Source organism: Nicotiana attenuata, chromosome 1, assembly GCF_001879085.1.
Source record: "Nicotiana attenuata strain UT chromosome 1, NIATTr2, whole genome shotgun sequence".
Classification (NCBI taxonomy): Eukaryota; Viridiplantae; Streptophyta; class Magnoliopsida; order Solanales; family Solanaceae; genus Nicotiana; species Nicotiana attenuata.
Window position 1 is genome coordinate 92,772,620 of NC_031989.1, and position 65,584 is coordinate 92,838,203.

The window sequence follows — 65,584 nt, forward strand, 5'->3', positions numbered from 1 at the left end:
GCCATACAAGTATTGCCTCCAAATCTTCAACGCATGAACTATGGCAGCCAACTCCAAATCATGAATGGGGTAGTTCTTCTCATGGGGCTTCAACTGACGAGAAGCATAAGCAATAACTCCACCCTCCTACATCAACACACAACCAATCCCTACTCTCGAAGCATCACAATACACGGTATATGAACCTGAAGCTGATGGCAAAACCAACACTGGAGCTGTGGTCAAAGCTGTCTTGAGCTTCTGAAAGCTCTCCTCACACTCGTCCGACCATACAAAGGAAACACCCTTCTGAGTCAACTTGGTCAGGGGCGACGCAATAGATGAGAATCCCTGAACAAACTGGCGATAATAGCCTGCCAAACCAAGAAAACTACGAATCTCTGTGGCTGAGGACAGTCTGGGACAACTCTGAACCACCTCTATCTTCTTTGGATCAACCTGAATACCCTCACTGGACACCACGTGTCCCAAGAATGCCACTGAACTGAGCCAAAACTCACACTTGGAGAACTTTGCATAAAGCTTCTCCTCCCTCAATCTCTGCAACACAACCCTCAAATGCTCCGCGTGCTCCTCCTGACTACGTGAATATACCAGGATATCATCAATGAAAACTATAACAAATGAATCAAGATAAGGCCGGAACATGCTGTTCATCAGATGCATGAACGCTGCTGGGGCATTGGTCAGCCCAAAAGACATAACCAGGAACTCATAATGACCACATCTGGTCCTGAAGGCCATCTTAAGAATATCTGAATCCCTGATCTTCAACTGGTGTTCGCTCCCTGAAGCTGGTCGAATAAATCATCAATGCGAGCAAATGATACTTGTTCTTAACTGTTACCTTGTTCAATTGCCTATAATCAATGCACATTCTCATAGTGCCATCCTTTTTCTTCACAAACAGAACTGGCGAACCCCAAGGTGACACACTAGGCCGTATGAACCCCTTATCTAGGAGTTCCTAAAGCTGCTCCTTTAACTCCTTCAACTCCGCTAGTGCCATACGATACGGCGGAATAGAAATGGGCTGAGTGCCCGGCACCAGGTAATACAAAAATCAATATCCCTATCCGAGAACATGCCCAACAGGTCTGTAGGAAATACATCAGAGAAATCCCTGACAATTGGAGAGAATCAATACTGGGAGTCTCAGCACTAACATCCCTTACAAAAGCAAGATACGATAAACAACCCTTCCCAACCATGCGCTAGGCCTTTAAGAAAGAGATCACTCTACTAGGAACATAATCAGTCACGCCACGCCACTCAATCCGTGGCACACCCAGTATAGCCAATGTGACTGTCTTGGCATGGCAATCTAGAATAGCACGGCACGGAGATAGCCAATCCATGCCCAGAATGACATCGAAATCCACCATACTCAATAATAAAAGATCAACTCGGGTCTCCAGACCCCCAATAGTCACCACACACGACCGGTACACACGGTCTACAACAACAGTATCGCCCACCGGGGTAGATACATGAACAGGTAAAGCAAGAAACTCACGAGGAGTACCCAAATAGTGAGCAAAGTATGATGACACATAAGAATAGGTGGAACCGGGATCAAATAATACAGAGGCATCTCTGTGGCAGACTGAAATAATACCTGTAATGACAGCATCAGAAGCAATGGCATCGGGTCTGCCTGGAAGAGCATAGAAACGGGCCTGACCGCCCCTGATCGACCTCCCCCTCTGGGGAGACCCCTGGCTGACTGATCCCCACCCCTAGCTGGCTGGGCGGGTGGTGGTGGAGCAACTGGCGCTGAAGCCAATGACTGTCCCCTCTGCTGGGATGAACTAGCAACACGGCGGGGACACTTCCTCCACATGTGGCCCATCTCGCCACACTCATAACAACTCCCAGGTGCTGGAGAAGGGGACTGATGGGAACCACTCGCACCGGAGTGACCAGCAGATGCACTCGGCGTAGAAGAGCCCTGAACAGATGGAGCACGGGATGAGCTCTGAGCTGGGAGGGCACTGAGTGAAGAATGGCCCTGATGTGAACTGTGGGAACCATGACCCGATGACGCCCCTCGATAACCTGAGCGATCAGACTGACCATGATGGAACTGTCGGCCTCTGCCGTGCTGAAACTGGCCCCTCGAAGGAGCACCACTGTAGCTACCAGATCCTCGAGGCCTCTTAGCTTCCCTCTCCTCTCGCTCCTAGCGACGAACAGACTCAATCTCCCGGTCAATATCCACAACCTCCTCGAATGTAGCACCAGTCACCCTCTCCCTGGTCATAAGAATACGGAGCTGATAAGTAAGACCATCGACAAACCTCCTGATCCTCTCCCGATCTGTCGGGATTAACCAGATGGCATGACGAGCCAACTCAGAGAACCTCAACTCATACTGTGACACGATCATATCCCCCTAACGCAACCACTCAAACTATCTACGCAGCTCCTGTCTGCGAGACTGCGGCACATACTTCTCCAGAAAGAGAATGAAGAACTGCTGCCAGGAAAGGGGTGCTGCACCAACAGGCCTACGCCTCTCAAAATCCTCCCATCAGGTAAAAGCGGCTCCTGAGAATTGATAAGTAGTGAAAGCGACCCCGCTGGTCTCCAGAATACCGGCTGTACGAAGCATCCTCTGACACTTGTCCAAAAAGCCCTGGGCATCCTCGCCTTCTGCTCCGTTGAAGGTCGGAGGCTGAAGTCTACCATATCTCTCCAACCTACGCTGCTCATCCTCTGGCATGACAGGAACTATATAGTCCTGAGCAGCTGCGACCGGCTGAGCTGGATGTGCCCCCGGCATTTGAAGTCCCTGCACGACCTGCTCAGGTGTGTGGGCGGCGGGAGTCTGGCTGCCTCTCCCGGCCTGTGAAGTAGCTGCGGCTGTAATGGCTGAAACCGCCAGAGCTAGGCTAGTGCAAACTGATAAGATCTGAGCCAAGGACTCCTGAAGACCCGGAATCACGGTAGGTACAGCTGGTGCCTGAGCTGGTGCTGCTGGAGGGTCCACAGCTCGGACCTGGTCCTGAACTGGGGCAGCTGGTGGATCTGCTGATTCTGCCCTTGCTGCTCTGCCTCTACCACAATCATGATCGCGTCCTCGGCCTCTGGTGGCCACAGCTGGTGGCATTGGTGGTCGTCCACCCTGTCCGGTAGCGCGTGTCCTCACCATCTGTGAGAGAATAGAATAACAGAAGTTTAGTACTCGGATCAACAAACTCGCACGACAAGAATTTCAAGAATGTGAAGTTTTTCCTAAAGGTTCTGCAGCCTCTCGAGGATAAATACAGACGTCTCCGTACCGATCCGGGAGACTCTACTAAACCTATTCATGACTTGTGAGACCTATGTAACCTAGGCTCTGATACCAACCTGTCACGACCCTAACCCCGAACCCAGTCGTGATGGCGCCTCTTGTGAAGACAAGGCCAGCCAACTAAACCCAATTCACTTGTTAAAGCAGTTAAACAACATAAAAGCAGTCTAAAACATGGCTTAATGATAATAAGTAGCAGAAATACAACCCGACACAGCCCTAACCGGGGTGTCACAAGTCACGAGCATCTAACAATACCAAATCCTCAAATGTAACTACAGAGTTTTAAATACTGAACTAAGACCGTAAAAGAAATAGATAGAGAGGAGCTCCAGGCTGCGAACGCCAACAACTACCTAAAGACTCCTCGAATATCCGCCTGAAGCTGGAATGAATCAGCACTCGGGAGCGGGACCAGCTATGCCTGAATCTGCACACAGGGTGTAGGGAGTAAAGTGAGTACTCCAACTCAGTGAGTAACGAATATAAATTATGACTGAAAGTAAGAAAACACGTAAGGCACAAGGCATTCTATAGAAGAGCAGTAAAACCGGTTAAAAATAGTAAACCAGTGAAAATCAAGTAAAAATCCTTTTCTCAACAAATATACAGGTAATTGACAGGAAGTTAAGGTAAAGTAACCAAATAGAAGTTCGCCCCTCGGGCACAATATCAACAAATCCGCCCCTCGGGAAAATTCTCAAAACAATACCAGCCCCTCGGGCTCACTCTCACATCACAATGGGTACCCGCGCTCACTGGGGGTGTGCAGACTCCTAGAGGGGCCCCTTACGGCCCAAGCTCAATAACAAGCCATCTCGTGGCAACAAATCTAGGCCCTCGGCCTCATATCAATCAAGCCACCTCGTGGCGTACATATCTCAGGCCCTCGGCCTCCAATCAGTATCAGTGTTTCCTCACAACATAGGCCTTCGGCCTTACTTAGTCAAAAATCATCACAAGCCCCTTGGGCAATAGTAAAATAGTGGAAATTAACATGACTGAGTTCAAATAGTAAGTCAAACATGAGAAAATATCAAATAAAAGCCCCGAAGGGTTCAAATAGTTGGCATGAAGCCCAAATATGGCATTCAGCCCAATAAATGATGATAGCAAATAGTTTTCAATCAAATATACGGTAAAATCATCAATCGGGACGGACCAAGTCACAATCCCCAATAGTGCACTGCCCCATGCTCGTCATCAAGCGTGTGCCTCACCTCAATATAGCACTACGATGTGCAATCCGAGGTTTCAAACCCTCAAAACATCATTTACAATCATTACTCACCTCGAACCGGCTAAATCTCTAGCTCGCGATGCCTTTGCCCTCGGACGGCCTCCACACGCGTCGAATCTATCCAAAATCAGAACGAGGACATCAAAATATGCTAAGGGAACAAAGCCCAAGCGAAAACAATCAATAAAGGGCACAAATCCCGAAATTACCAAAACCCGACCCTCGGGCACACGCCTCAAAATTCAGAAATTTTTACACCAATAGATTCCTTATCTCTCCACGAGTTCATACATATCAAGAATATTAAAATCGGAGTCCAAATGACCCCTAAAATCCTCATTTAAAGGCCTCTTAAACTCAAGCCATAATCCTCCATTTTTGCCCTTTAATTCCTTTAATTACAGCCCTAAATCCATGAAATACTACCATAGAATTGTGTTTTAGGTCCCAAATCCTTACCTTAACGAAGTTAAAAATGGTGGAATAGCTCAAACTCGCGAAATGAAATAACTTATATGTTCTGCCCAATCCTTTTCACATTTGCGGCACAATACCCGCTTCTGCGGTACCGCATTTGCGGTTATTTCTCCGCATCTGCGAAAATCACTTAAGGGACCAAATACCGCATTTGCGGTCCACTCGCCGCATCTGCGACTCCGCAGGTGCGGTCCTTCTACCGCATCTGCGATTTCTGACTCCTCCCTTCAAATCCGCATCTGCGGCCATCCCATCGCATATGCGACGCCGCACCTGCGGTCCCCAAACCGCAGGTGCGAAAATACCAGAAGCAGCAACTTCAGCAGCTGCAACACAATCCAATTTTCTCCGTTAACCACCCGAAATCACCCCGAGGCCCCCGGGACCTCAACCAAAAGCACAAACATATCCTAATACCTTATTCAAACGTGTTCCAATCCTCAAAACACTTCAAACAACATTAAATCAACCAAAACACCTCGGATTCAAGCCTATGTTTCTAAAAACTTCCGAATTCCGCTTTTGATCGAAAACCCAACCAAACCACGTCCGAATAACTTGAAATTTGCCTACACATCCCAAATGACACAACGAAGCTACTGCAACTCTCGGAATTCCATTCCGACCCCTATATCAAAATCTCGCCTATCAACCGGGAATCGCCAAAATATCAACTTCGCTAATTCAAGCCTAAATCTATTCCAAACCTCCAAAACCCATTCCGATCACACTCCTAAGTCATAAATCACCTCCCGAAGCTAACCGAACCTTCGGAACTCACATCCGAGCCCTCTAACACATAAGTCAACATTCGGTTGACTTTTTCCAACTTAAGCCTTCTTAAAAGAGACTAAGTGTCTCAAACATCACCAAAACCATTCCAGATTTGATCCGACCAACCCGATACCACAAAACACGGATAACAAAGCATAAAGAAGCAGAAATGGGAAAAACGGACCGGTAACTCATGAGACGACTGTCCGGGTCGTCACACCGTGATTAAATCACTTGCCGGTATATTTCTTCCTATACATGACCTCGGCTTGGTTGACTCTTGGTCGTTTTTCTTTAAGCAGAATTCTTTTGTTCAGATTTTGACCTATACAGTTAGTCCCTCCACCTGTCGGGGTTGCCTTTGGGCGAGCCCGATGGGCGGACTTCGCTAGTTACACTTTTTGAGAAATCTGAGCACATTGGCCAAAAAGTGATTCCCCTTTTTGGTGAGACGGCGACGTGACACTTCAAGAGCCACACATGACTGTTACGTCAGTTTGAAATGACATTGTTTCATCATGCGTCACTATGGCACACGTTCCCCATACGTTACATTATTTCCCTCGCTTTTTTCGTTTCGAAATTAATGAGGCGACATTTGGGCTTTCTTGATTGGGGTGCCTATAATCTTATAAATAGGGATAGGTACTCCTCATTTGAATTGTTGTATTTTTAAAGCCTTTGAAGCCTGAGTTTTCTTCTTCGAGTTTCCAGCTTCTACGCTTTCTTTCCCCCTTCAGTATCTTTTGTTACTGTCATCTCCTTCATCTTTATATTTCTTTTTCGCACACAATTAGAAAAAAAATGGCCAGTGCTTCATCTGACCCTCTGATGTTGGCTGCGGATGCACCTCCTCATGAGGAAGGGGCGGCCATGGTGGAAGATGAAAACTTCCCCACCGTGGACGAGATAATCCCATGCTCCGGGAAGGCTAGGTCAGACTTCAAAAACCTACCTAACGATGAACCTGTCATTTCTACGATAGATGCGGCAGCGAACTGCATTTAGGACTAAGTGGCGAATCCCGGCCCATGTTGAAATCGTTCCCGCTGGTAGTGATGTAGTACAAGTACATCGCCCAGGGTACTGCGCATTTTTGTCGTCGGCTACAAGATTCCTCTTCCTTCCTTGGCGGAGGATTTTTGTTGTTTTTACCACGTATGCCCGGCTCAGCTCTCTCTGTACATATACAAGATTTTCCTTATGCTTATCAAATACGCGGAGCTGTCCAGCCGTGGTATTTCTCTACGCTATGTGCTTCACCTCTTTGCCACAAGTTTTCACAGAGGCACAATGATTCATATGCGCCATCGGGGGACCAAGGGGTTGGTGGTGAAGATGGACAATAAAACTAATCATCATTTTTTGGGAAAATTTCTTCTACGTGAAGACAACGAAGTGGTATCGAACCCCAGTGGATTCCCCGAGGAGTGGATCTTTGCTCGTAAGTGTTTCCCTTCTAAAATGGCTGACTTATTTGGGTAATCTGATCGTTCTCTTTCTAACTTTGCAGCCGAGCGGGAGCCTCCATTACCAATTGCTGACATTCGTGACTGGGTGAGTCGGGTTTTGCCCCACACTGTGGGGATTCGGGAGTGGTCGCACTTCAATGAGAGGTTTGGGCACAGACCTGCGGCCGGCGAGTCACCATTGGCTTTAATCGCCGACCTTTATACCATCATTCTATCTTCTTATCTCTTTGTTTATAGGTCGGAGGGCCTCAAGGAGGTAGAGGGCTCCTACGCTTACTTTTCACCAGTTGGGTATCTTTGGCGAGCCCGTACTCATCGTGGCTGCAAGTGAGCCTGCTCAGGCCGCTGCTGTTGCGTAGGCTACAGCTTCGTACGGGCTTGGCCACTCAGATGCTCGACCCCCATAGTTCATTTATTGGACGAATCTCAAAGGGCGAAGGCGAGGAGGATCCTTTAAAGAGGCGCAGGATAGTGGCTGATGGAGTGAGTAGGACCGAGGGGACTTCGAGGGGTGAGCCCGTGTTGGCGGTGTCTGCACCGGGCGATGGCACTAGCTGGGAGTGGAAACCGTACCTCCTCTGATCGTGGAGATGGCTCCCTCGGAAGGGGGACAGAGTTTGGAGGTCGCTGCAGTCGTTCGGAGTGGTCCATCGACTTTACAACAGACTCCTGCTCCCTCTTCGGCCAGCAAGAGAGCAAAGGGCATAGTTGTAGATGACTACGAATCCGGTTCATATATTGACCCTAAGGACATAAGCATGTTTGAGGCGAGGTTTACTAGGGTGGAGGCGGGAACAGATGATTCCTCTAGAGTGCGATTTGTTGGAGGACACGGTGAGCCTGGTGCCCCAATTTGCCCTTCTTTGTTCTGCTACTGAAAGCAGGTCCCTTCAGGAGATCAGCGATGTTGGCCTATCACGGGGCGTAGCCGGAATGGCTTTGAGGGTGAGTTTATTGCATTCTTCATTTTACGTCTTCTACTCTTGCTGATTTTCTCTTTCTATTTCCTTTTCTTTTCTCAGACTTTTATTTTGGGGATGAAGAGTATCCGTCGTGAGGAGAGGCGGGCTGCCGCTTTTCAGAAAATAGTTTCAAAATACCACCGATACCGTGACAAGTGTCGCGAGATGCATGCACGACTCAGGGCGGGCGGCAATCCTCAGTCCCTTAGGGAGGAGTTGGAGCGGAAGGACGAGGCCTGACACGGTCTATTAGCAAGCACAGCGAACTCGAGGGGCTGCTTAGGGCTAAAGAAGAAGAGCTCGAGGTAGGCAAGGGTGTTGCAGCTGAGTGTGTTGATCTTCAGGTGAAGGTGGTGGTCCTGCGGGTGGAGCTTGAGCATAGTGCCACTAGAGTCACCGTTCTAAGTGTTGAATTGGCGGAGAAGGTGATCAAGTTGAAAGGGAAGGCGATCGAGCTGGAGAGGGTTGAGGGAGCCCGAGTAGCAGCCTTGGTGAGGACTACGGCACTGGAAGACTCTATCTGCGTTCTCAGGTCTGAGCGTGTAACTGAGATAGAAACGACCGCTTTGAGGGAGGTGCAACTTGATGATAGAATTGGCGGGCTTAAGAGAGACGTCTCGACCCTGGGTGATTAAATTGCTGCTCTCGAGGCTGAGAGGGAACAATTGTTGGCTTCAACTCCTCCTGCGTCCGCCTCTTGTCGTTCCTTGCCCTTTGTACGAGATGTGGATCCACGCTGAGGTTCAGCGGGATACCTATAAGGGTTTGTTGGCAGCGGGGTAGTATTCCTGAAGCCGCTTTCGAAAAAGCTCGTGTAAAAGCGCGTGAGGCCCAGCTTGCCTGCGGCTATGACCCTGCGATGCCGGAGGCCAATGGAGGTGTTGAGGTCGAGGACGGGCTTACCTCTAACAATGAACATTCCGATGGAGAGGGTGACGGTGGAGGTGAAGCCGCTGAACCAAGCGGAGAGAGAGATGACGGTGTGGATGGGGATAATGCTGAGTGAAGCTTTTGTACTTAATTTTTCCTCCTGTACTTAATTTTTTTTACTTAGTTAGTTGGTCGGGGACCTCCTTTTTGCCCTTTGTAAGACGCTATTTTTTCTTTGAATGGAACTGTCGATTTGTCCTTGGTTGTACGTCTTTGGCCTTTCCTTCTCTTTTCTTTTCGAATTTTTAGGATCTTCTTGCAACAAGTCCCTGACTTTCGGTAGTTAATTCGAGCGAGGTTGAATTTAGACTTGTTAATTCGAGCGAGGTCGAATTTAGACTTGTTAATTCGAGCGAGATTGAATATATCTTGTTAATTCGAGCGAGGTCGAATTTAGACTTGTTAATTCAAGCGAGGTCATTTATCTATTAATTCGAGCGAGGTCGAATTTACCTCGTTAATTCGAGCAAGGTGGAATTTATCTGTTAATTCGAGCGAGGTCGAATTTATCTTGTTAATTCAAGCGAGGTCGAATTTATATTGTTAATTCGAGTGAGGTCGAATTTATCTTATTAATTCGAGCGAGGTCGAATTTAGACTTGTGCTGGTGTGATGTGTAACCTTGGTGGAGTTGCGTAAGAATTCCATATGTTGCTTCGCTCGCTCATTTATCAGAGAATACTACATGTTGTTGCATGGTTCGTGCATACAGACGGGGAGTCCCAGTCTATCTAGTTCCTTCATCACTTGGCTTGGAGAGGTAGTTGATAGGGCGGGCGATGAATGTTTCGCTCAAGCGTCGGGACATCTCGATGTGTGTACGAGATTGAATTTTGGCTAGTTGTGTTGTCGCATAGTGGCTTTGGCGAGCGTGTGGGTGAGTTTCATGCACATGTGTTCTATCTGTATGTTGGGGGGATTCGTATGTTATCCGGGCTGGTGATCCAATCTCGGTCTATACAGATTTTTCCTTTATGTCATTGAGTACCAACTTATTTGGGGGGGGGGGGGTTTCGCTCGACTGTTGCTTGCAGGATGGTATGGCGCGGAGCATTTTCTTAGTGTGCTATTTTGATGGCGTTTGTTCCCTGTTCGCTTGTCAGTGAGTATGCCTCTGTTCCTGTTCATTCTTAAAAGAAAGAGGAAGTTAAAGCCAAACGAAATCGTTTATTACCTCGACTGATTGGTCGACAGGTGGAATGGAGCGACCACGTTCCCTTCTTTAGCTATGTTTCATAGCTGCTATCATTGGCTGAGCTAATATTCACCGGGCTCGGATGACATCTTGTGGGTTTTTGGCTTGGTGTTTTTTCCATCTCCGCTACTTGGGTCCGGCAAGTCCTTTTAATCTGGTTGACAATGAACTGAGAGTGCTAGCTTCAAATCCGATCTCAGCCTCGTACTTAGCTTCGGCGTTAGTCGAACCTGGGCACCTTATGGGTTGATGACTTATTTCGCCTATTGGGATCTTCGAATTCAAGTTCCAATCCGATCCAGTCCTGAGTGCGTGAAGATATGGAAACATAGGCCGCACCACAAGCACAACGGCGAAAGGACGAAGTTAGGGCAAATGGGAAGTAGAACTAGAACGGGTTTAGATCTAGAGGAAACTAAAACTCTGCCTAGGAAATCCCCGCAAACGGCGCCATATTGTTTGACCAAAAAGTTTCAAGCCCTTTTTGTTAAACCAATTAAATAAGAAGATTTTGAAAGTACAAGAGGGGGTGAATTGTAAATATTTAAACTTAATCGCTTATTAGTCGACTATTTAATCGAGTAGTCGACTAGATATATATTAACTTAACAGCTATAATGACATAAAGTAAATTGCAGAAGGTAAATGCAGGAATTAAAGACACCAGGATTTTATACTGGTTCGGATTCAATATGAATCCTAGTCCAGTCCCCTTGGGTTGCAAGGGAGTTCTCTTTTAGTAAATGTGTTTCTCCGAGTACAGTTGAAGTGAATTGACAACATGTTTCTCTAGCACTCGTTTCTTTTTTATACAATGCCTCACCAATGTTGTACTCTCCTTTTTTCTCTGACTTGATACACAGCAGATCTTAGTGAACTACAATGTTTGTTTGCAGTAGAATAAAGAGAGTGGTTTTTGGTTCGATCAAAGTATGTCTGACTAGGGTTTAAGGCTGGGTATAAATACTTTGATGAAGGTCGAGGCTTGACAACCCAAGAGATTTGATCCTTGGAAAGAGATTGATTCTTTCCAAGAATAAGATAGCTGGTCGTTGCTTTCCCTTGATTTCCTTCCTTCAGCAGATGTATGTGATGAAGACTTGCTCCTTGATTGTTGATTTTTCCGAAATTAGTCGCGTACCAATCTTTACAGACTCATCGATCTTCCGAGATGATGGCCTTGATTCGTGCCTTAACTTTAGGCTTGCTTGATTTTCTCCATCGCAGCTGACCGTTACTCTTTGCTGATTGATTGGATTCTTTCCTTAGTTATCCAGATTTGCGGATTGTATTGTAATCTTTGTTGATTGATTTCTTTCCTTAGGCATCCGGATTGACTCCAGCAGTCTTGTAGTATCTTCTTGATTCCTTGTAATTTATTTCCTGCATGTATATTATTTGCATCATTAAAACTGGATCTAACAGATTTGAGGCAAATCCTAGCCAGAGATAATTTATTCTAGATTTGAGATAGAAGATAGGAATAAACAAGCATAGCTGAACATAAAATTTGATTACAGTTGCGATTGGATTTCATAATGTAAGAAAAGGATGATGGCTCCAATAATATCGAATGATAATGAAGAATACATAAATGAGAAGAATCACTATTCTTGAACAAGACAGACCTCCGTACGTTTGATAAGTTGAATTATAGATGAATACTGATATTCATAGACCTTTTCTCCTTTTTCGGCGAGGAGTCTGAGATCTAGGATTATCTTCACCTTGAGAGAGATGCATATATTTCTTTTTCTGTGTTCCTCCTAGCCTCCCTTATGTCTCTCTCATGATATTTATACCAAATACTTTCCTTACCCAGCGATCCTTAACCGGAGTACCAAAGTTCTTGGAATATCCTGTAGAATATTCCTCTGAAATGTCCAAGTGTTGAACTAGCCGTTCAGGCCGAATCGATTGCTCGACCTCGACCGTGACTAAATCACTCGCCGGTATATTGCTTCCTATACATGACCTCGGCTTGGTTGACTCCTGGTCGTTCTTCTTTAAGCAGAATTCTTTTGTTCAGATTTTGACCTATACAGTTTGGACTTAGGATTCATGATTTTCTTTTTAGAATTAGGCTTACGGCCTAAAGACCATTAGCGTGTAGAGGTAAAACTAAGGGAAGTTTACCTAGCTATATCGGTTTGAATTGGTTCGATTTTGTCTGTTTTTTGGGGTTTCTTTGATTTCTTTTATTACATAAATATTATTTCAATCTTACTGTGTTAAATTTATAAATTAAGTTTTGATAAGCAAATATACATTTAGTAAAAATTGAACAAACTGATAAACATATGATTAGTTAATATATTATTTGGGGAGAAATTTTTTTGTAACACATGATAGTTATTTTTTTAGTCGTCTAACAATAATTTTTCGTTGATGTACGCTTATTTAAAGGTTAATCAAATTTTGATAATTAAACACAAAAATCAATATTAAACATAATAATGATATGTTCTATTTAATTTTAAAATTATAAAAATACCATTTCAAATTCGAAAAAGATATAAAAATTTAAGAGATCTTGACATATGAATATGAAAGAACAAAGAGATTGACGCATTTCAATAACACTTGATAAGAAAGTGATGAAACAATTCATTATTTAAAGTAAATAAAAATGGATGCACTTCATAGTTCTATTAAATATTATATCCTGTGAGAGGATCCCAAATATTTCTAGATATTTTTTAAATATATAAAAATTATATATTTATATGTTGGTTTGGTTCGGGTTTTTTTACTCAATACCAAATCAAATCAAACCAAACCTACTCGAGTTTTTTAATCTGTTTGGTTTGACTTTTCGGATTGGTGCTATTTTCTGGTTTGATTTGAACACCCATAGTTTTAGGTATTAATGTATCAAATACAAGTTAGATACAATTGTATTAGTATGATACAATTATGTTTTAGATATTGATGTGTCAGATACAATTCTGATACAATTATCATACAATTCCTGCAACTTTTCTTCTTTGAGTTTCAATCTGAATTTTCACCTAAAATCAACTATATACTTAACCACTCTCCCTCAAAATTGAGATATAAACTCCAAAAGATATTCTCAATCACTTGCAAGAACATCAAATCTACACAAATCACAACATCTTAAAATCTATAATTGTTTGTTTGTATGTATGTATGTATGTATGCTCGAGAATCATATGTATTTTTGGTCTTCGAATCGAATTGACTAATTTGTGGATGAGTGCATTAGGCAAACAAACTGAAAAAATTAGGGAAAGGGAAAAAAGAGAGAGGAAAAGGAAAAGATTTAATCGAATCCCTTAATTGCAGACATTAATAATGGGGCGGGAGCCTTTTAACGGGGAATATATACAATTTGCAAGTAAAATCTATATACTTATTGAAAACTACAAAACCTAAAGAAAATATATAAATAAGTTTCTACTATAGTATATATAAGAAAAACTCCCTAAAACTAAAAACAAAATTTTGGTGGGAAACCAAAAATTCTATTTAATTTTTTTAATCACAATATATATTTGCTAACCTACTACTCCCTCTGTTACAGTTTATGTGAACCTATTTTCTTATTGGTCTGTTCCAAAAAGAATGACCCCTTTCTAAATTTGGTAACAATTTAGCTTAAACTTACGATTTTACCCTTAATGAGAAGCTTTATAGCCACACAAATACTCTAGGCCCCTTTTTGACTTGTTTAGAACCACAAATTCCAAAAGTTTTTATTTTTTCTTAAACTCCTTACCGAGTCAAATATGTTCTATATGATTGTAGTATATTAACATTGTATACATATTTAAGTTTTCTAAAATACCCTTATTATATGCCACTACCTTTTGATTAACAATGCAAACAGTTTTGACTTTTCACAAAAGAGGCCCCCAAATCCAGCAATCCCCCGTCCTCATCCTCAAGCTCCAAACATATCATTTCAGCAACTCCTCCTTCTTCTTCTTCTTTAATTTTTTTGATCTTTGTTCTTAACATATCCTAAATTTTATTAGTGTTTGGCCTTTTCGATTGAAACCAAGGTTAGGTAAGAACTGTTGGGTGAGAAATCGAAAACATTCAAGAACAAGATGACACCCAATTAAAAAAGAAAATGAGAAGAAAACACAAAGGTGCCTGCGATTAAGAAATTGAGAAAACACAACAAACTCCTTCATTTTTGGGACAGTTCTTGCTCGATGTACTAAAAATACTCTCCCCTCGGACGGTTAAGTATATTTCTATGAAGGACCCATTTTTTCTATGCCCAATTAAATAATTAATTTGTTTCAATGACTTAATACTAGGCAAGCTCCAAATAAAGTACTCTCTATCATCACTTTATTTCACTTGGTTGATAGAATGAGAACATGTTCTTCTTCCAAAATGGAGTGAAAATTGCATCAAAGAATTGGGTGTCTCGAGTGTGAATTGCAAGAAGAAAATGAGATATTTTGACGAAAGACAAAAATATCCATATATTTAATGTGTTGACATTAAATAATAAGTTTATTTTTGGAACTCAAATATGTATACAATGCTAACCTACTATAACAATGGGAAGAAATTACAAAATAGCTAGATTTACAAGTGGTCGTTCAAAAATAGCTCAATTTAAAAAATAATCAAAATTTAACCACTTTTCATGTAAAGATAAATCTGAGCAAAAATAGTGTTCAAAACCCGAAAAATACGCCAGTATATTATGCTGGAGTTCCAGCATAAGTATACTTGAACTCCAGCATATTATACTGGAGTTCCAAGATAATTATGCTGGAACTCCAGCATAATACAATGGAGTTCCAGCATAAGTACACTAGAACTCCAGCATAATATACTGGAGTTCCAGCAAAGTATACCGATCCAATAAAATATGCTGGAAGTTCATACACAAGTGCTCGAATCTTCAGTATATTATGCTGAAACTTTCCGTGTGTTGGAGTTGCAGCATAATATGCTGGAAGTTCATACACATGTGCAACGAACTCCAGTATATTATGCTGGACCGGTCTCTGTTGCAGTAAAATATTGGCTATTTTTCATTGACTTGGTAAATGTTGGCTATTTTCGAATGACCAGTCCGAAAGCTGGCTAGACCGTGCTATTTTTACATAACTATGTGGTAGGTTAGCGCACCCCTACCCCCCCCCCCAACCCCCCAACCCACACACACACACAATTATATATATTTAGCCGGTTCGATTTTTGTCGACCTCGAACCAAATAAAAAACTGTCAGTTTTTTAAAATTTATATTCAAACCAAAACCAAACCCAAAAAATATATTTAGCCGGTTTGAATCGATTTTAAGTCTGGGTCAATTTTTAACAAAACCGTAAACACCACCATTATACATACTTGAATTTCCCAACTAGAGGTAAATTTGGATGAGAGCACCTTGTGAGATTGGGAATTTGAAACCAAAACTGCTGCGAGGTTTAACTAATGTTGCTGTCTTTTGAAAATGATGAGGAAATGTTGTTTCTGACTTGCTTAGATTGCTGCGATTTAGTGTATGTGGAGTATTACTTGAAAGAGTTTTGATCTTTCAGCAGTTTAATACTAATGTCACCTAAGTCGTAAAACTATGGTTATTCTTTTCACTGCTGTAACGACTAGACTGGTTGAAAAAAACAAACAACAAAATTTAACTGTTATGCCTGGTGTGCTAAGCGATTATTATACAGACTGTACAAGAGAATCACTACATACAAAATAATTATGACAAATGAGCTGACTACTGGAAATTTGCCAGCAGCAACAGTCACTCTCTCCAGCACATTCCACTGCTTCGGCTGCTAATAAATGTCATGATAATCAATGAATCCTTTATTCCGGTCCTGCATGGGGATACACATCGAAATAAGACTGAAAGAGGATCATGTCGTGGACTCCTAGTTGTTCCTTAACAGCACAATTTTTGTAAATTCAACTGTTCTCCGGTGGCTCTTGACAAGATGTCCGTTCATTAAGCCTCCTCTCAGCAGCTATAGCAGCAGCAACAGAAGGTGGCAAATGCGTCAAGCTCCCAGTTGCCTTATCATCAGTGGAAGGTGCCACCCTGAATAAGGATTCAACATCTCTTAGTGTCAAAACGGGCTGGTCATGATTCTTTCTGTTGCCGCTAACAAATGAACCGAGATTCCTGCTCTTATTCAACTTATATAAGCTCTCCTCAACTGTGTCTTTCACCTAATATTATAGAAACCAACAAAAAAAGAGAGAGTTATGAATAATCCCCTCTTGCAGGATACTATGTAGCAACAATAGGTTGATAAAAGTATAACAAAGAATCCCTGGAAGCATCCAGAGCACAGATAAATATAGGTCATCTCACCAACACAAGCTTTAAATTCATATCAAAAGACCGAAATAGGTCTCCATCCAAAGTCACTTCAGCAGTTTTAAGTTCCATTAACTTTTTGCACATGAATGGAGTTGACACATCCATTCAAGATTCATGTTGTTAGTAGGAGATTCAGGTTATATTTAACATGACATACAGCTCAACTGGAAAACAACGCAAGACAAGTTTTAGGTCAGTCATCGTACCACGAATTTTAGACACAAAACTGTTTCCATACAGTGTTAGATTCAGACTCCCAACTCAAAATTAACGAAAGTTAGAATAGAGAGACATACTATAAATCGATGAACAAGAGTCTTATGTGCCTGCCCAATTCGATGCACCCTGCCAATGGCTTGTGCTTCTGCTGCAGGATTCAGCAGTGGTTCAACAAGTATAACATGCTGGGCTTCCAGAAGATTGAGGCCATTGGCTCCATGTTGGATTAGGAGCAACAACACTTGAATGGATCTGGTTTCTGGGTGCCCCACATGTCTTTTGCCAGTTTCTTTGACATTGCTGTTAAGGCCTCTGAACTGGCTGATGGCAACATGTGCTTTCCTGTGGACTCAGTACTATAAGTTCAAAATTTGAAACTGATGATTCATGGAAATTTCTGAAACATGCAACATGAAATGTTAAACCATAAAACCAAGATCTGCTTCCTTCACGGATTTTAGGAATGAACTAAGAAAGTGGCGACTTCGTTACAACTATTAGTTTTCATATGATGCCCAACACTGCTTAAAATCATAATAGCTTCATAAGTAAGATACAATTCATGAGCTGATCCAGACTATGTCATTGACTATTGATATTTGGCATATTTACCTATGTTTTAGTATCAATCATTTTCCACTTTAATGTCCTCGGATTGTTTTGGCCTTAAAAATACCTGATTTGGCTTAAATATTAATTTAATGATTAGAAAGCCAACAAGGTAAAAGGAAGCAATTAGGGAGATTTGCATCCCAAGGATGTGGCATAGTGGTCAATGAAGTGGGTCAGAACCAGAAGGTCTCAAGTTCAAATCCTATCGGAGGCAAAAGCACTAGGTGATTTCTTTCCATTTGTCCAAGCCTTGGTGGACAGAGTTACCTGGTACCTGTTGCTGGTGGGAGGCGGAAGGTATCCCATAGAATTAGCCGAGGCACGCGCAAGCTGGTCCGGACACCACAATTATCAACAAAAAAAAAAGGAAGATTTTTGGATTGAATTTGAAGATTTGAAGAAACTGAATAAGTCCCGGGGGTATGGCGTGCATGCAGAAATTCTAGGCTTATACTCTGAGGGCTTGTTTTGTCCACACATAATTTTTAGCACACAAACGCTTCCAGCCTATTTTCAGCCGCATCTCGACATGGAAGACAAGAGATCACCATTGTTGAAACAAGATCAAGCTTGGAAAAGCCTCAAGTCCATTCTAACGGAAGATCTAAAGGGTTTTTCATGAACTTTTCTTATTTTCTTTTTCTATGGATTCTCTCTTGTTATCTAACTTTGGGTTTTTGAGTAGAATGATATTGGCTCGTGTCCTTATTCCTTTATCTAGAGTTTGATGGAACCTTTTGTTGGGTGAACTATTTGGCTGCTTCTTGATAAATAGGCCTGAATCTGTTTTTATTTGTTTCAACAACGAATTTCTTGTGTTTGATTGAAGAGCTCTCAATTGAATGTGCCCTAGATTCTTGACCTATACTTGGGAAAGGAATTTCAAGATTGGTGTTAGTTGAACAATAACATTTCAGATTAATTAAGGTATTAATTAGTTTGATCTAAAGACTATAATTAGGAACAATTCAATCTTATTGTGATCTTTTGTGAGCTGGCTTACAGGAATCCTTGAATTAACTTGGGAGAGTAATTAGAGGAAATTGTTGCGCTAGTAATTGGAAGTTCTAGCGATAATCTAGTGACTCGCGGTCAATAAAAATAATCAGACAAGATTCATAGAGAAGCAGTTGCTATTTCATTTCAATAACTAGGGAATTCATGATCCTAGGTAATTGACTTCTACTCCACATATTTTTAATAGTAGTAAATCTTTAATTATAATTAAAAAGACATTAGTTGGTAATCGTTCAACTTAGTTTACATAATTAAACCAACTAAAACTAGTCCTGAGCTCTCTGTGGGATCGGTCCTGGACTTAAAAGCCAGGTTATATTTGTAAAGACCACTTATCCTTTTTAGGACTAAAGTTGGGTGTGATCAACAATCAAGTTAGTCAAAGGGCAAAGCGGTGGAGCTCACTAACATACACTCCCTCCTTCCAATTTTATGTGATGCCTTTTACTGGGCACAAAGTTTAAGAAAGAAAAAAAAAACTTTTAGAACCTGTTGTCTAAAACAAGCCATAGATATTTGTGTGACTATAGATCATCTCATTAAGGGTAAAATGAGAATTTTAAAGTCAAATTGTTTCTAGATATATAAAGGATCATTCCTTTTAGGACAGGATAAAAAAGAAGGTGCATCACATAAATTGGACAGAGGGAGTAGGAGGATGCAGAAGCAGAAGAGCAAGAGTGGATTAATGATAGTTTTGGGCCGTCTTCATCATCAAAGTTGAGAAGACAGTCCGAAGGTTTAGCTGATTTACTACATCAAGTATGTGGAAAAACCAAACTTCCGCAATGTGGGTTGTTTGGTACAAATTGGATATTTTAGAGCATGACCGTTCCCAGGTTCTCACAAGAGTTATTTATTATATAGTCAGAAACTTGCTCTTTGATACATTAGCTCAAGTATGGAACATTAAAGATGGTCCCTTAGGATGAAAAAGGATGAATCAGGTTCATAGTTTTTGCTTAAGTCATATTTAGAGAAGGAACTTGATCCTCATAAAATTTATAGTATCTTCTGTCCGAGGAATTGGGAGTAATGAGCAAAATTGATTTCCACAGGCAATATCCTCTTATGGATTGGAAGGAAGACTCAAAACCTTAATACAACGGGTTGGAATTGGATAGCCAAAGATCATAGAGGACTTTCAGGCAAGAGAATGGACTTATAATTTGGCTTGTATACCATATGAAAGAATCTAATCTTCCAACCAAAATTTTAAACAATGATTGATTAGCCTAAGACCATTATGCTACATATTTCTCTAATAATCAATTGTATTATTTCACATGTATAGGACTGTACAGATCAGGATACAACCTGGAGAGGTTCCACGAGATAGGAGAACTCTTTGCATAGGAATTTATTTATGCAAGATACGATAATCATTACCAGTTTAGAGTTTCACAGCTAGATCCTATGCTGAAGTAAAGGCATGTCATCCTCAAAGATACGTGCTGTTATCATAAACATAATTTTCCGTTTTCTTTAAACAGAGATTTAGACATAATGCAGGAAAATATGAATCAATCACATGGTTGCTCATATCAGGAAGAATAAGTGTTCGCTTTTGCTCCAAGAAAGCATATATTTTTGAACTTCAAAAGAACCAAACAAGAGTGACTACAAGCAAATTATCACCTTCCTCCTTTCATCCGCACAAAAGTTATGTTGTTAGCTGCAAACGCATGCTCTAACACATCAAGCACGTCATTCCAACTGCTAAAGACTAGAAGCTTTGCTGCTAGGTTCGAGGAAGTGATCTGTAAAATTCTCCTGGTGACAGCTTCAATCTAGAATACAACTTCCATCAATTAATTGAAAATGCACAACAACTAAAGGAAGTACCTCGTCTACTGTTTAAAATATAATGAGGCATAAATTGTAGTATAACTTACTGGGAATACTGTATCTGCTTCCAAGGTCAAAAAGAAAAAAAATTGTTGTTACATACATAATTTCTTTCTCGCTGCCACAAAACGAATGACTCAGTTCCATACAGTTTGGTTGAGGCATTATGTATTAAAAGTAAAGCTAATCAAAACTGCGACAATATGCAATGATTTGACATATTTTACTCAAAACAAGTTAGTTGGCTCTCCGTCTATACTTTATACTATTCTACATTATTTATCTTGAAAACTAATTTTCCTTCTTTAGTCTTCACATTTCAAATCATTATCTTAATCACTTGTTTATCAAATTCTATAAAATAAATTATACGAATATTTTACTCCTAATTTTTGCAATATTAAGACTAAGTTATCTAATATGGGGGAGAAGGGAGTAGATGAAACAATATTGGGGAAAAGGAAGTTGTTAGGAAAGTACAGTTAAATGATAAATATAATTCGAATCCTGAGGATGAAAGTAAGGAGTACCTTTGTGCTATATGAACCTCGGACATTTACAGATGCTTCAGAATTCTGAGAGACAATAGAAGAAGATGGATAAGACTTATTCTGACTGTCATCAGCATAAGCAATATTTCTGCAGTCAGTATGCTGCCTACAAGTTGGGCACATTAACCAGTTAACTTGAGGCTTCCCATGGAGGGCTAATCTTTTCTCTGTCATTGCAAACAGACCTGAAATGCAACCATCAAAGTTAAAGCATAGTATCCACCCTTCGCATTCCTTGCATAACAAATTAATGTTATAGCTTTTTATTGAGTTAAAGCTACATGGATATACAGGTTTTGCAACTCCCTACGACCCAAAAGAAAAATAGATTGCCAAAGCTGTGGTTAACTCAGACATTGTCTATAGGGAAATCAGAAGGTTATCCTCTCTTTTCTTTCCTGCAACCCTCAAAGCCCCTCTATTTGAGGGGCCCCAAAATAAAAACAGAAAAGCACATTAGGATAAAACAGATAGTAGGAACAAAATTACTTCACACGAATGTGAAGTACAAAAAATGAGCAGATAAGATTGGCATATCACTGTAAAATTAGGTTGTCAGATTACATATAGTCACACGAGTAAATAAACAGAGACTTGTGATAGCGTCCCACATCTAAAGCATGTAAATGTGTATTATATAAAGTATCTATATTCCTAAGCATAAGACACTTCATGTGTCCTCCCAATCTCCTCTTATATCGCACATGATATCAGAATTCTTATAAGAAAAAAACTAATTCTTTTATTGTCATTAGTTCCCTCTCCTCCAAAGTCAGCGCGATGGCGCATTAGCTTCAGCTCAGTAGCATGTCCCAGAGAAAACTTCCTTCCAGCGTCTCACTCCATTTGTGATACACCTTTCTTGAGTACTGTAAATCATACAAGCAAAACTGCAGAACCAAAAAGTTGCATTCTTTGTCGGTTTCATGCAAACTAAAGAATCTAGTGCCTCACATGCTTACCAGTTTCATAGTTCCCTTAGGTTGACTAAAGTTCCAAGTTGACCAATATGAATTGCAATAAACTCGGACGAGACTTGGGTGACCGAAACCTATTTCAACAATGTTCTGGAGACTGCTTTAGATAACAGTCACCTACAATCTCTTGGAATCAGTGCAAACCTAACGAAGAGCAAAACAAAATGGAAGAAAGAGATCGACACGGACGACACTAACTAGTCGGGATTAAGTTTGGTCGTGTTGGTACACTCACATTAACTCCAGTGTTTGGCAGAAGTGTTTTTAATTTGTCTAGAGATTTCTACGTCATTGTGGGGACAAGCATGAGATTTAGAGGATCTTTAGTCAGAGAACCTCTAAATTGCCTCGGAGAAGAAATTATTGAGTATTTGAATGATAATAGTAGCCTGTTTAGCCAAGCTTCTCTAAAGCCAAAAGGACTTTTTTCCTTTAAAAAGTGCTTTTTTTTCAAAGTTGAAGTGTTTGGCCAAGCTTCTAGAAAAAAAAAAAGTACTTCTGAGTAGAAGCAGAAGCAGTTTTGGAGAAGCAGAAAAAAGTAGCTCTCCCCAAAAGCACTTTTTTTAAAAGCACTTTTGAGAAAAATACACTTAAAAGCACTTTTTCAAAAGCTTGGCCAAACAGTAATTGCTGCCCGGAAGTGCTTTTCAATTAAATTAGCCAAACACAAACTGCTTCTCACCAAAAGTACTTTTGAGAAAAAGCACTTCTCAAAATAAGCTGATTTTTGAAGCTTGGCCAAACAGGCTATAGAATGGAGTGGACATAGAGGATTCATATAGCCGATCTCAACTAGTTTGAGACTGAGGTGTTATAGCTGTGTATATTGACAGTGTAGAAACAAAGAATAGCTTCCATACTTTTGAAAGTGAAAATAACAGCTTTTAACTAATATCAACCCAAGATATGCAAATATTCTACCCCAGAATACTTTAGAAGCATGTCTATTTTACAAATCATAGTATAATGTTGTTTCTCGTTTGCTCAAGGAGGGATAATCTTCTTAACCAAATTGTCATCGACTAAGGTGGAAGATACTCACTCTATCAATAAAGAAGGAAAAGGAGCAAATGAAGAAAAATACTTATATATATGTACTAAGCTTATTAAAACAATAATTATCTTATATTAGAATAGTGAGAAATCCCATTTTCTTGGCATATGCTATTTGGTCGAGTCCTTGAATAATCATGTACATTTTATCAAGGAGAAAGTCCAGTTTCTCGAATCGTAATATGAAGTGCATATAATTATAACTTACAGCGTTCCAGCTACAGCATTTATAAACCAAGGTTCAGCAAATTTTACTATTGATAAGTACAAATAAGTAGTATAAAGTAGTACATTTACAATTACAGTGACTTGAAGCTGAAAAGAGGGATACCAGATGATTAGAAACTTACATTTACAACAAATGACATGCCCACATTGGAAAACCATCTTTTGGTTATTGAGCTTCTCTTGACAAACAGGGCATGTATGTTCCTCTGTTCTAGCTTGGTATTCCGTTTTTTCTTCTGCATGGGCCGCTGAGTCCATTGTGGCTTGAACTATAGTTGGATTTTCACTATTTGCACAATGATTATTTTGTTTAGATTGAACCAAACCCTGTGAAAGATTAACATTCACAGGACTGTGAACACGCATAATCAGTTCGAACACCTAATGCAGATAAGAAACAGTTGTTTGTAAACTTGACACATGAAGGGGAGATGCCACTTTATATGAGTGCCGAACAATTAGACATCCAAAGTCACTAGTAAGTTGGCTTTCTCTTCGTATATCAGAGAAAAGAGTTACTAAAGATGGAAAATGCCTGTATCCGCCTCTCAAATCTTAAAAGCAAGGGGGGGGGGGGGTCCACAAGCCAAAAGAAATACATGCACAAACATAGACTCAAGTGTTCGACCTTTCTTCTTCTAGGGTACATTTAAAGACCATTTAGGAACAGAATATTGTGGCAACATCAGGAGTATCTAACTTATTTTCTAGAATCAAGAGAAAGGAAGCTCGTGTTTTTGTGCGAAATGTCAGAAATGTTGCTAAATTTGGAACTTTATCAGCAATCACAAACCTACAAAAATTCAAAAATAGACCATAAGAGAGACATGATGCATTACTTGGCATTCACTCGTCACCATCTATCAAGAAGAACACTCACAGTTGCACCGTATTTTCAATGTCCTAAGCCTTTGATATAGAACTGGGAAAGGGATCTGTCTCTCCTTGAAATGCAACATAGATTGACCTAATCTACCTAATCTATCAATGCCTAAATGACAGCATTCTCAAAAATCAATTGTCTCATCACTAAATGTTGCACTAACTTGATGATAATTTAGAATTCCAACCACTCGAGTTGCTTCTTTGATTAGACAACAAACTGACTGGGATTAGTTCTTAGACCAAACTGGTTTAATTGCAAAATGCGGAGTTCCAGTAATGTCTAAGACCGAAGCATGATATGAATACACATCCAGGTGACTTTTCCTGAATTTCATAACAATTCATATTAAACATAGGAAAACTCTGAACCTTCTGTTGTTACCTTCAAGTAGCGAAGTTGTCCCTTTGTTCTTGATAAAGAAGATAAAAAGAAAAACTTTTCGCTAGACCATTCAGCACTGGCTGCATCTAATTCTCCTTGATCTAAGGCATCAATAGATTTGTCATTCTCATCCTCTTTTAGGCGTAGTCGAGAAGTTGCCATCATAATCTCATCATGAGCACGTAGAACATGTGCTTGAGCTGTCGACAGGAGCCTTGCTTGCACATACTCCTTTCGCATCCCCTACAAAGAACTATAGAGTGAAATACCTTACATAAAGATACACATGTATTCATGTCGTCAAGATGCTGGTCGTGAAGTATTTCTCTGGAACAGACTTTGATAGACCATAAGAATGGAATCTCCAACAAAAAATCAAATAAAAAAGACAACTGTTTTGACAAGGGCATTGATTTGGAGATACCTCAAGAAGCTGCAGCTGCTTTTTGGCTGCCAATACACCTTCAGCATCTAATAGGCCCCGGGAGTTACTTTTAATAAGGCCCAACACTACTTCCAAATCAGATGGAGCTTTCGACACCTATAAAATTGCACAATCATTAAGGATTGCCTACGTCAAAGCTTCAAACTATGCAGGTCTTATCCTGACTAATGACAGGAAACGGAGAACCAAAGAATGAGATATTACACCCAACTCATGCTCAAATCTGAAATCTAAATTTTCCATATCACACCACTGCACCAGTCAAAAGATACAGAAATGTTTGTATATATTATATTGGGGAACTCAATTTGCAATTGTGAATTCAGAATGTGTGGAAGATGCGACACATTTAACTTGACATCATAGTATTAGGTATTAACTTATCTTTTCTTGAAATTCAAAGAAGTCTGTAGCAGAATCTCTCTCCATGAAATACATGATTCTTGATAAATATGTACTTTGTTACTACAGGGTGGATGTGAGAGGTTCGGACCAAGTCATTCAAGGTAAAAGGGAAACCACTCAGGCTGAGCACCACTAACAGCAATCTCACCAGAGAAGGTGAAAGAGGAATAACAGAAGTAAATAACCAAAGTCTGTTGCCTTCATTAGAGTATTTATAACCACATTAAATAATTGGATATAGCTCTAGCTTCTTCCAGTCTTTGGCTCAACATATTCTATATTACTATGAACACCACAGTCCGACAAAATTTGACAAGAGCTTTTAACTTCTTCCAGTCTTTGGCAGTCTATATAAGAACTTGACAGAAAGGCAGAAGCGCAAAGGCTGCTGCTGCTATAGCCAAAGTGAAAACAATATCATTACGCACCATAATGTCCTCTAAGTCCCTCTTCTTTCCAAAATGTTCATATTCGGCAGTAGCTGAACCTGAATTCTTGTCTGTTCGGGCTAGAGTTGTATAGAAACGATTCAGTGCAGACTTCTTCTTCTGCAGAACTACAGCCTCCTCGGCAGATGTAATCACCTCTCCACGCTTTCCCTTGTTAAGACGAAAAAGTCTGGCCTCATAAACCTGGAGAAAGTACAATAACAATATGACTAAGCCACAATAACCTGGACAAAATTCTAAATATGATACACATCACAATATTTAGTTACCTTACAGGATAACTTCAGTAGTCAAAAAAAAAAAGGAAGAAAAAAGATACAAGAAAATCAGACCTGGAACAAGTCATTTAGTTCGCAGTGAACACATAATACCCCATCGGCATCAGCATAGCATTCCGGACAGTATCTAACACGAGCAACATCCTCCTTCCTAGGATTGCCCATTGTCTTGTCAATTTCAAAAAGCTTAACAAGTAAAGATTCCCTTGAACTTTCCAATGAATCTAAGCCACTCTGAATATAAATCTTCAAAGCAGTTATGCTGCGGAAACTGTACCAAATAACAATGTCGGCAAGTACATTATTAGCAAAATGATTAGTAACAAAAAGATTGGCATTTCTACCTCCTGAAATAACAATTGAAAAGACACACTTATAAACATGGAAATACTTAAAAAAGAACAAAAGAAAGCTTATTTCTTTATGATTTTAATGATAAAAGAGGAAAGCTGATTTTCTTATGAGGAGCCACTAATGGATCCCAACCCCAAAACCACAAGAAAACACTAGAAAGGAGCATTCAGAGAGCACAAATATTGTATATGCCCAAAAGTATGATCAGCGCCGTTTTTGAGAAGAAAAACGTAGAAGAACCACTTCATGTTCAAAAGCCATAAACTACTCATTCTCTAAAGAAAGTATCTAGTAGATTATGCATTTCTATAGTATTAACAGAAATACATACAATAGTAGGATGGTTTTCTATGATATACCTCATTGACGATACATCAAGATGGTGCCAAAAATTACAGTGTTCAGAATTGAGCTTCTAAAAAGATTTTTTCATAAAGGTATTGAGCTTCTAAAAAATCAGATCAACTATCTATACGAAAGTGGAATTTTTTTTCTTTCTTCAAAAGTATAAGCAAATAAAAAATATCTCTTGATTTTCTATGCCGGCCTAAGATCCAAACATACTATAATTTCCTTGAATCGCACAACTCTCATCTTCTATGGTTTTCAAAAGAGTTAAGTAGAACAAAATTAGCTTCTAACTGAAGCAAGAGGATTTCTTTCTTTTTTTTGATAGGTAAAGCAAGAGGACCTCTTAGAACAGAAGAAGATATGGAATACAAAGTTGCATTTATTACATGGTTAGTAATTAAGGAAGCATGTCTAACACAAGAAAATTTTGCAGAATGCATCCAATTATGTTGCAAGGTGCTACCAATGTGGAGAAAAGGCAGAAAACTATTGGACCACTATTCTTGCACTGTCAATTTACAAACCAGCTACAAAAACTATTTCTAAACACATTGGGAATATATTGGGTGATGCCTGATAAAACTTATGAACTGCTGAGTTGCTGGAACGGATCAGGAATGACTAGAAGACAAACAAAATGGCGGAGTATCATCTCTGCATGCATATGGTGGACAATTTGGAAAGGAAGGAACTCAAGACGTTTCGAAGACAAACCAAGCTCCAGCCAAAAGATCAAAATGAATTGTGTTTTGTTATTTTTGTTTTGGCATAAATATGTAGATGATGCTGAATCAATGTTAGTATAACGCCCTACAGGAGTAGGTTTGGGAAACCGTCTGAAATTTTTGGTATTTGCTACAGATGTACATACTTTTGCAGCAAATACAACCATTGCCTCTCGCCTCACTTCTCTGTCTAACCAACCACTTCATTGCTCCTCTTCCTTCTCCCCTACTTTACCCCACAGAATAGGTCTACATTTAACATAACAAACAAGTGCAACAGAAGCTCGTCCATATATGATATTTTCAAACTTCTGGAAGCTTCAGAAGGCTTCTTTTACATTCAAACGGCGTGATTTCTCCTTCATTTTTCAACTGAAACTCATTCGTTGCTCACAAATGTCTCCATTGAGGCTTGTCTCTGATCACTCCGTCACATACCTACACCTACAAGGCCCTTCACTAGAAAGTTAAACAAAGGAGCTACAAGCGCTTGGAGGCAGAAGTCTGAGGGATTCTTTTCTCCATTATGCAGTTGCAGCAGATACAGTCCAAAAAATGGTGAGTATTTTCTTAGATTATATCTTAATTGCTTCTATGACTTGCCCTGGGATTCGCAAGAGTTCCAATCTCTTGAGGATCCTAGTAGTATAGGTGCTTTGTTTGATTTTGATAGAGGTGATTAGGTTGTTTAATTCTAGTTATTGCTAGTTTTTTATCAAACTTTGCATCTATCTTCTATCCCTTTAATTGCTTTCCATTAATTTCTTGTTCCTGAGTTGAATTGTTATCACATTCTCTTAGTTTGGGTTCAAGAGTAATTGGCTATAGAGGAGAAACGATCCTAGAAATTCCCGTTGACTTTGACTACATGTGCACCAATTTCGAGAACTTGGAGAACTATAAGTCCTCCTTATAGTAGGAACTATTTGAGTGAAGAAGCAAAGTTAAAGGACGATTTTTTGACTTCTCTAATTTGTTCCGTTAGACATAGATGGTATCCATAGGTTTTGATTAAATGTATACTCTTGGAGGATCATTAGTGCTTCATCCCTTATACATTATGGACCATTATTTTTTGAGAAGGTAACATTTGTGTGTATTTATATAACAGTACATAGGTTGTACTGAAACCATATTTACAAGAAAACAAAAGGAAGGACTACTGAGCTATAGTCCTAGCAGTATTCTAGAACTGCTAGGATTGATACAGTATTTTATGGCCACTTTGTTTACACCAAAAATAAAAAAGTAGGACACAATTCATTTCGATCTTCTGCATTGAATTGCTGCTGTCCTCAAAACATCTAGAGTTCCTCTCCTTCCAGATTGTCCACCATATACATGCAGGGACAGTCCTCCATATATCTCTACTTCTAGCTCCAGTTCCAGCTTCATCCCAACTAGTGAGCACTTCAGTGATCTTAGAGGGCATTGTCCATGAGATACCTCTGAGATTAATGAATATCTTCCATAGTTGATCTGTGATCCTGCAGTGTAAAAATAGATGGCTAACTGTCTCAGCTATTTCCCCACATAAAAAGCACCTAGAGCACAGTGGGATCCCTCTCTTCATAAGTTTATCCTGCAATACTCCTTCTGGTACCACCAACTTCCAGACATGCATACCTCACCCATCTCCCTCCCCAAATCTGACTAATAACCTCCTTTATGTCCCCCTCTAATTTTGTTTCCTGAAAGCAGATAATATCTGCCTTCCACTCCTCACCAAACTTTTTATAATCCTCCTCTTAGACAAATCGTTCAAACCCCTAACATTCCATGATACTAAATTGATCAACATAATTCAATAACTAGCAAAATGTTCCCCATAGTTCTTTTTTCCATTACTTTTGAATTTGACATCAAAAGAAACTAGATATTTCAACTCTTTCTTACCTTTAAATCTATTCTTTTTGATATCTGATTCTGATTCCATCCTTCTAATTTGTCTGCAACTATCAATTTGCAATAGAAGCTCCAAAGTTTCTTCTTCATGACCCTGAAAATCCACCCCAAACCTCTTACTCAATCTGATTAAATTCTGATGTACCCAAAGTGTTGCATTCATCTCTTTATTTGGGAGTGAATTGTGATGCTGAACAGAGATAGGAGTAACATCTCCGACTCGCCAATCTTCATCATTAATCTCCGCATTGAGTTGGCTCAATTGTTGATGTTGCCCAGGTTCTACCCTTGACTGAACTTTTCCCACTTTGATTATGGCCATAGCATCTTCTGCCTTTTCTTCCTGTATCCCTGCCCCAATTTCTTCTTCTGGTCCCATGCAAATAATTGAATTCCCAGTGTAGCTACCCATTCTTCCAGTTTCCTCGAGATTTAATGTTTGGTTGATTCGAAATTCCTTTTGTTTTGAGCATGAGGCTGGCTTCAGTTCTTCTAAGCAAGAATCGAACCTTATGTCTTCTGTGGGTCTTTGATGGAAGGCATTAAAAATGACTTAGGGCCGAAAAATCAGGCCCAATTGGTGTTAAAAATCCAGCTAAGGTTCCACTAAGGAGCCCAATAATTTCCCTTCCCCCAATCCATCTACATGCCTCGCATGTGCCTCCTCATTAAATGTAAAACAGTTGTCATTACATCCCAAGTGCTCCACTGACCGCTGACCATCCTCCTTTATTACATAGGAGGTCTTTACCCTAAGGTTTTTCAGAGGCTTCAAACCGTTGGACTCTTCGTTGATCTTCAACATCTCCGACAACTCTGTCTCCTCCGGCAACCCTAACTCAAATCGAGTTTGTTTTTCCGCCCAAATTGGAATAAAAATTTTTACCCCGTCTCTCTCAATGGTAACCTCCAATGGTATATTCCGAGCATCTCCTTCTATTTCAATCCTAGCCCATTTCAGATGGTTCCTCAGTTCCGTCTCTTCTTCGGTAGCTATCCACCCACCACATAATTCTCCAATTTCTTTGAAGATCTTTTGTGACCACAGATGCAGAGGTACTCCCATGGCTCTGATCCAGTTAGATTTGACTGAGGGAGTTGGGTATACATCCAGCAATGGGGTTCCACCATTCCAGGTAAAACCTTTGATTCTTCCATCTCCATTCTCCTTGGATGATCTGTTCAGCCATGTTCCTATTTGGGAATTCGAAAAGATACAAATTCCCAGCCATGTCGTACATATTCACCCCAAAGGCTTTGCTCCATGAGACAGAGACCCATCTCCTGATATCTGCTAAAGCGGGCCTCTTCTTGACTTCCTTCCCAAAATATCCAATAATGCATCTTTTTAGAAGTCCAGTATCCTTCGCTCCATGTATTTCCGCAATTTTAATGGCTCCATTTAATGGGTTGCCCTTTACTCCATGAGGAATGTTAGGTTGCCATTTACTCTCTTTGACTGCTTTGGTATATGGGTAGTTTACTTCAGTAATTCTGGGTGGTACCGGGAGTTTACTTGAGAATCGCATTTAATAAAACTTTGCTACATCCTTCCATCCTGCATTTACGACTGACTCAGGTATGATAATAACTGATCTAGCTACCCCCTGTAATGACAAGTATGCTCATATACCTTCCATGCTTATTGTACTTCTTGGTACAGAAGTATCCTGAAGTCCTGTCTTTTGTTTTCCATCTCCTTACCACATTCTTTTGGTCTTTCGAAGCCTCTTTGAGTACAAAACAGATCCATTCCATAATCTTTTTACTCATTGTTGCTCGTCTCATCATGTTTCGACTTCTCTCCACCCAGTCAAACCATGTGTCTTTGTTGGAATACCATCTGGTAATGTCAAAAGATTTGAAACCAGCATTGAAATAGATTTTGCTTTCCCCATTTCAAGTCTTGTTTCCTGCTATAAAATCAATAGAAGGTATCGGATTTGTAGTCTTCACAGTGGGTGAAAACCAGTATAGGAAGAATTTTTTAAGAAGAAAAGGTTAATTTCCAGCGACAGAATCCACCGGAAAAGGTTGTTCTACAGTCCTAGAAAGTAGGAGAGAGAAAGATCACGGGAACCGTGTCTGGGAGCATTTCCTATAATTTCACATGTGTGTTCTTCTTGCGAGATGGTACATTATGGACCATTTTGGTGAAACCGCATAGTTTAGACTTAGAGACCATTTTGGGTAATTTTTTCCTACATCTTTGAGCTTCATGGTTACTGCAAAAAGAAAAAAGATCTATTAGTATAATTCCAATTGAAGTGCTACTGCAGCTGCTTGATTTTCTCACCTTCCAAGAAAAAAGCATGTAGACTGTAGCAGTGCCATATCTTTACACGCTGGTCCTGTGGATAAATGTGAGTTAACTAGTTAGGTTGGGGACCCACCAGTGCAACTTGTGACAGGCCTCAATGGTCCTCACCCAGCCGTACAACTACATTATATTTACAAGCCCTTATGTTTGCAAGCCCTTCCTCAAACAACAGCATGCTTCATGCAACTAAAGCACAAGGTGAAGCCATGTCCTGTACTCAACCTTACAAGTGGCTCATATGTCACTTGCTCAAAAAGTAATGCCAGAACTGTGATCTACTTTCTTTTCTCTTTTTTTGAACTCTTACCTACTTTGACACCATACGTTAGGCCTCACCGCCACAAACAGATCCATTGCACTTACGACTTCAACACAAAAGTGAAGCTTATACTGTGCTTCTGTCACTGCCAAACTATATACATGTCATTGTACAAGGGTGCAGAGATCAACCTTGAAAGTCCGCTTACTTTCTTTGATCTCTAACAATAAGGGTGAGGGTAAAAATAGCACGGTATAGCCAGTTTTCGGACTGGTCAATCAAAAATAGCCAGCGTTTACCAAGTCAATGAAAAATAGCCACTATTTTGCTGCAATAGAGACCGGTCCAGCATAATATACTGGAGTTCGGTGCACTTGTGTATGAACTCCAGCATATTATGCTGGACCAGTATACTTTGCTGGCTCCAGTATAATATACTGGAGACCGGAGCACCGGTGCTCCAAACTCCAGTATATTATACTGGACCAATATACTTGCTGGAACTCCAGTATATTATGCTGGAGTTCTAGTGTACTTTCCATCATATTATGCTGGAGTTCCAGCATACTTATTCTGGAACTCCAGTATAATATGCTGGAGTTCAAGTATACTTATGCTGGAACTCCAGCATAATATACTGGAGTATTTTCCGGGTTTTGAACAGTGTTTTCGCTCAGATTTATCTTTATATAAAAAGTGGCTAAATTTCGATTACTTTTGAAATTGGGCTATTTTTAAACGACCAGTTGTAAATCTGGCTATTTTTGAATTTCTCCCGGGTGAGGCGTCTGACACAAATTGGAAACAATATGAGCAATCACTACATTTCTTCAGCATTTACAGCATGTATGTGTTACCGGATGTTAGCAAACAAAACTTTAGCTACTGATTGAACAAAACAATTTATGTGCTACCCAACCATTGTACCAAATAGGATCACACTAGAGAAGATGATTCCAGGAAAAGGAAAAACTAGTTCGAAAGAAACTTTGACGCTTATTTACATATAAAACAACTGCAGATTTGATAACAAGAAAAAATCCAGCAAAGATGCAAGAAATTGTAACTATTCATATATTGCAATAGCAATGCTAATTCAAATGTCTTTCTCAACAATTGTCATCAAACAGTAATGATAGCAAATTATCTTGATGGATAAGAGAAGACCATAGAGTAAAGAATAAATCCATCACTAACCAGGAAGCAACTTTTGATGCCCTAGAGGTGTTTAGCGTCCCAGACACAGCTTCTCCTATTTTCCTGATTAATTCATTTGAGGAGTCCTTGTTTTGCTCGATATGATGTAAAACTTCCAACCACCAAGCAGAATACTGGTTCTTTCTATCACTAAATGCATTACATACCTTCAAATATAGGACATAAAAGAATGTAAATGGAAATTGCAAAGCCTGTATAGACAGAGAGACCAAGTACAAAAAGAAATAGAAAAACATTTGAGGGGTCTAAACTGTAGACATCCTATAATTTACTGATCCAATAAATACATAAATAATCATCTCAAAACATCCCAAGCACTTTGAGTTCAGTAGGTCATATCCTGATTGTAGACAAATGTCTAAACCGTCTTCTAAGAACACCTGGACTAATTGGTCTCACAACTCTAAAACTGTCACTAAAATTAGATACTTCTATATGCCAATAATTAGGCAGTCTACACCTCCTAAATAGAGCGAGAGACAGATAAGAGAATTATAAGTAGTAACTAAGCGAAACAACTATAGTCAAGTAACTTGTGACCTTGTCATTTTATTTGTGCACTTCACTATTGAACAATAGTATTATCTAGAAAATTCTGATTATTTAGTCACCAAGATAGTGAGATGGGCATGCAAAAGCTCATTACCTTGTCTATGCAGAAGAATAATCGGTATGTTCCCTACATTAAGGTATTCTATTGTCAACCAGCCAGTTTCATATTATATGCACATTGAAGAGCAAACCGAAGATTCTCCTTTCTTTTGGACCAACACACTCTGCCCATGCTGCCCACTTATTAGCTAGTTTCAAGAAGCTTAAATATTGACCTAATTAGATTTTCCTTTTGCTATATAATTGTCTCTGAGTTTGGGAATTGAAAAGCATCAGAAAAACCAGAATGACTAAGAGAACTCTACACATACTTTTTAAGATACTTCCTGAATGTGACAGATCAAACATCTAACATTGAAATACTACACAATTATTAGAGTCTTTGTCTTAATGTGAAAAGGATGTTGTATAGCTTGTCTATATGGATTGTCCTCTAAAATTCCATCTTTGCATAAATTATTAAGCTGTTGGTTGAAATAGATATATTCTTTTTCAATTTTCAGCTGTTGGCCGGAACAGATAGTTTCTTTTTTCACTGTCTCCACCTTGCAGGCTGAATATCTGTGAGAGCCAGGAAGTGTGAATATAAAAAACTTTGTCTCAAGACCTTTTCTTGCACATTCCTAGTTAGATAGTTCCCTCTCATCTAAGAGCTCAGTTGTCTGACAGATGCATCCAAGAAGAGGAAATATTAAACAGCATCCTTAAACAATTACGGACATCTTCTATGCAAAATCAGGTCTGTTCAACACAATAAGTACAGCCAAAGGTTTTCCACATCTATGAAGGCCTGTCACGAATATTTACCTGATCATATGACTTTTTGAACTCTTGTTGGGCCCCTGCCAGCTTCAAACCAAACACGGATAAGAATTTTTTCTTCAACTTTTCACATGCTGTTCTCAATGATTCATAACTTGTACATGTGGACAATTTTAACTTAGTCTCAGAATTTTCGTCAACAGAATCTTTTGCCAGTGAATTTGACATTAAGTTGGATGGATCGCCAGAGCTAGCGACTAAAATGCTTTCTTCCTTAATTTTGTCTTCCCCGTGTAGAGCACCTTTATCACTTTGTCCAGCATCTTCCATGTTGAATACTTTATCTCTAGGGCTTCCAGGTGCAGATTCAAGTTTTTTCGAACTGTCAGAAGTGAGTGGGAGTATCTCAGCAAGATTATGAGTAATATGAATGTTTAACAAGGGATCCAACCGGAAATCCTCGGAATGGTCTTCTGCCAAAGCAAGTGCTTCTTGGTACAATGATACGGCTTGAGAATAATTTTGATTAATTATAGCAATACCGGCCAGTGCATTTAATGCAACAACTAATCTCCGGAGGGCTTCCTCTCCTTCTACCTTAGTCTTACTCACCAGAACCTACAGAAAGTACCTCTTATATACGCATTTGACTGGCAACAGCTTTTAAGAAAATAACAGTTTTCTGATCCCGAATAATAACCTACCGACAGAATCTCCTCCATAGTCATGGGAGACTGTTGTAGTGAACGCAACCCAGAACTCCCCACCTGGGGGTGGCAACAGGCTTGGCGTAGTTTTAGAAGTGAGTTAAAGAGCTTGGCAGCCTCTATATTTGTGATAACAACATCTGATGCAGCGTCCTCCAACTGGGAACCTGCAATGGAAGTAAATCTCAGAACACATTGCTTTCGCTAATACTATGATTGAAAAGAAGATATATATATCCACCAGGTGCTTTTCTCTTGTATATATCATTTTTGAAACTTCCAATAAGCTCACGAGCGTCATTAACACAAGTCTCATGCTGCCTTTGATAAAAGTGCTCTTCAATTGGTGAAAGAGAAAGCCAAGAGACACACTCTTCTTGAGGCGGAAGCTGCAGTTCATCAGCAACATTCATCTTTGATGACCTCCACATTAGGTGCTTAAAGAAATCATGTGTGAAAGCCATCGCTCTGGAATCTCCCTTCTGGAAAGCAAAAAAGATATCTCTAAGATAGAGCAATAATGAGGGGAGAACAGGATAGAAAGAGAAGAGAAGGGAACTTGTAAGCTTCAATTGCATAAATAATACATTCAATGATTGCCTAAGAATGACCAGACCACAAACCTCATAAGGATCACGTATAATATCAGTCCACCACCTAAAAATATTAAAAGGACTTGCATTGAGGAATCTCAAAAGACCAAACAAGTCATCAAGTTTCCTTTGTATGGGAGTCCCTGTAATGCACCACCGATGAACTCCATGTAGTCTTAGTGCCATTTCAGTTGCAGCAGCAGCATTAGTCTCCACCATTTGAGCTTCATCCAGACATATCCTCCACCATAATATTCTGGTTAGTAGAGTAGGTATAACAGGATATCTGCAACATGAAACGCCACAGAGTTATCCTCGATCTGGAAACAGCTGATAGCCAAAAAATGAGATATAAGAAGACCAAAGCAGCAAACTGGTTAGATTTCCTAGCCATAAATTGGTCCTAGATAACCAGGTCAAAAGACGAAAAAACCAGCTAATATCATTACTCGAGAATATCTTTACAGACGGAAAGCTCCACGCCAGAAATGTGTACATAATCACCTTTTTAAGGATCTGTTAGCCTGGACAGTTCACCTTACTTTCAAGCGAGATTGCCTGGAAATCATGCCATGAACCAAACACATATCTATGATCCTTTAAACACATATCATAAGTGTGTTTTGAGAGCATTACTTTATTTTCTACCAAGGTTCTAAAGAAAAAAAAAAAAAGTACAAAAGGAGATTTGAATATAATGGCTTCAGACATCCCCTAAACATAAAGGAAAAACATGGATACAATTTATCGTGTGTCCAAAAAAATCCATTTATCTCCTCACAGTAAAAGCCTCAAGTATTTAAAAAAAAAGTATAAGCTGTAAAACTTCATGCTATATTTTCGGAGTTCACATCAGCCTGGAAAAGGGGCAAAAAGCACCAGTTGCATCATTAATGCACATCCATGATCATTAGTGATCACACATCAATGGTCATTATCATCAAATGTTAAGCAATGAAGTTAATAAGTTTGATAAGAAAAAGAAAATTAAGGAAAATAAAGAGATGGACGAAATTAAGAAAATACAACCAGCATGCCTACCATACACAGTTTCAGACCCAATAACCTGGCCCCAGCAATAGTTAGTCAAATACTTTTCAGAAGTTATCACACAGCAAATAAAGGACAGGTACTGGGGGACAGTCACCAGCCAGATAGTGTAAGGAGCATTTGTCACCTTTACAATAATAATATGAACATATTCAGGAACTAACAACAAAAAGCAACATCACAAACCATGTCTCTCTATAAACCAATATTCAGGAACTAACAACAAAAAGCAACATGACAAACCGATAGAACTCCCTTGAATTTAGGTCACTAAAGAGAAGGAGAACTCTTCTCCGGTAAGGACCGACAAGGTCGGAAATCTATAAAACATACTTTTCGATTTAACAACAGAACCAGTAACATTTCTGGAGCTAGACTCCAGCATCAATTTTTTAAGCTGTAGCATCACGTAGGAGTCTGCCGTGATGCCTTGATTTCAGCATTAAGAACCAACAGAAGTCAGCAAAAGCAGCACTTCCACCTTAAGACGACTCTCTATCCAAGCAAAATCATAAAAAAGAAAAAGGAAACTGCAGGCTGAAGGGAACCTTTTCTCAAATCTCATAGCTCGACGATCACCTTCATGCCTGTCAGAGTCGTGTGATAAGTCCTCTTTCAGTACGTCATAAGTTGTCAAAACAATGTCGGCACTGAGAAGCTCATTTATATCTGGCAAGGGCGTCTGTGACAAAGAGCTAGTCCTCACGCCTTCATAAATGCATGTTTTCAGCGCCCCAGGATTTGTATGACTAGCCATAGGAAGGAATGTTGGGTAAGCAATCAAGATACACAATTTGAATAAGCATTCAAAAAAGACTGGAATTATTTTGAGCATAATGTGGCCAAGAAAGGCAAGAAATCTAGCACTAGACCTATTTCATATTGCCATGGAAAACAACCTGCTCTTAGTCATCATGAGAGGAGAGTACATTAGGGAGCAGAGTAATGTCCACCACACCCCCCCCCCCCCCATGAAGAGAATGTACAAGCCAAGCAATAGGCAAGGAAACAAAATCCCTTCTTTCACAGTTTCCTCTGGTCACTCCCATAAGTTCAGGAAACAGGAAAAGAAAGAAAGCTTGACTGAGTTCTCTGCAAGACAACTAAAGCACAAAATTGGATTCAAAAAGATCAACCACATCAGACCAACTAGCCCTTTATTATCAGTGATTACTTTTCTTGTATCAACAACTGGTCATCTATATAGGAGATTTTAGATCTACTCTTTTCAAATTTTCAGGGCAGGATATCTTCATTTTTTCTAACAGTGGTATAGAAGCTTTTATTCAAATTTAAGTACCAAGATGGTACTGGCAGTTATACAAAAGTCTAGACTTGTATAGATTACATTAATACATAACATATGATTCTAACAAGTCCATAAAATCAGTAGCAAAAAAAACACTTTGTACGGGCTACAATTTCTAAATCCGCCTTCATTTATGTGGCGAAGTTCAATAGCAGAACTTTTGGTATGCATACCACTGATAATGAGCAGTACACCAATTTGTAACACTTCAAGATTTCAGTTAAGCTTAAGATCTTTATCAGTCAATATAATCAGTTATATAACTAGACAGAATTGTCAAAATACACAGGATGCAGTCTGCTGTTACCACCCAGTATCTCATAGTTCAAGGTCCAAGACAACTCCAGCCATGATATTGCATAACAGGATTACAGGCGCTCAACACTCACCATGAATACGTAGACTAAATGTTGCGGACAATTTCCATCACATGACATCTATGATTCAAGAAGAAGTCTGCGTCCTGAAGTGATTGGAGGAGAGAATTCTGGAGCATGATATGCCCTGAATTGATTGCAGGAGAGAACGATCCAAGGAAGGAAAGCGAGACATAATGAGACAGGATCACTAAGCTGCCCAAGCTCTAATACGAGGATGCATGGATATCAAATGGTTGTTTTATAAACTGACCGAACATATAATCAAGTAATGCCATGAGAACAAAGCAACTAAAACAACACACCAGTAATATACGAAAAGCATCTAGTGGAGCTTACCTACAAACTATAATTCAAGCCAATAAATTTACTATAGACTATTGCCTCAAGGTTTCAAACTCAGTAAGCATAGTTTAACACAATTACATCCTTTAAAATCATTAATAATATCGCTCTGAACATGAAGGGTGAAAAATTATCAGTAATATACCAATATGAGAAATGACTAGACACAGTTTTGTTGTAATACACAGATTGCAGTTTGCCATTACCACCCACCATCTCATAATTCAAGGTCCAGAAACAACTCCAGCCATAATGTTGCACAATGGGATTATAGGTGCTCAACACTAAGCCTAAATGTTGTGGACAATATTCATCATATGACAGCTATAATCAAAAGAACTGGAGCATGATTTGTCCTGACCGGAAATCCCAGAGAATGATTCAAGAAAGGAAGGGTGACATCCTAAGTTGCGCGGACTCTTCGATTTTGGTACCGTCCCCGTCCCGATACGATATGAGACGGGGACAGGGACGGGTACGTCCCGGATTCGGTCAACTGACTTTGGACACTTTGACCGGAGTCCATCGACAAATTTGGGAGAAAAATTGAGGCTTTGATATCTCAAAATCAAAAATAAAACAGATTTAGGAGAATGAAAGAATAATGTCCATCTTGGAGAATGAAAGATTGAATTCTACAATATTCATGTAAGTTTTTCACAGAATATCTCTCAAAATTTATAATATTTTTATAGCTCTATTTCTTATTAGCCGAATCCCTGCACCTGTATCCATATCCAAATCCGAACCCCTGAATCTTACAAGTTAGATTTTGCCGAATCCGATACTCGGATCCGTCCCCGTATCGGATACCCCCACCCGAGTCCGAGCAACTTAGATGACATCAAGAGAGAGGACAAGAAAGCTGCCCAAGCTCTAGTACGAGGATGTAGGGATATCAAATGGCTGTCTAATTCACTAACTGAACATATACTGAAGTAAAGCCGGGAGAATAAAGCAACTAAAAGTCAAAAAACAACAACAAATTATGAAAAACATATACTAGTGCATATCTCAAATTTTGTGTTGATGATTCAATTTATATGTTGGATTTGTTACCTTTTCAAAAAAATATACTAGTGCATATCTGCAAACTGATTCAAGACAAAAAGTTTAACTATACTCTACTGCCTCTCGGTTAAAACCATTCCACATTTAAACTCTCTAATAACAAGGAGCTCCGAACATGATATCAAGAGAGTAAAATATTTCCAATGAAACATCTACTGAGCAAAACATAACTAAAAGCTCTTCCTGATGACCAAAAATACATGCATATACAAACTTTTTTGGTTGTTAACATCTGTGTCAACTGTTTTATACGGTTCTACCTGCCATGAACCATACTCTATTGGGAGGAAATCAAAGGAAAAAGAAGTAATTCAGGAGGGTAACATGAATAAATGACATGTTCGAAATGGAGCAAGGGAAAATGAAAGGATAAGTAAGAATACCGAACAATTTCAGCATGCCACTGGGGCAATATAGGAGCTGGACACACTATAAGAGTTGCACCTGTGGCAACCGGCGCTACAGTAGCTTGGATCAGTTCTGAGCACGGTTCGCAGATATAGCCGCCTTCCATCTCAACTATTTTAACATTGTTTTTGCGTTTAGCTCGCTTGCACATACTGACAGTTGACTGCTGTCCATTTAAGATTGCTTCGCATTTTGCATACTTCTTTTTAGGTGAGTAGCCGACACAATCTGCATGTTGCCACGCATCACAAACATCACACTGAACCCACAATCCTTTATATCTGATGCTTTCACTCACAGAACCACATATACACTCAACACGCTCTCTTTTCAGTCTTTTCAGACTATTTTTCTGACCCTCATCACACAGCAATTCACCAGTAAAATTGCCAACACAAGATGATGGCACCTGATGTGCAAAGATACAGGCAAGCAGCTCAACAGTTTTTCCCAGCCCCATCTCATCTGCAATATGACAATAACAGATGAAGCAACCCAAACGAAGTTAGCCTTTCAATGACTAAATTGCCAAAAGGCATTGTTCACAGTTGAGGTACGTAATATTTGGAGAATTGCCTAACATCATATATATTGAGACATTCGAGCATGCGCCAATTACTTATACGGAAATTATATCAGAAAATAAGCAAGGCATCCCTTAATAACTCAATGATAAGGTAATTAAATATGAGGAAAGTTTTTCAATCAAAAAGAAATATTGAAGGGGAAAAAAGACCTCTTTGAAAGCAACGGGACATGTTTTTACCGAAAGCAATCACATGTCAGACAGTAAATAATATCCACATTTTTTAATCAGTAAGGTAAATTCCATTAATTAACAGCACCAAGAAGGTGCTAAGATACGTACAGAGGATCAGCCAGCAGGAAAAAAAGAAGGCAAAGATACCGTATGATCCATTGATCCTATCTATCCTAGAAAAGATTCTATGGCGCCCAACACATTTTCAGCACCAAGGGATACAAAACGAAATTGTTAAAGGACAGAAAGCAATAACATAAAATGGTGGATCAAGGATGAACGGTCATTTCACTTACCAGCTAAAATACCACCAGGAACAACTGGTGGGGGGATCTCTGGATGCAAGGATACATTTCCACTGAAAAGTAACATCAGAAACTGATCATTAGATAACTCTGCCTAAGTGGTAAAAATGTATGACCAATATAACTTAACAAAAGAGATATTTTCAGTTCAATCCAAAAAAGTTCTTTTTCAATTTTTGACTCCTTATGCTTGAATTAAGAACAATATAGTTGTGAGCTACGGAAAAAAAGGAAGAAGAACCAATCAATAGTGATCCAAGCCGTCAGGAAGAATGAAATTTTCCGTTCATGCGACCTTTTCAAAAAAGGGGGGACCAATGGATTCTTGTCCTGGAATTAGGGATGTAGATAACAAGTCACATCCCAATCCAAAGAACAGAAAATGACGATAAACTGATCGCCCACCTTTTGAATTAATAAAACGCAAGATAGCAAAACCAAATTCAGTTAGTGCCAACAGTTGTAAGAGTCCATTTCACCACAAAGGGATCTATTGGATGAACCATGGATGAAAAATACTTCAAAGGATGGTCAATTCAGTGAATCTGATGGTAACATTATGTTCATTAAAGAGAGAGAAACATACCAAAATGGATTGTAATATATTGTCATAGAGGTGCCAATTAAACTCAGTCGCATACATATAGGAGAAATAAAGTGATTTATTTTGCTTTGCAAAGAGCCATCAAAATTTCTTTTCTCCCTCTGCACCATCCAATAAACTGCACGACGCTGGTAAGGTCTAAGCTTAAGAAGCAAACCAGGGAGGTTATCGTCCAGCATTGGCTCCTCCCTACAGGAAATATCATGAATGCAAGCCAAGTATGAGGAAATTTGTAGCATAGCCAACCTAAATATAAACTTTATGTCAAACACTCACTTTGATGGCTTAATAGCTTCATAGAAACTAGCTACATCAAACCTAGAACATTTCCTTGGAGCAGAACCTTCAGCCAGCCTTGAAGCTAGACCAACATCCGAATGTGCTGCCACCTCGTATCCATATCTAGCCTCTGAAGTCACAACCTCTGGACGTAGCCAAGCCATCACATGCATCATGCTCTTTTTCCATAGCTGTCGGGATGTATCAAGAAGTGACTCACACGCGTCAAATGCACTTTTTAAAATCTCCACCCTCAACCCTATAGATGCTAAACTACTTGGAACAATATGCCCCGTAACAGGCCTCAACGTCAAGAATTTCAAACTAGCCAAATGGACTAGCCCTGATATACCTTCATCAGGTCCATCAAAATTTCCCTCCACAAACACAACATTTTCCTCCAAACCCTCCTCCTCCTTTTTCACTACAATTTCCAAACATATACTACTAGCAGATAATACAGGCCAATGACCTAACTTTATCCTACTAAGATACTCATTAACATTACTCACCCTAAACCTCAATATATACCTCGAATCCCGGTAAAACTCCTCATCCAATACATAATGACCAAACTCTTCACTAACATTCAAGTCAGATAAAACAATTTCAGAAATATCCATATGTTCATCAGATAACCAATTAGACCTATCAATTTCAACAAAAAATGGCATGTCGACTTCAAAAGACTCATCTTTTTTTGCAGTTTCAGCATCCGTTTTTCCGTTTAATTGCCCATCAGGAACTTCGCCTTCCAAAATTCCTACTGAACGATTTGGCTTAGATTTCCTTCGACCCATTGCTGTAAAAAGTACATAAATACAAAAGAACAATGTGATGATAAGATATCCTTTATGTTTTATTTTCTAATAATAGCCAAGAAACTGTACACATAGCAATGACAATTGAAGAGTTGTAAAATTAACTTGAGTTAGCTACTCACGCTAAGGGAACAAAGAGTTACATAATTCAATGGCTTCTCAGAAAACTGATAGCAGTTGAATAAGATTTTTTTTTTTTTAAAGTGAAATACGTTACATAATTTCTGCGGGAAACCTTGTAGAAAATTGAAAAAATAACTGAAAGGGACAAAAAGTGAAACCTCAAGTTCCCGCGACTAGAAACGTTGAGCTTCGAGTTGTAAGAGAAGGTTCGAAACCTTTGATTGATTTGTTTCCGTAGGGGGAGAAAATAAACGGCTAAAGTGACGGCACTATTCACAAAAATCTCGAATATAACCGACTTTGTCTTGCTAGCGTCTCTCGTGACCGCTTGTGCTGCTACCCTATGAGGGTATTCTGGTCATTTCAAATTTTAAAAATAAGGAGACTTGTAAAGAAGCGAGAAAATAACAAAATGTTCTACAATATCTGGCTGTAGGTTCAAAATTATCCTTTAAATATATTTTTGAGCATTTAGGTCCTTTAAGTTTTTCAAAAGTGGGAACTTTTAATCTTTGCCAAATGTCTAACAAACTCTTAAGAATCTAGTTGTTTGATTTAAAGGAAACTCGCTATTTTAAGGTACAGTTTTTACTATTTTGGTCTATTTTTTATGTTTGATGCTACGCCCACGCGAAGGGACTCACCTTCCCTCATGGAAGTGTAATCGCTTCACGTGAAAGGGGAGCCTCCACATCCACAGCTAAGGAAGCACCACCAGCAATCAAAAAACTACTGGAGACGTGGCTGACGAGCACTCTAAGCGACATACTCGACAAACCCGCTCATCGGGCAAATAGAAATGTCATACAGACGGATATCACAGCAATCGCTGACGAGCAACCCGCTCCCCCAATAGGTAACACTCACACTGTTGTAGACGCAGGTAATGATGCACTAGCAGTCATTCTAAAGAAAATGGAAGAAATGGAAAACGAGAACAAAAAACTCCGCGACCAGGTGAGAGAACATCATGAAAGGATCGATAAGATACCGAGCGCCCCAAAACTGCTACCAAAACGGGATATCGGCCGATTCATCGAACAACCATACAGCGAGGAGGCAACACCACATGCCATACCCAAAACCTTCAACATGCCACCATATTTGAAGATATATGACGGCACGATAGATCCCGAAGATCACATCATTCATTACGTCACAGCAGTAAAGGGCAATGACCTCTCAAAGGAGCAAGTACCATCAGTGTTATTAAAGAAGTTCGGCAAGACCTTGACTGGGGGAGCCTTAACCCGGTACTCACAATTACCAGCGCGATCTATAACAACGTTCGAGGAAATGGCCGACAAGTTCGTCACTTCCCATGACGGGGCTAAAAAGGTGGAAGCCAAGGTAAATGATATATTCACCGTTAGGAAATTATCTGGCGAGGGACTCAGGGACTTTTTAGCTTGGTTTAACAGAGTAAGAATGAGCTTACCAAATGTATCGGAGGGGATGGCGGTGGCAGCTTTCCATAATAGGTTGAACAGGAATGGGTCAAGAGCGACAAGAAAACTATTAAGCAGACTCATGAAATACCCTCCCACCACCTGGAAGGAAATTTACAACGCCTAGTGCGCCGAGGTGAGAGCAGACGAGGATGACCTTAACGGTCCAATCCAACGGTTAACGTCGGTCCAAACAGAGCCAAGGAAAGACCGTCGTAATGACGGTTGAAGAGACCAGTCAGGTCCACACCTTAACCGAGACAGACACCAACCTTATGTCAGAACAACCATTCCACCATCTATTCGCCATGCGGAAGGACCGTCCAGGCCGCATACAGGGACTCAGCGAAACGAACGAGGTATGGCTCCACTCTTGTCTGCTCACAATTTGTGTGTTTCCCCTTCAGAAATAGTGTACGCAGTAGAGAAGCTCGGCCCAAAGGTGAAGTGGCCACAGAAGATGAAGTCCGACCCAAGTACCAGCAAGTCGAACGTCCTCTGTGAGTTCCATCAGGAGCGGGGCCACAAGACCGGGGATTATTAGCCCTACGACAAGAAGTAGTGAACATGCTTCACCAAGGGCACCTGAGGGAGTTGATGAGTGACCGAGGATGAGCCAACTTCGGCCGCGGACGGGAACAACACCAAGGCCCTCCAAAGCCACCTCCCCTGCCCGCACCATCCAAATGATCATCGATGGAGGCGACGAAGCAGCAATCAACCACGTAAAGTTTACCACCACACATAATCTAAAGTGATCAATCACCCACAAATGGTATGACAACCTCGAAGAAAGTATCATCTTCGATAAGTCAGATACCAACGGTTTGACTTTTCCTCACTTATATGTATTTCAGATACCGATGTAAAAAGAATAATGGCAGATGACGGAAGCGGCACGTGTATTATTCACCCTCGAGTTCTCGCCCAAATGTGACTTGAGGACAAGATAGTACCACGCTGAATTACACTAACAGGTTTTAACAATGCAGTTGAGCGAACCTCAGGAGAAATAACGCTGCTCGTTCTGGCCGGAGGCTGCCTTGAAACAACATTCCATGTTATGAACCAAGACACAGCTTACAACGCCATAATAGGGCGGCCCTGGATACATGCCATGAGAGCCATCACGTCCAGCCTATACCAAATAATCAAGTTCCCTACTCCGTGGGAGATATTCAGCATCAGAGGCGAATAGCGCACAGCCAAAGAGTGCTACTACATCGCCCAAGATTGTACACACACTCAACAACTAAAAGGAACAAACTCGGAAGCATAGCAATTATCAAAGTCGGGGTCAGAAATCAACAAATAAAAAGACGTTATTAAGGACCCCGACGTCATGGAAGCCGTAGGGTCAACGGTAGAAGATCTTGACCTCGTCCTATTAGACAGCAGCGACAACAGCAAAAAGGCTTACATAGGCCATAAACTCTCCGAGTCAGGTAAATTTCATAAGTTTTAATTAACAACTCCGATCTGTTTGCTTTTTCCCATGCAGATATGTCAGGTATCTCGAAAGACGTTGCCACACACAAATTGAACGTCGATCCCTTTTACCCTCCAGTACGACAAGTAAGAAGAAAATTCAATGCCGCAATCCATGAATCCGTCAGCGATGAGGTGGATAAGCTACTCGCTAACGGCTCCATCTGGGAGTCAAAAATACCCTCAATGGGTCGCCGACGTAGTCATGGTGAAAAAGAAAAATGGGAAGTGGCGGATGTGCGTGGATTTCACGGACCTAAATAAGGCCTGCCCGAAAGACTCCTTTCCGTTGCCTCATATCGATCAACTCATTGATGCAGTAGCAGGGCACGAGTTGCTGAGCTTCTTGGACGCCTACTCAAGTTACAACCAAATCCTCATGGAGGAGGAGGACCAGGAAAAGACTACTTTCATCACCCATCAAGGAACGTACTGTTACAGAGTCATGCCTTTTGTGTTGAAGAACGAAGGGCGACTTATCAAAGGTTGGTCACCAAGATGTTCAAGGACCAACTCGGCAAAACAATGGAAGTTTACATAGATGACATGTTGGTCAAATCAAAAAGGAAGGAAGACCACATCGACCACCTGAAAGAGGCCTTCGGTATACTAAGGCAATACGACATGAAGCTGAACCCGAAAAATGTGCCTTCGGCGTAACTTCAGGCAAGTTCCTCGACTTTTTGGTATCACAAAGAGGCATCGAGGTCAACCCCGACAAAATCAAGGCCATCGAGGGAATACCTGAAGTATTAACCAGCAAGAAACAGGTGCATAAATTGACAGGCTGCATAGCTGCCCTATCGAGGTTTATCTCACGATCCTCTGACAGATGCCACAAATTCTTCAACGTGCTCAAAAAGGACAACGGGCTCCAGTGGAATGCAGAATTCGGCAAACGCCTCCTGATATACTTGGCCGTATCAGAGGTTGGGGTAAGTGCAATATTGGTCCGTGAAGATAAAGGTACGCAATCTCCAATCTATTATATTAGCAAAACTCTGGTCAACGCAGAAACGAGGTACCCTCGAAAAATTGGCCTTGGCATTGGTTATAGCTTCACGAAAGCTTAGACCCTATTTTTAATGCCACCCCATATCAGTGGTAACAACCTTTCCCCTACGGAGCATCCTGCATAAATCCGAACTATCGGGGAGATTGGCCAAGTGGACCATAAAATTGAGCGAGCACGATATAACATATCAGCGCACACAGCGATAAAACTGCAGGTACTCGCCGACTTCGTTGCCGATTTTAGTGCCAAAATAATGACTGAGGTCGAGCAAGAAACTTCTCGTACCTCGCGCCAATCTACCCGGCCTATGGGTCCTATACACCGACGGCGCATCCAACGCGTCAGGATCTGGAATAGGACTCGTATTCGAGGTCCCAATAGGCAAAGTCATCCGCCAATCCATATGGTGCCCTGATATGACCTAAATGAGGCCAAGTATGAGGGCGTAATTGCTGGATTAAAGCTAGCTCTCAAATACGGAGCGCGACGAGTTGTCCTCATATGCGACTCACAACTCGTTGTCAACCAAGTCACAGGGACTTTCCAAATCAAAGAGCAGAGGCTACAAAGGTGCCAGGCAGAAATTCATAAACTGCTACCAGAAATCGACGAATGTCGACTGGATCAGATACCGCGAGCACAAAACATCGAGGCAGACGGCCTCGCCAAGTTAGCAGCAGCCACCAAAAACATTATGAGAGAAAACGTGGTCACCCTCCTCCACTCGTCGATAGACCAACTTGAGGTACACTCTATAAATTTGACTTGGGACTGGCCCAACCGTATTATAACATATTTGCAGGAGGGATTACTCTCATCGGACAAAAAGGAAACCAAAAAGCTTCGAATGCAGGCATCAAGGTACAACATCATAAACCACGACCTATACAAAAGAACGTTTGGAGGCCCCTTAGCAAAATGCCTAGGGCCGAACCAAACAAGACGCGTCCTCGAGGAAGTACACGAAGGCCACTACGGTGACCATACCGATAACTGGGCCCTCGTCAGATGCCTCATTCGAGCAGGTTAATATTATTGGCCTACAATGAAGAAAGAAGCCGCCGATTACATCAAGAAATGTGAAGTGCCAGATATACGCTCCTATGATACACCAAGAGGGCGAGCACCTCCACACTGTTACATCGCCATGACCGTTCATCAAATGGGGAATAGACATCGTCGGACCCCTCCCAACAGGGCAGGGTAATATACGATTTCTTTTGGTTTAATTGACTATTGTTCCAAATGGGTAAAAACATGTGCGTTCGCCCAAATACGCGAACATGAAGTTATCACATTCATATGTAGGAACATCATATGCCACTTCGGCATCCCAAAGAAATCAGCTATGACAACGGACCCCAATTCACCGGAAAGAAGACCGCCGAATTCTTCGAAAAATGGCACATCAAGCGAATACTCTCCACGCCATATCACCCTGTCGGTAACGGCCAGGCCAAATCCTCCAACCAAACAATACTAAATATCTTGAAGAAAAAGCTCGAGGACGCCAAGGGATTATGGCCGGAATTACTACCAGAAGTACCGTGCGCATCCCGCACCACGCCAAAAAAAAAATAGGAGAAACGCCATATTCACTAGTGTACGGGACTAACGCCATGATACCCATCGAGGTCGGGGAACCCGGTTTTAGATTGTCACGACCCAAATCGATGGACCTTGACGGGCACCCGGTACCTTACTAAACTGACTACCAACGTAACGTATCTTTCTTATTACATCATCATAGATAGGTGGGCCAGAAGGCGCGTCATGATATAACCGAAGTAAACATGAGGGGATACCCGACATAAAACGACCCAACCTGATATAGAAACTTATACCTGTGACATATGGGCCTATAAGGCCAACGTGATCCATTATATACTTTAAATATAGGCCGACAAGGCCATACAAATATCTGTACGCATGACATCTATCTATAAGCCTCTAAGAGTACACACTATCATAAAGGTCGGGACTGACCTCGCCGTACCAACCAATATATGTACTAATCATACTGACCAAATAAGCAACCCCGGAGCAATGGAGTGTATCAACATCTTCCGCTGAGCTCATAGCCTACTTGGAGGACTCTCGACCTGTCTATCAGGACCTGCGGGCATGAAACACAACGTTCCCAGGCAAAAGGGACGTCAGTACAAATAATGTACCGAGTATGTAAGGAATGAAAATCGGTAAACAATAGACATGAGAGAAACATGGAGTAAAAGACACAACTTGTACATCTGAATCTCTGTGAATCATTTAATAGTATAATGTCATGCATATGCATATAAATGTCATACCATGCATGGGTGTAGGCATATAATTTTTGACCCTCCCCAAGATTTTACATATTTTTAGCATTTAAATAGTTAGTTTAGGTCTAATAACGATATTTTAACTAGTTTTGACCCTTTTACTTTATTTTATCATAAAAATGAAAATTACAAAAATATTTTTCTTTTATTTAGCTAATTAATATTTTATCTGGTTACTTTTAATTTATCTACTTTACATAAAATTCAAAAACACAAAAATAGTTCCACTTTTTTTAGGAATATTATTTTAATTTTTGCAATGGTTTTAATCTAATTTCATTTTTTTCTTTTAGTATGATATTTGAAAAATACCAAAAAATAGGTTTGTTTTAACGATTAGTCTTATTTTAATAGTTAGTTTACTTAAGTAGGATTAATTGGTAAATGAGGTCGTATTTTTAGTCTTGTTTACGGAGAAAGAATAAAATTTGGGCTCAAATAACCCATTTTTAGGCCTAATGTTCGGACCTAGCCCATAATAACCCAAGCCCAATACTCCAAAATCATAGACTTAGACTCAAAAGCAACCCTAGGACCTAAAACACAGGGGAGCCGTTTTTCATTTTGGAAAAAACCTACACAAAAGCTAAGTTTCTTCTTCTTCATGAAAACCAAAATAAACCCTAGAGCTAGGAACCCATCAGCTTCTTCTTGACAAAGAACACAAGACCTAAACACCTAAGAAACCAAGACCAAAAAGACCCCACCCGTTACCTTCTTCTTCAACCAAAGAACAGAGCTAGACCTAGGAGCCGAAAAATAAAACGAGCAGCAGTAAGAAATAGGCAACGACGCAACCATTCCAGCGATCTCCCCTCCGATCGCCGCTGTTTCTCATCTTCAACGCACACATCACACATCCGCTCACCACCAGAGGCGGATCTAGAATTTGAAGGTGGCGGGTGCCACCATAATTTTTTTTAATGTAGACTTTGTGATAATTAATATAGAGCTTGTTTGGAATGCTTGTTCAGTCATTTTTTTTGGTCTATTCAGGTAATTTTATAGGTATTTTTTATTTGCAAACATGAAAATTACATCTCTATCTCCTACCCTACTTGTGAGATTTCACTAGATATTTTGTTGTTATATGAAAGTTACATCTCAAGCATCAAGAAGCAAATGTAATTAGCATTTTAAAAAAGGAATCACACCTTTACTATTAACAATACAAGTACAATTAATATTTTCACGTGGGAACTACATCTTTTTGTATGCTAAAAATAAATTTGCACAAGTAAAATAACATCTTCAAAATGGAATTTCACCAATCAAAATAAGAAAAATAAAAAATATATATCTCCAATAGATACAGAATTAGATAAACTACAATATCCCAAAAATTAAAATGATAAATCTCATATTTCTCTAGGCAATACTTGCAACATATTCATCATAATTTAATAGTAAAGAGATTTAAGTTGTATTTAACAATTATAGAATAGCATGATTTTTTATGTTATAATTAAAAAAATATATAAATTAAATTTGATCTCAATCTAAAATTCTTATCAAGACCCAAGTTTTTGATTTTGAAAAGAAAAAATTAAATGATTTGAGATTAAGAGAAATGCTTATTTTATGAAATTTTAAATTTTTGAGGCTTTTTTATGAGTGTTCTTGTTAAAGATCACATATAAAATAATAGAATATAGGGAAAAATTATAAAAAATAATGAACGAAAAATAGGAAATTAGGAGGTAGCCAAAAAGAAAAATGACTGGTACAAAGGAAATAAAAAGCACAACGAAAAGGGAAAGTCAGATAAGGTTCAAGATAAATTCGAATTTGAATTTTACACACGAGAAATTAAAGCTTTCAAAAAGGTCTACCAGCCATGGCACCTTTATTTAATCTGCAACTTGTGGTGACGGGATCAAATATTTAACCCAATTTAAGAAAATTTCTATATAAATATATAATAATTTTAGCAACATAGCGGGTACCATACCACCCCACCATAAAGGGTGGATCCGCCACTGCTCACCACCCTTACACCACCAAGCCGCCTCTGCCATTTCCTAACCCAAACTCGCCTGAAACCTCGCCCACCTAGCTGCCAGAAAGGAAACGGCGAATACAAACAGAGGAAATCTTGAGCAGCCTGTGAATCTCAAGCTCCAAAACGCTGCTGGAAAACGCAGCAACATAACCATGAAAAACAATCTCGAAAACCCATCTAAACAAGCCGAGTTTGAGTCGGGATAGTCGAGCCAAGGAACAAAACTCTGTCGAAAATCCAGTGGAGCTTCTTGTGGAGGTTCTGTTCGAGGTGTCTGATTGGTGGCTCGAGTTTGGGCTTTTGGTTCGAAAGTCTTCCTTTAGTTCGTTTCATTGTTGAGTCCGTCAGCTATTGAGGTTAATTTCAGCCCTTTTTTTTGTGTTCTTACGTTTTTTGTATCTAGTCACGCCAATTGGTTTTGATGAGTTTAATGCAAATTTTACCTCTTGGCCTTACATGATTAATATATGTTTGGACCTAGTATTTTCCTGAAGGAAGACATGTACTTAGTAATTCTTATATGTAAATGTATTTGTTCCATTACGTGGATGTGAATAAGGTGGAAGAATTGCACATAAGTGTTTATTATGTGTATTCTTCACAGTAGGGCATTGAGAGATGGGCTATCCAGTATGTTTGTAGAAAGCTGCAAGCTTTGGCATGCTTATACGGAGAAATTTTAGCAACAGCTAAAACTAAGCATGCAACTAAACAATACAGGGTCAATAATATATAGCCTCACAATAGTTTCAAACTAGTCTTAGGAAAATAATTTATGAAGTTTTGTAGTTTGCTTTAGGAGCGTTAATTAAATGAATCATCGTAGCTATGGGTACGGTTCCCGTGACGTAGTTGGGATACACAATTTCCAAATCCGGGTGTACATTTCATGTGACCCGACTTTAATTTCCAATAATGTTTAATAAATAAATATGTTGTGAACCGCGGGTGCATTTCATGTAGCGTGGTTTACGATGTGTTTTCAAAAGCAAACAAGGGTATGACGATCATGAATTTTCCTAAAAACATTGAAAGCGGCAAAAAGTTAAAAATGCATATAGATTTCAAGAAAGTTTTAAAATCAGATAAATAGGCCAATAATAATAGTTGAGCGACCATTCTAAAACCACGGAACCCGGGAATGCCTAACACCTTCTCCCGGGTTAACAGAATTTCTTACCCGGATTTCTGTGTTTCGCGGACTGCAAAACAGAGTCAAACTTTTCCTCAATTCGAGATTTTAAACTGGTGACTTGGGACACCAATAAACTATCCCAAGTGGCGACTTTGATTTTTAATTAAATAATCCCGTTTCGATTGTCACTTAAATTGGAAAAAATTCCCTATACCCCTTCCGGGGGTAGTAAAAAGGAGGTGTGACAGCTTTGGCGACTCTGCTGAGGATAAGAACCCAGAACTTCTGGTTCAGGGTTCAGAATTCGAGCTTAGAATATCTGTTATAGTTGGCTTTATTTATTATCTGATTGTTACGTGTTTGAGCCTAATGTGCTAAATGTCACTTTTTACCGCTTTGATATTGTTTGAACTGTATATAAACTGTTAGGAAGTGTGCACTTCGTGTGACTTCTCTTCTGTTAGAGTCATATCCCAATTTTAGAACGAGGTTCGGACAAGTTGCAAAGTCGGTGAAGCTTCTATATTCCCGATACGCTGCGCCCCTCAGCTCAAGTTGTCCGCTNCCCCCCCCCCCCCCCCCCCCCCGGCTCGAGCTGTACGCTCGGGTAAGCCAGGTCTAGAACAATACATCCAGATTTTAAACCTAGAATGACATAACCTCATGCCGGATCCCTAGTAGGAACGTTGATTTGCATCATGTGCATTTGACTTAGGGGACTCAACACAGCGGTTGGGTCCGTCTAGGACAGGTGTACCCAAAAATAAAAGACCATCTGATGCATTCTATGTGCTACATATTGCAATCTTCAAGGGTAAAAGGGTCATTTGGCAGACCAATGAGGTTTGGGGGCAAATGAGAAAGAAAAGAGGTTGAAGTGTGAAAATAAAGCAAGTAGGGCCCAATTATGTTTTCTATCACATTTTTGTTTTAAAAAAAAACGTGAAAAATCCAAAAAGATTTTGCACTTTCCCATCATTTTTAAAAAAGAAGAGGAAAAATAAAATCCAAAAAGAGTTTACATGTTTCATCACTTTTCTAAAAAAGACAAAAAAAAATACATTTTCTCTAAATTATTTGTTAATTTTATTTCTCGCCCGTATCCAATCTGCCCGAACTACTCATACCTGATTCACTAGGAAGACCGAAGTCTTCCAAGTGAATCTTAGGTTTTTGGCTTTGCGGGGTCTTAGCCAAATTTTGCACTTCTAGCCACCTTTTAGCCACATAGGTTAATTTTAGAAAAATAGTCACAATCATGACTTGCATGTGTCCAACAGGAAGTATTTTTTGTCTCACGTAGCGTTCTAGGTCTTTAACATTATTTGGTCTTAATTTTCTCATACAGGTGTGGATTTACTTACCGGAGTTTGAGCATGACAGACACCCCGAGACCATCCAGTCAGGATTGCTCATTCAAGAGTTGCTTAAGGAGATTTTATTTTATTTTTTTTATGTTTTGAGTCTATTTTTCTTTTATGTCGTCTTTTACCTTCTAGTTTTGTACAGTAATTTCGAGTCTTTTGTTATTATTTTCTATTTTGTATTTGAAAAATATATTATAAATCAAAAATCCAAACAAAAGAAAGATATTTTGCATTTTTATATTTCCTTTAGAATTTTCTTTAGAAATACTACTCCTAGAAATTAAAAAAAAAATTGAGGTGGTTTTTCCTTTAGGAAATCAATATCTAGAACTCAAAATAAAAATTGCTTTTATATTTCTTTTAGTACATTAAGACTAAAAATTCAAAAAATTAAAAAAATTCTTTTGGTACCTCTTTAAAAGTTTGCTTTAAGATATTAATTCCAAAAATTCAAAAAAAGATTTTCTTTTGAGGTTCTTCTTTGGGAAAGTAATGAAAAACGAATAGAAAAAAAATTCTTTTTATTTTTACTAGAACTTTAGGACATTGTACATAGAAGAAAAAAAACACCTTACTTTATCCTTAGTTTATCTTCAGAGTTTCTCCCTTAGGTAATCAAAACTGAAATCCAAAAATATTTTTTTTTATCTTGGTTCGAAATCTTTCTTTCAGGATATTCAAATGAAAATTCAAAATATTTTTCTTTGGTTCATTCTTTAGATTTTCTTCCTAAAAAAAATCAAAAATATTTTTCTCTTCTAGTTTTTTTTTTTAATAAATTCTCATAGAGTATCTGTTTCAAAAAAGAAAAAGAAAAAGGAAAAACTATTTCCTCGTTTAAGCTTGAGTTTAGAATAGGATTGATATTAGGCTATATAGATGATATTTACACCTTAATATTACCATGCTTTATTGTTGTTTATAGGCGAATTGATAACAAAATGCTCTAATTGGTGTTCTTTTGCTTCGCAGGGAATAATCTAAGTTAGGAAGCACTACAAAGTGTTTTGGAGTCAATAATGTGAAGAAAACGTCCAATCAAGAAGCACCCGAGCATAAAGAAGCAAAAATGGACTGAGGTAAAATCCACCGCGACCGCGGTGGGACCGCGGTTGGACCGCGACAGACAACTAACGCGAGGCAGAATGTTTAGCCTTCACCGCGGTCGCGTCGCAGTCGTGCCGCGGCTGCGGTGAACTGTTCTGTTGCCAGAAAATTTGGGGACTAAAGTGTAACTCAGGAAAAACTTATTCCAAACCCTTATAAACTCTAGAAGCTCGCCCAAGACATTATTAAGCTTGTTTTTAGACTACTTTGGAGGCAAGAACAAGTGTGAGAAGATCAACTAAATATTAGAATTTTTCTATCTCCTTTTAATTCTTGCAATTATACATTATGAACAACTTTGTAGTTTTATCTTATTTTGTTATGAGAGCTAAACAATTATCTAGGGTTGATGGAACCAATTGATGGTTGAAGTTTGACTCAACTTGTTATAATCGAGCCGTATTTATTATATGATTGTTCAACTACGTTTTGTATGGTGATTAATTGAATGGGCCCTTGATTAATCGTGTCTAATTACCTCCCATTGCTTGAGAAAGAATATTAGGTTAGACTGCTGTTGAACAACATCACTTTTGGGTAATTGAAGAGATTCATTACTTGAACTTAAAAGTGGGTTTAGAGATAACGAAGCTTTGGTGGGATAAATTAGAGCTGCACACATTGTCGGCTAGAGTAGTTCGAGAGAATGCTCTAGTAAATTATCGTAGTTGATCGAGAGATAATTACGATAACCCATAGCTCTTAATCCTCATAGAGTATTACGGCGAGAGTATAGCGAAAGAGTCAGGACCTAAACTAGCAATTGGCGAAATCATTGCCCTAGACCTTTTTACCATTGAATTATCTTTAATCTAGCATATTGTTATTTCTAATATTATTTGAAGTAGTTAAACAAAAACCCAAGATTGAAAAATCTTGCATCTAGAAATTGGTTGAGTTGATAATAGCATTGCCAAAGAGTTGTAATAGATAGGTTAGTTCCCTGAGGATTCGACTCCGGACTTAAAACCGGATTATATTTGCAACCACCGCTTTGTCTTTTAGAAGGCATAGTTGGGCGTGATCAAATTTTGGCGCCGTTGCCGGGGAACTAACGGTGTTATTTATTACAACTTAGAATTAGTGTTAGAATTATTAGTTTAGATCAATTTTCGAAGGTGTTAAACAATCTTTTCATTGAAATTCTCACGTTTGAACTCTTGTGGAATTCAGGTGTATGCCTAGAAACTCTTCGAGGACCGGAGAACTGCTTGAAGGACTCTCAGACCCCGAGAAAACATTCAGGGCATTGAACCGTGCTAACAAGAGGATCCAACAACCACACCAGCTTGAAATTGATATGGGTGACGTAGAGAACGTCAACGGAAACGTCGGGGATGCACCAGCTGCTCCAAACGTCAGAGTAGTAGCACCTCTTGTGCCAGAAGCTGCACTTTATGATTGGGCACAGCCTACAGCTGACAACCTGGCTACTGCCATAGCTGTGCCCCCAATTCAAGCGGAGACATTCCAGATCACCAACAACATGCTGCATCTTCTGCAGAATAAGGGATTGTTCTCCGGGTCACACATTGAAGACCCTCAGCAACACTTGAAAAATTTTCTGTCGATTGTGTGACCCAAAGGCAGCCTAATGTGACCCCAGAAGCTATCAACACTACAAAAAATATGTTAAATTGTGAAGGTTTATTTGTGACGGTTATAAAAACTCTCACTATTAATTCATTTTCTGGCATTTTTCTCAACCCACACAAAATAATTTATTTTGTGGCGGTTTTATTGTGAAGGTTTGCAAAACTGCCACAATTTGTACAATTTGTGGCGGCTATTAACTCCCACAATTTTATTACATTCATCTTATACATATATAATGAAAATATTTATATTTATTAATTTATAGTGTGAGTTACATCTTTTTAACAAATATTAGGTTTGACATGTCCTGCAAATACTTTTTCATTTTATAAACCCTCGACATAAGTGCAAATTTTGATTTACAAAGACATATTTACATTTAATAATTGTAGATATCTAATTTTTGTCCCCACGATCTTCATAGTCATGTATTGATGGAATAAATTAAATACTCCTAAATCATAAGAATAATATTTTATTTTTATTTGGTTTTAGATAATTTCACTTTTGAAAGGAAATAGAAAATTGCAAAAATTTGCACATGAGTTTTCTTTTAGTTTCATAATTTTAGGAGTTTCACATTTGCATAAATAGGAATTCGCAACTCTATTATATATTTTATCTAATATAAGATATTTAAATTTTTTAAATATTAGATGAATAATTTTAATTAGTTTTCTGTGAATTTGTTCTGTATTTTAACTTATTGTTTTTCTGAATGTTTTGTTTTGTCCTTGATCTCTTTATTTATTAATTGTATAGTGTACAATAAAATTATACTAGTATTAGTACCCATGCGATGCGCAGACACAAATCATGTCAAATGTGATTAGATTATTTGAAATATGTGTAATTAACCTTGAAATATAAATCTTTCGGATAAAAATTATATATAATTGTTAGATTGTTTAACCAAAAAATAGTAATTTCAGTCAAAGCTTTATTTTAGAAGAACACGGGTTACTGATAATCGATATAAAATGAATGAAAGAAATTGGCTTTGATAATAATAAGAAGAACAGAAGAAAACAAAGTAAATCAGTTTATTCCAATGATATTTTCGTGTCCTTACAAATGATCAGTCTTCTCCTTTTTATAGCTATTTCTAAGATATACGTTTTGCCTTTGTCATAATAAGGCTATTATAGACAATTAAATGCATTTAATGCTACGTTACAATGACAATCATTATAATTCAATACAGATTTTCTAACGTTTTCAGTATTTAATGCTTATTAAATACTGTATCTGTACTCTCTTGTGCTGTCAGATTCATTCTCCTTAAATTTTGGACTTAAATAGGTACGAGCACCGAGTCTTTTGATTATCTGCTCGTGTCTCTGCTCGTACCTCTGCTCGTATCTGTTGCAACTCGTGCCTCTTTGCTAATCATCATTCTTTGACCAGCCTCCGTGTCATGACATGTCATCTTTCAATTACTTCAATATATATAAACTCAATTTTTTCCAATACAGATAGTCCCCCCACTTGCCATTTATTCATCAATTGAATATTTGGGAATTGAATTTTATTAAAGCGGGAATATTTGCCGCCATTAACTCTCTTATGGAATCGACGCTTCATTTGTCACTTTCATTTAATGCTTATTACACGTGGCATCCTTTTATTGGTTCTGTGACTTTGCAGCGTCTTTTAAGGCTTTTTTACGGCTTTACCAATTACGAAGCGACAGTTCTCATTATGACTTCTCCATCATTGGACATTTTCCTTTGACGGTTGCTTCTAAGTATAAATATAGTTTTCACCTTTGTCTTTCTCACATAAAATTCTCAGAATATTCAATTCTTGTTTGCTTCTTCCTCGTTCTATCATGTCTTCATCAAACCCTACCCTAGGAGAGTTCCCATAGTTGATAACTTTCCTCCTGCCCCTGGTAGGAGCAGAAGAGGAGGTAGACTATGTAATTTAGGGTCATCCATACGTGGTTCTTCTCTTCCTTCATCTAGTTCCAGTCCCTCTTCTAGAACCAGAGGTTCTCTTTCTCAAAGGTCTTCTTCCAGAGGTAAGGAACCTTCTGAACCTCTTCGTGAACCTTTAGTAGAGGAAATAATTCCCGCGGAACTGTCTTTCTACAATGATAGATAGTCCCTTAGAAACCAAGTGTCCTCTTTAGATCGTGTTGATATCTACCTGACTCAGATCATTGAAGGTCTGATTTTTTTAGTTCGTAAAGACTGCCATTGAAGTCATGACTTCCCTGTTATAATTCCCAATGCGAATCAAAGAATCACCTCCTATTTAATTGGGTTTTTTTTGTTTATACATACCCTTTCACATTAGGCTTCAAACCTGCTGTTGACCCTGTTATCCTCGAATTTTGTCATTTTTTTGACGTCTGTTTAGGTCAAATTGGCCCTATAGTATGGAGGGTTGTTGCCTGTTTGAGGCATTTGACCAACATGGCCGGTGTGCCTTTTACTTTCTCTCATTTAATTCACCTTTATTCTCCCAGACTCTTTCGCCAAGGAGTTTTTACTTTAGTAGCAAGGAGCAAAAGAGTCCTGGTCAACCCAGAAGACGATAAAGACCGTGGCTGGTATGCCAGGTTTGTTGCTTCCCCCACTGTTGGTTTAGTGGATGAAGAAAATGTTTCCTTCCCTGAGAAGTGGAATTTTGCACGTAAGTTTTCTTTTTAATAACTTTCTCGTACCTTTTTCGTCAATTTTGATGATCATTATTTTAAATTTCCTTTTCTTTTTCAGCAACCATGGGAGTTGTTGATGAAATTCTCAATTTCCATGGTTGGGTAGGAAAGTTATTAAATACAGCCCCAATGGAAGGCAGATCTTGGAAAACTCTCTCTCAACGATTTGGTTGGAAAATGAAAACTCACGGTAAGAGTTTTTTTTTAGAACTTTTCTATTGCTTTTTCCAGAACTTATTTAATACTTCTTTTTAATCAGGATTTGCTGTCCGAGGTATTAGTGCTGAGGCGGTCGTNGGTAGAGTAACCAATTAGGAGGAAACATACACACACAAAAATATCGCCCACAAAGAAGTGTTCGGTAAGATACCATCCGATTTAATACTTTTAAATTATACTTCCTCCGATCCACTTTAAGGTTAATATGGTCAATTATATTGTTAATTAATGATAAAAGTTGAATTCCTTAATATGTGTGAAAGCAATCAAAAAATCACTTAAAGTGGACTAGAGGAAGTACTAATACATTATTATCTAACTAACATGACAAAATTGATCATTTGTGTGATGATGTCCTTTTATTTTAAATTCATCTATTATGCTCATGTAATAATATTTTTAGGTATTTAGATGATTATTATATTATTATATATAAAATTCTCTCATTAATTAAATTTTATTGTTCCTTCATATAATTAAATGTTTAAACCATCACGTGTCATTATTAACGTGCAACGCACGTTCATAGATACTAGTATAATATAGATTCAGATTTGTTTAACTATGTTTAGGTATGAATATTATCACTTTAGTTTTACTTTCTTGTCACGACCCAAAATCCACTAAGGGTCGTGATGGTGCCGGACACTGTTGTCAGGCAAGACAACCAAGTTACTTAATCAAATTCTCGTTTTAATTCCTCTGAAATCTATGATTTTTCCTTCAAGTTTAGCAATATTAGAGAATATATTCTCAAATCGAATTTAAATGATAAGCAGTTAATACAATACTTCAAGCTATTCCAGAACCCGGTGTCACAAGTGCATGAGCATCTACTGATAAGGAAGTAAAATACGACATCCGTCCGGAACACAATGGACAGGAAATAAATACAATGTACTCAAGAGGGCTATACTAGCTGCGGGCCGCCTCGAATAGTGCAGCTAACCTAGCCCCAAATCATCCGCGCTGCTTTGCCCAGCGGCTGCTAGAAATAAATATACCTGTGCAACAAAAATGCACAGAAGTGTAGTATGAGTACGTAAACAACGTGTACTCAATGAGTATCCCGCCTAATCTCGAAGAAGTAGAGACGAGATGGTCAACTTTGACACTTACTAGCGGTCCAATGATAATATACTAAATGTGTGAGGAAATCAGGGATTTTATATAACAATTCTAACTCGCAAAGCTGTAAAACAGGCAATACACCTTCATCAAATAATAAAGGATTTTCAAGGTTTACTTTTCTTTATTTTATCAATTTATCTCAAGCCCTGAAAGGTAGCAACAACGTATAAAATTCTCAAGCAACGATATATAAATCATGCGAAAATCATGCCGAGGCGACGGCCCGCTCCAACAGAAATGAAATATGCACTTGCCGAGGGTCGACGGCGCGCCTATAGATACATCTATTTAATCTGCCGAGGCGTTCGGCCCGTTCCAAAATAAACACATAGAGACATTCAGTCAATAAGCCAACATGGGGCAATTATTCAAAGGAAAGCTAATTCTCTTTATTAATTTAGGAAAAATGAAGTTTAAACCCTTTCTAGAAATTCGTTTACTGATTTGATGTAGTTTAAGTAGTTCAAGCTATCAATAGGTTCGTAAATAATTCAAGTATAGCATGCTTTTGGGTCCTAACTACCCGGACGATAGCATAATAGTAGCTACGCACGGACTCTCGTCACCTCGTGCGTGCGTAGCCCCTACAAATAGGAGCACATAATCAATTATTTCACCTATGGGGAAAATTCCCTCTCACAAGGTTAGAAAGGAGACTCACCTCGCTCCGAAGATCCATAGCCGGCATTCTACGCCCTTCCGAAGACTCTAATTGATGCACCACGCTCCAAAACTAGCCAACGGTTACGCAAATCCATTAATATATGCCCATTTAATCATTACAATCTAATTTATAGAAATTCCCAACTTCGATCAAAAAGTTGATCAAAACGCCCTCGGGCCCACGTGCCCGGAATCCAAAATTTTTTGAAGATAAAGATTACCCATGACCTTAAGAACTCAAATATATAATTTTCACTAAATTCCATACTCAATATCGTGGTCAAATTCGAAGAAATGCCAATTTTCTAGGTTTTCCACCAAAACCTAAATTTTTCCATAATTTCCTTGCCTAAATCCATGTATAAACTTCATATTTAACTCAAAGCTAACGTAAATTACTTACCTCATGATGAGTGACGAAAATGGCACCTCAAATCTGCTCCCCATCGACTCCAATGGAAGAAAAATGGGGTTGAAATGAACTCAACCCCGAACTTAAAAGACCTCACTGCTCCAGCTGTTTCCGCACCTGCGGTTCCTTGGCCGTTTCTGCGGTTCCGCAGGTGCGGTTAAAATGCCGCATCTGCGGTCTTTCCTGAGCCACCCCTTTCTCGCTTCTGCGACTTGCCACCCGCAGATGCGGTCCCGCTTCTGTGGAACTTTGACCGCATCTGCGGTCCTCTCCAAGACTCTCCCATCCGCTTCTGCGGTACCTTAACCGCATCTGCGGTCCTCAAGCCTTGGACCGAAACTCGCCTCTGCGGCTCCCTGTCCGCTTCTGCGGTGCTGCTTCTGCGGTCAACCCACCGCAGAAGCGAAAATACCAGCAACCAGATTCCTTCAGCTGTCCACAATTCCAAATTTCGATCCGTTAACCACCTGGAATCCACCCGGGGCCCCCTGGACCCCAACCAAACATACCAACCGATCCTAAAACACATTACGGACTTGCTCGAGGCCTCGACTCGCATCAAACAACGCTAAAATCATGAATTACACCCCGATTCAAGCTTTATGAACTTCGAAATTTCAAGCTTCTACTTCCGATGTTTAAACCTATCAAATCACATCCGATTGAACTCAAATTTTGCACACAAGTCATATTCGACATTACGGACCTATTGCAACTTCCGGAATCAGATTCCAACCCCGATATCAAAAAGTCCACTTCCGGTCAAACTTCTCAAAACCTTCAAATTTCTATCTTTAGCCAAATGGCTCCAAAATAACCTACGGACCTCCGAATTCACTTCAGATCGCGCTCCCAACTCCAGAATCACCATACGGAGCTATTCACATACTCGGAATCCCAAACGGACATCGATAACACTGAAATGCACTTCAAGCCAAACTTATGAAATTTCTTCTAAAATGCTAACTTCCACAATAGGCGCCTAAACGCTACCGGGTTATCCAAAACCCGATCCAGGCATACGCCCAAGTCCAAAATCATCATACGATACCCCTGGAACTTTCAGATCTCGATTCCACTCAAAATTCCAATCCTAGTTCATTCTTTCAACTTTAAGCTTCCGAAATGAGAATTCTCTTTCCAAATCAACTCTGGACTTCCCGAAATTCAATTCCGACCACGCGCACATGTCATAATACCTGAAATGAAGCTGCTCACGGCCTCAGGCTGCTGAACGGAGTGCTAGAGCTCAAAACAATCGGTCGGGTCGTTACATTCTCTCCCACTTAAACATACGTTCGTCCTCGAACGTGCTGAGAACTACACTGAAGTAGTCTGAAATCACCGGTTAACTTCTCATGCACCTTCCCGTGCTACCACCACTCAGTTGAGCACATTAGCTCGATCAGTTTTGAAGATGTTCCCTTTTATTCAAGCAGATAGGCCTTAGAGCCCAATTCCAACATCCTAAATTCTCTGTCAGGCCTGTTTCCATCATACGAACACCGTATCAATCATTACACGCTGTACCCAAACATGGCTGCATAACATTGCTGAATTCACACCCTGCATCATTTTACTCACCAGACCACAATAACATTTTCTGATCAACTTAGTCAAAATTCCACGAATCTGATGCTCCCATTGCACCCCATGACACGCACCGGTCGTACTCTAACTCTTACAATACTGCCACAACAGAAGAGATGTGCAGATATTCATAATCAACTGCCGAGTCAACCAATCATTGAGTCTATACTTCTGACAAGAAACATTACCACATTCTGAACCAGATCTCGATCTTTGCTCCTTAATATATTCCATATAGTCAGATTGCACTGATCCTGAATCCAATAATTCCATCTTACCCGGTGCGAACCGCTCAGGCAATGAGCCACCCCGGACATAATCAAAGTCACATATGACGCCTCAACGTGCCAATAGGCTACCGATTCGAACACGACACAATGAAAACAAACTCTGGAAGGAATTACCTAACTCCCGCACTAACACGGACTTTCCTTTAGAAAATAGGAAGCGAGACGTACGAAAATAACATGTAGAAAACTACGCTCAACATCACACTGTTGCGGCGCGCAACCCGATCCAAACATAGATCTCACGTAAGGAGATTGCACATCGAGCTAAATTTGCTCATTACAATAAAATATCGAATTTCGGTCACAAGCACGCTAAGTGCATAATAACATCCCTGAGGAAACATGTAGCGCTATAAGCTACGAAACCCAAGCACAGCTGAGGTGCGATATATAATCTGAATCCCAAGAGCCATCTTGCTCATAACATATCATTTCTACGCGGATCCTCAACACATAAGCAATTTCTCAAGCCGTCTCACAACTCATACGGCGCAATGCATCACTACATGAAATACCTGCCAACGAAATAATACCCTGACTACTCCTCCATAAGGAGCGCATTACTGAAATGAATACAACTGGCCTGACATAGAGCCCAATTTCNACTTTTCTTTATTTTATCAATTTATCTCAAGCCCTGAAAGGTAGCAACAACGTATAAAATTCTCAAGCAACGATATATAAATCATGCGAAAATCATGCCGAGGCGACGGCCCGCTCCAACAGAAATGAAATATGCACTTGCCGAGGGTCGACGGCGCGCCTATAGATACATCTATTTAATCTGCCGAGGCGTTCGGCCCGTTCCAAAATAAACACATAGAGACATTCAGTCAATAAGCCAACATGGGGCAATTATTCAAAGGAAAGCTAATTCTCTTTATTAATTTAGGAAAAATGAAGTTTAAACCCTTTCTAGAAATTCGTTTACTGATTTGATGTAGTTTAAGTAGTTCAAGCTATCAATAGGTTCGTAAATAATTCAAGTATAGCATGCTTTTGGGTCCTAACTACCCGGACGATAGCATAATAGTAGCTACGCACGGACTCTCGTCACCTCGTGCGTGCGTAGCCCCTACAAATAGGAGCACATAATCAATTATTTCACCTATGGGGAAAATTCCCTCTCACAAGGTTAGAAAGGAGACTCACCTCGCTCCGAAGATCCATAGCCGGCATTCTACGCCCTTCCGAAGACTCTAATTGATGCACCACGCTCCAAAACTAGCCAACGGTTACGCAAATCCATTAATATATGCCCATTTAATCATTACAATCTAATTTATAGAAATTCCCAACTCCGATCGAAAAGTTGACCAAAACACCCTCGGGCCCACGTGCCCGGAATTCGAAATTTTTTGAAGATAAAGATTACCCATGACCTTAGGAACTCAAATATATAATTTTCACTAAATTCCATACTCAATATCGTGGTCAAATTCGAAGAAATGCCAATTTTCTAGGTTTTCCACCAAAACCTAAATTTTTCCATAATTTCCTTGCCTAAATCCATGATAAACTTCATATTTAACTCAAAGCTAGCGTAAATTACTTACCTCATGATGAGTGACGAAAATGGCACCTCAAAGCTGCTCCCCATCGACTCCAATGGAAGAAAAATGGGGTTGAAATGAACTCAACCCCGAACTTAAAAGACCTCACTGCTCCAGCTGTTTCCGCACCTGCGGTTCCTTGGCCGCTTCTGCGGTTCCGCAGGTGCGGTTAAAATGCCGCATCTGCGGTCTTTCCTGAGCCACCCCTTTCTCGCTTCTGCGACTTGCCACCCGCAGATGCGGTCCCGCTTCTGCGGAACATTGACCGCATCTGCGGTCCTCTCCAAGATACTC

General features: G+C 39.6%; 2 protein-coding genes across 4 annotated transcripts; both read right to left on the bottom strand.

Annotated features, from left to right (window-relative positions):
• LOC109230487 (E3 ubiquitin-protein ligase SHPRH) lies at window positions 15,910-43,552 on the bottom strand. 3 transcript variants are annotated; one of them, XM_019395981.1, is made up of 20 exons: window positions 43,444-43,552; window positions 42,339-43,143; window positions 42,045-42,251; window positions 41,450-41,511; window positions 40,369-40,858; window positions 37,432-37,632; window positions 35,864-36,119; window positions 35,482-35,722; window positions 35,238-35,407; window positions 34,579-35,151; window positions 33,139-33,305; window positions 26,082-26,298; window positions 25,729-25,932; window positions 24,875-24,991; window positions 24,451-24,693; window positions 23,306-23,510; window positions 20,905-21,110; window positions 20,165-20,316; window positions 16,975-17,239; window positions 15,910-16,524 (listed from the first exon to the last, which is right to left on the bottom strand). In XM_019395981.1, the coding sequence occupies exons 2-20, from the start codon at window positions 43,139-43,141 to the stop codon at window positions 16,261-16,263; spliced, it is 5,043 nt and encodes a 1,680-aa protein (XP_019251526.1). In that variant the 5' UTR covers window positions 43,142-43,143; window positions 43,444-43,552; the 3' UTR covers window positions 15,910-16,260. The 3 variants fall into 3 exon arrangements, with proteins under 3 accessions (XP_019251526.1, XP_019251532.1, XP_019251537.1); XM_019395987.1 differs by lacking the exon at window positions 37,432-37,632; XM_019395992.1 differs by lacking the exons at window positions 15,910-16,524; window positions 16,975-17,239 and adding an exon at window positions 20,422-20,492 and having other exon boundaries at window positions 20,232-20,316.
• LOC109230508 lies at window positions 28,535-29,799 on the bottom strand. Its single transcript, XM_019395999.1, has 2 exons — window positions 29,354-29,799; window positions 28,535-28,944 (listed from the first exon to the last, which is right to left on the bottom strand). The coding sequence occupies exons 1-2, from the start codon at window positions 29,772-29,774 to the stop codon at window positions 28,718-28,720; spliced, it is 648 nt and encodes a 215-aa protein (XP_019251544.1). The 5' UTR covers window positions 29,775-29,799; the 3' UTR covers window positions 28,535-28,717.

Bases quoted from the DNA above. Each gene is read 5' to 3' on its own strand.
- LOC109230487 (XM_019395981.1), bottom strand. From the start codon at position 43,141: ATGGGTCGAAGGAAATCTAAGCCAAATCGTTCAGTAGGAATTTTGGAA. The intron at 26,299-33,138 runs GTTAGTGATGGA...TATTTGGTACAG, and splicing joins GCATCAAAAGTTGCTTCCTG to TTTCCGCAGCATAACTGCTT. The intron at 23,511-24,450 runs GTAACAACAGAA...AATCTTTCACAG, and splicing joins GACAACTTCGCTACTTGAAG to GGTTTGGTTCAATCTAAACA.
- LOC109230508 (XM_019395999.1), bottom strand. From the start codon at position 29,774: ATGGGTAGCTACACTGGGAATTCAATTATTTGCATGGGACCAGAAGAA. The intron at 28,945-29,353 runs GTAAGAAAGAGT...TTTACACTGCAG, and splicing joins CAAAAAGAATAGATTTAAAG to GATCACAGATCAACTATGGA.